Source organism: Saccopteryx leptura, chromosome 1, assembly GCF_036850995.1.
Source record: "Saccopteryx leptura isolate mSacLep1 chromosome 1, mSacLep1_pri_phased_curated, whole genome shotgun sequence".
Classification (NCBI taxonomy): Eukaryota; Metazoa; Chordata; class Mammalia; order Chiroptera; family Emballonuridae; genus Saccopteryx; species Saccopteryx leptura.
Window position 1 is genome coordinate 287,146,510 of NC_089503.1, and position 71,709 is coordinate 287,218,218.

General features: G+C 45.4%; 1 protein-coding gene and 2 non-coding genes across 4 annotated transcripts; 2 read left to right on the forward strand and 1 right to left on the reverse strand.

The window, feature by feature from the left end:
- Nucleotides 1-15,831: 15,831 nt before the first annotated feature.
- On the reverse strand, nucleotides 15,832-32,950 carry GPRC5A (G protein-coupled receptor class C group 5 member A). Of its 2 annotated transcripts, none has more exons than XM_066355435.1 (4): nucleotides 32,679-32,950; nucleotides 19,631-20,556; nucleotides 17,113-17,171; nucleotides 15,832-16,808 (listed from the first exon to the last, which is right to left on the reverse strand). In XM_066355435.1, coding segments are annotated over exons 1-4 (1,080 nt in total). In that variant the 5' UTR covers nucleotides 32,681-32,950; the 3' UTR covers nucleotides 15,832-16,715. The 2 variants fall into 2 exon arrangements, with proteins under 2 accessions (XP_066211532.1, XP_066211539.1); XM_066355442.1 differs by having other exon boundaries at nucleotides 32,723-32,946.
- Nucleotides 32,951-39,017: 6,067 nt separating this feature from the next.
- Nucleotides 39,018-39,093, forward strand: TRNAG-GCC (transfer RNA glycine (anticodon GCC)). The gene has a single exon. It is a non-coding gene; the product is annotated as a tRNA-Gly (tRNA).
- Nucleotides 39,094-44,132: 5,039 nt separating this feature from the next.
- On the forward strand, nucleotides 44,133-44,208 carry TRNAG-GCC (transfer RNA glycine (anticodon GCC)). The gene has a single exon. It is a non-coding gene; the product is annotated as a tRNA-Gly (tRNA).
- Nucleotides 44,209-71,709: the final 27,501 nt, after the last annotated feature.

The window sequence follows — 71,709 nt, forward strand, 5'->3', positions numbered from 1 at the left end:
ATATGAGTTCTTTCTCTTTTTTCCTTGGTAAGTCTTGCCAAGGGTTTGTCAATTTTGTTGATCTTTTCAAAGAACCAGCTCCTTGTTCTATTAATTTTTTCTATAGTTTTTCTGTTCTCTAATTCATTTATTTCTGCTCTGATTTTTATTATCTCCTTTCTTCGGCTGGTTTTGGGTTGTCTTTGTTCTTCTTTTTCTAGTTCCTTAAGGGGGGAAGTTAAGTGGTTCACTTGGGCTCTCTCTTGTTTGTTCATATATGCCTGAAGTGATATGAACTTCCCTCTTATCACTGCTTTTGCTGCATCCCATAGATTCTGATATGTCGTATTGTCATTTTCATTAGTCTATATATATCTTTTGATCTCTGCACTTATTTCTTCTTTGACCCATTCATTTTTTAAAAGTATGTTATTTAGTTTCCACATTTTTGTGGGATTTTTTTCCTCTTTTTTGCAGTTGAATTCTAGTTTCAAGGCTTTATGATCAGAAAATATGCTTGGTACAACTTCAATTTTTCTGAATTTGCTGATGTTGTTTTTGTGGCCCAACATATGGTCAATTCTTGAGAATGATCCATGTACACTGGAGAAAAATGTATACTCAGTCACTTTGGGATGAAATGTCCTGTAGATGTCTATCATATCCAAGTGCTCTAGTGTTTTGTTTAAGGCCACTATGTCTTTGTTGATTCTCTGTTTGGATGACCGATCTAGAGCCATCAGCAGTGTATTGAGGTCTCCAAGTATGATTGTGTTTTTGTCAGTTTTTGTTTTAAGATCAATAAGTAGCTGTCTTATATATTTTGGTGCTCCTTGGTTTGGTGCATATATATTAAGAATTGTTATGTCTTCTTGATTCAGTGTCCCCTTAGCCATTATGAAATGGCCATTTTTGTCTCTGAGTACTTTTCCTGTCTTGTAGTCAGCATTGTCAGATATGAGTATTGCTACACCTGCTTTTTTTTGGATGTTATTTGCTTGGAGTATTGTTTTCCAGCCTTTCACTTTGAATTTGTTTTTATCCTTGTTACTTAGATGAGTTTCCTGTAGGCAGCATACAGTTGGATTTTCTTTTTTAATCCATTCTGCTACTCTGTGCCTTTTTATTGGTGAGTTTAACCCATTTACATTTAGTGTAATTATTGATACTTGTGAGTTCCCTATTGCCATTTTATATCTTGCTTTCTGTTAGTTTTGTGTCTTGTTTGATCCTTCTCTTTCGTTTTTCTATCTTTTGTTTTTATTTGGTTGTATTCCATACATCTTTCCTCTGTTGCTATCTTTTTTATCTCATGTGCTTCTGTGGTGGTTTTTTCAATGGTGGTTACCTTTGAGTAATGAAAAGGGTCCCTACCCTGTTCATTGTAGCGAACTATTTTGTGAGTACTTTTGCACTCCATCGTCCTTTGCTACTGTTATTCTCCATCTTCTCCCCCTCTTTCTTTTTGTTGTTGTCACAGTTTAAATTTGGTTTTATTGTGTTCTTCTTGGAGCTTTTACTTGTGGCTCTGTTTTTTTTGTTGTTGTTGTTCTTTGTATCTGATTGGAGAACCCCCTTTAGTAATTCCTGGAGTGGGGGTTTTCTGATGATAAATTCCCTCATCTTTTCTGTATCTGTCAATGTTTTTATTTCTCCTTCATATTTGAAGGATAGCTTTGATGGGTATAGTATTCATGGCTGAAAGTTCCTCTCTTTCAGGACTTTAAATATTGGGGTCCACTCTCTTCTAGCTTGTAGAGTTTCTGCTGAGAAATCTGATGATAATCTAATGGGCCTTCCTTTATATGTTGTATTCTTCTTTTCCCTGGCTGCCTTGAGAATTTTTTCTTTGCTGTTGGTTTGTGTCAATTTCATTATGATATGCCTTGGAGTAGGTTTGTTGGGGTTAAGAAAACTCGGAGTTCTGTTTGCTTCTTGAACTTGAGGCTTTAGTTCTTTCCACAGGCTTGGGAAGTTCTCATCTATTATTTGTTTGAGTATGTTCTCCATTCCATTTTCTCTCTCTTCTCCCTCTGATATACCTATTATTCTTATGTTATTCTTTTTGATGGAGTCAGATAATTCTTGTAGGGCTATCTCATTTTTTTTAAATTTTTGAGTCTCTTTCTTCTTCTCTCTGTTGTGCCTCAAGTTGCTTGTCTTCTATTTCACTAATCCTCTCTTCTATCTGACCTGTTTTATTAGCTAAGCTTGTTACTTCGTTTTTCAGCTCGTGAATTGAGTTTTTCATCTCTGTTTTATTTGTTTTTATAGTTTCAATTTCCTTGGACATATATTCTTTGTGTTCATTGAGTTGTTTTCTGAGCTCCCTAAATTGCCTTTCTGTGTTTTCTTGTATATCTCGGAGGATTTTTAGGATTTCTATCTTGAATTCTCTGTCATTTAGCTCCAAGGTTTCCAATATATTAAATTTTTTCTCCATAGATTTTTCCTCATCTAGCTGTGTTACCTCTCTTTCTTTTATATCCATGATATTCGATTTTCTCTTCCTTAATGGCATCTGAGGGTGGTTTTGTTGATAGTATTAATGAGATTTAATAAAGAATAAAAAGTTAAAAAAATAATAAAAAAAATTAAAAATCAAAAAGAGTTGTTTTTTTAAAAAAAAAATTAATAATGAAATAAAGAAAAATAAAATAAAATAAAAATTTTAAAAAAAGGAAATTATTCCCCCCCTCCTTTTTTCCTCTCCTCTCCTCTCCCCTCTTTCTTGAGAAAATCTTGACCACACAGCTTTTTAATCCACTCGTCCACTGACACTTGGGCTGTTTCCAGATCTTGGCTATTGTAAACAATGATGCCATAAACATGAGGGTGCATTTCTTCTTTTGAATCAGTGATTTGGACTTCTTAGGATATATTCCTAAAACTGGGATGGCTGGGTCAAAAGACAGTTCCATTTTTAATTTTTTGAGAAAACCCCATACAGTTCTCCACAGTGGCTGCACCAGTCTGCATTCCCACCAGCAGTGCAGGAGGGTTCCCTTTTCTCCACATCCTCGCCAGCACTTATGTGTTGTTTTGTTGATGAGAGCCATTCTGACTGGTTTGAGGTGGTATCTCATTGTGGTTTTAATTTGTATTTCTCTAATGATTAGTGATGTTGAACATTTTTTCATATGCCTATTGGCCATCTCTATGTCCTCTTTGGAGAACTGTCTATTCATTTCTTTTGCCCATTTTTTGATTGGATTGTTTACCTTCTTGGTGTTGAGTTCTACAAGTTCTTTATAAATTTTGGTTATTAACCCCTTATCAGACGTATTGTCGAATATGTTCTCCCATTGTGTGGAAAAACCACACAAATATTTTTTTAAACAATGCCCAAAGGGAGAAGCAATGGGAGCTGAGGTGGCTGGAGAGCCAGCTCTGTTGCTCACACAGGCTCACATCCCAAAAGAAAGAACCCAGACATAGGTGTGAAGAACATCAAAAGGAGTGGCGGATCATCAGTGCTGTGCCAAGCTGTGTTGGAACCTGGAGCAAAAGGCAAAATGTGCGCCCAGTTGTACACTTACCAAAATACTATCTCATGTTTTGAACCAAATAGAAAAAGTTAGTATAAACTCTCAAAATATCCTGAGCCTTTTATTGACCAATCTATTTACACAGCTTGGTCAATCCTCATAAACCCATGGGCGGAATGTGAAACCACACCAGCTTGGGACCACAGTTTAATTGGAAACAATTGCTCCTGTTGCAAAATAATGCAGGGTTGTAAAATAAACACAGCAAAACGGCTCATTTTTATAAAATTGTGGTGTGTTGTTTATCATGGACGCTTTTGCATTAATTTTGATTATTAAAATTTTTGTATCAAATATTATTGATCTTGATTAGACACACCCTTGAATTTTGTGCCCAAGGTAAGTGCCTCACTCTCCTCACCCCAGCCTGACCCTGTGGATCAGACTTGCCTCCGGTGCAAGGGTGTAATCGGGATGGAGAGTCACTTGGTAAGTTTTATGTATTTACTTTTTATTTTGAGAGTAAGTTGATTAAAGCTGGAGACAGTGAAACAGGGAAGGGCGTAGAATAGAGGAAGCAGCAGGAGAGCCAGGCAGGCTGCCTTGGCCCCTCTAGAAACCCTATGGGGAAGAAAGGAGCTGAGTAAAGGGGGCCTTGGAGTCAGGTTCAGGGGGTGAGCCCAGGAGGAGCTGCCGCTGCCCACTGTTCCCCTGGCTGCGAGTCTCATGGGGTCCCTTAGAGCCTGGGAGTGGGGGGCAGAGACGAGGGGGAGGCAGAAGAAGAGGGAAAAGGGGGAGGGAAAGACATGGTCATGCTCCCAGGAGGGACAGCGCCTCACCCGGGAAGTTTTAAAAGCTCTCCAGGGCCTGACCTCACCACAGACCAATTTAATCAGAATTTCTGGGAGTGGAGCCCAGGCACGGGTATGTTTTAAAATCTTTCCAGATGATTCTGTTTTTCAGCCTGGGTTGCAAACCACTGCCATGAGCAGATATTTAGGAATAGAGGTGAGGCATGAGTAAGAGAGAGACGCCAGGATCCTGGCCCGGATAACCAAGGGAATGAGGATTCCACTTGTAAAGAGGTGACCCAGGAGGAAGGTTCAGGGAAAGAAACAGGTGTGGGGCAGAGAGGACCGCAAATGAGTCCAGCGCTGAACCAGCTGAGTCGTGGGGTGAGGTGGGAATGACTGCACAGACGGAGAGAAGGCTGTGAAGTGCCAGCTGACAGAGAGAGAAAGACTCAGAAATGAGCTGAGAGGGGAGCAGGAAATTATGGAGGCAATGTGGATGGATCAGGAGCATAAAGAGAGGTCTCAGGAATGCCTCATGGTGGAGAAGGCTGGCCCTCCATAAAGGAATTCTCTCCTGATACTTTTGCCTCCAAATCCAGTTCCACCTTTAACACCAGGGCATCCCCACCTCGATCCCTCCAGAGAGGGAACCTGGGTACTGCTGGCAGAATCACTCTCTAGCTCTGAATGAATAAACCAAGAGGACGTGCTGAGATTCTTCCTAGGACCTGAGTTCCACAGTTAGCAAGGCAGCTGCCGGGGCTTACCTGCAAGGCGGGTGGATTCAGCAAAAGGACAGACCGATGGGGTCAACGATCCAAGGCCCGTCCCCAAACCTGCCTAATCAGTGCCGTCAGCGGAGGGATTTGATACAGAGGAAACTGTTCATACCTGGACCCAGACCTACTAAGTCAGAACCTCTGGGGAGGACCCATGGGATTCTGCATTTCTACTTCCTATGTGACTCTTAAGAAAGTGTGAGTTTGAAACCCTGGCCGGTTGGCTCAGTGGTAGAGCATTGGCCTGGCGTGTAGGAGTCGTGGGTTCGATTCCCGGCCAGGGCACACAGGAGAAACGCCCATCTGCTTCTCCACCCCTCCCCCTCTCCTTCCTCTCTGTCTCTCTCTTCCCCTCCCGCAGCCAAGGCTCCATTGGGGCAAAAAGATGGCCCGGGCACTGAGGATGGCTCTGTGGCCTCCACCTCAGGCGCTAGAATAGCTCTGGTTGAGGCAGAGCATTGCCCCAAGATGGGCAGAGCATCGCCCCCTAATGGGCGTGCCGGGTGGATCCCGGTCGGGCGCATGCGGGAGTCTGTCTGACTGCCTCCCCGTTTCCAACTTCAGAAAAAAAAAAAAAAAAAAAAGAAAAGAAAGTGTGAGTTTGGGAAGAACAAGGTTTCCTCTGTGCTCTGGTGTGCAGCAAAGGCTGTCCAGGCCGTTGTAGCGTGGCCCACGAAGGCAGGAAGGGACTGGCTCAGTGCGGCACAAGCAACGGAAAATCTCTCTGTCTGTCAGGCTCTGGGGACATTCAGCTTCCAATCCCTTTCTCTGGTGTAATGTACAGCCCACCACTACCCTCCCCCCCCCCACCCCCACGGCCCCACATCCGCTGCAGCCACACTGATCTGTTTGCTCCCTCCCCTCCAATCCCCACCAGGGACACACTCACCCGGTTTTCCTAAGAACACATGTTCCCAGAAGCAACTTATTGCCTTGAAATTGAGGAAGATGAAGCCCCCCGGAGCCTGTTTGCTGGCAAGTCATCTACTTTCAGTTTGGCTTATGTAGTTTGAAAGGTCCTTGTTCATTTATTTGGTTCAAGTCAGTTTGGAAAACTAATGCACTTGGAAAAGGAAAGATTGCTCTTGATCTTGGGGATCCATCTAAAAGGCTGCTCTGACGTTCGGCTTGGAGGCACGCCTTCCTCTTTTTTTTTCACATTGGAAGTTTGTCCTTGTGAGATTCTCTTGGGAAATGGACCTTTCCCAAGTTGGACCAAGACAAGCCTCAGGGAAATAACGCTTGGACTTGATGAAAGACAGCCCAACAAGTAAAAAGAATTTCTTTTCTCTCCTCCCAGCCTCAGGCTTATGACTGGCTTTTATCACATTGACTTTCTGTGTTCTTTTATGAAAACAAAACAAAACAAAAAAAAACCCTGATGGTGGATCAGCTGAAATTCATCAAAATTATTGAGGGAGGAATTGGCCTTGAAAACACCAGAAAACGCAAGGGGGGACCTGACACTGCTGCTCTCTGAGTGAGAGGCCAGCATCTTAATTGTGACAAACAAACAAAACGATGCTTTTGTACCAAACAGTGTATTCGTTCATGAACAAATGCTCCTATGTGTGCGGATGCTGGGCCAGCCCCTGGGAAGACAGGAGGAAAAAAGTGGTTTACAGAATAATGGAGGGGAAATAAGTAAGACAAGCAGTAAATGTAATTTCAAAGTGCGAGTGCTCTGAAGACCAGCCACTAGGAGAGCCAGCGCGGCAGAGGCCAGCTGTGGGGGCCCCACTGAGGAAGCCACGTCTGAGCACAGATGCAAATGCTGTGAAGGACGGGAATTTGGGAACAGTTGGGAAGAGTGGGGGGAGACTCCGGCAGGAGGCATTTCGAGCTGGGGACCCTCGAGGGAAGGACTGATGGAAAATCACGTCTCTGAGCTGAGTGACTGAAACCGTCAAGAAGTCTACATTGAAGGATCAGAACCAAGAAAGGCTGGCAGACCAGAAAACAGGCAACACGTGCTTGGAATGGATTGAAGGACGGTGACGTGTGATTGATTGCCTCGGCTCTGGGGCAGCCAAGCAGGATCTGAGGTGACCAGAGCCCCAGACTGGCTGTGTCTGTCTGGCAATGAGCAGTCCCCTCACCCCCAGGCCCCAGTAAGCGATGAAGACTGGGGGGCCTTGCTTAAGGCTGTAGGCCCAACCCAAACAGCCCTGGGAAAGTCTACTGGGATTAACAACAACCCTGTGTATAAACTATATCCTCACATCTCCTCACAACATAGCTGGAGTGTTTTTAGACCGGAATGCTTCTCTGGCAGAAGAGACACCTTGAAAAGATCAGGGACCTGGGAAGCTGTGGAAAGGGACACAGTGCCATTTAGTCGTGACACGGACCTAAGGCTGCATGAGAAAGAGCGTGGAAATCAAGGTCTTGGGAATGGGTTGTTCACCCAAGGAGGGGACAGTTGGTGGCAAGCATTCCGCCTGAGCTGTACAACCATCTGTTTTGCCACTTATTTAAAAAGAGCTGTGTTTGGGGTTTTTTTTGAAGATTTTATTTATTGATTTTACAGAGAGAAGGGGGGGCAGACAAGAAGTACCAACTCAGAGTTGCTTCACTTTAGTTGTTCATTGATTGCTTATCGCATGTGCTTTGACCAGGCAAGCCCAGGGTTTGGAAGTGGCAACCTCAGTGTTCCAAGTCAACGGTCTATATCCACTGTGCCACCACAGGCCCGGCTGAAAGGAGCTGTTTTTTAATTTAGCATGATAATATATCTGCGTACATCCAGTGACTAAGAATAAAGATAATAATTTTATCTCCCTTGCAGAAATGACTCTGTACCTTGCAATGACATCTGACCTGTGTGTACACAGATATGTGTGTGAGAGAGTACAGGTGCACACACAGCCACTAGCAGGCACAGTGGATTGCAGAGTCCCACAGACCCCTAGAAAAGATATTTGAAGAGCATGAAGACTTCTGCATTTATCCTTTATGTGGAATTGATGAAGAACTATATTTTTCTATTCTCTTGAAATGAAATGTAACACACACTAACTCCAGTGACCTGGTAAAAACATATAAGTACCAATGTGGTGTGTCCCTGCCACCCCATGTGTTAGGAACAGAGGATCCAGCTGGTGCCTCTGGGGGCATTTGAGGGTAGGTTGGAGTCCATTGCCACCCATGGAACCACACTGTATGCACACCAGGCTCCGTGTCTTTGGAAGCTGCTTCCCGCACATTTTCCCCTCCTTCCTGGTGTGGGGGCCTTCAACTTAACAGGAAAAAATAGCCACTCTGTTAGGAAGTTCTGTGATGAGATCAAATCCATCTGCCCAGTTTCTCTGACAGTTCATGAGACTCTGAGACTTGTCATTTAATGTTCTCCTGAATCTCTGACTCTTAAGTCTTTAATTTCCTTTTAACATACTTTTCTCTTGATTTTTTTGCCAGGTCTCTGATTTTACAATCCTTACTCCTACCTGTCAGCTTTCTCTTCCTATCTGCTCACCCCCACTCCTCCCTCTTCCCTGCTCAACCTCAGTCCTCCCTCCCTCCCTCTCAGCTGGCTAAGTCCAGTCCGATGCTCCCACTGCCCCTCATCCTGCTTACCAGTGTTCATAGACTCCTTGGGCTCATGATTCAGATGACTAAACTCATGCTTTGCAAGGGCAACCCACGAGACTTTTTGATTTTGCTAAGCAATACAAATAATAGGGCTCTTTCATATGCAATTAATCACCCTCAAAGAACAATATGAACTAGTATATTTGTACTTTAAAAATTGGTAGCTTTTCTGTAGAGAACTAAATTGGGCAATATTTCAGGCACTGACTACATGTGTCTGAGGAGGGACGCTGGTGTTTGTAAAGTTCAAGTATCTTTGCACAAGTCCACAATAAAGTGATATTAAATATAGTATATACAATCATCCCTTCATATTTGTGGGTGCACATCCATGGATTCAGCCAAACTGGATTTAAAATATTTTGGGGGAAAAATGTTACATGTTGTTGACATGTATTATGTCATTAGGTCTATGATGGTGGCTTCTTTGCTGAATGTGTACAGACTTTTCTTCCTTGTCACTATTCCCTAAACCAGGGATTGGGAACCTATGGCTCATGAGCCAGATGTGGCTCTTTTCATGGCTGCATCTAGCTCACAGACAAATCTTTAATAAAAATAATAATAACATTAAAAATATAAAATATTCTCATGTACTACAATCCATTCATTTCCTACCGCTCATTTTCATGGTTGCGGGTGGCTGCAGCCAATCACAGCTGTCCTCTGGGAAAACACCAAATTTTTATTGGATAATGCATAATGTACACGGGTCGTTGTATAGCTCTCACAGAATTACATTTTAAAATATGTGGTGTTCATGGCTCTCTCAGCCAAAAAGTTTTCCGACCCCTGCCCTAAACAATACAGTATAACAAGTAGTTACATAGCATTTACATTGCATTAAGTGTTATAAGAAATTGAAAGATTAAAATACGCAGAGGGATGTGTGTAGGTTAGATGCAAATACCATACCATTTTATGGAAGGGGCTTGAGCATCCACAGAGTTTGGGATCCACGAGGTGTGAAGGAGGTGGTCCCAGACCAATACCCAGTGGATACCGAGGGATGATTGTATTCTATTCACATGGCCCCTTCCCTAAAGCAAGGCTGTGAAGCATTGTTCTGTAAAATACAACTGCTGCTACACAACATACAGATGATGCATTATAGAATTGTACACTTGATACCTATATAATTTTATTAGCCAATGTCACCCAATAAACTTTTTTTAAATACAACTGCCAACCTGGAGATGGATTATAACATCCAGTAATAAATAACACTCACCAAAAGGTGAGGGTACATCAAAACAATTAAGTGCATTTTCATTTCACCTGGGGACTAAGGAAATGTTTGGGTTTCAGGTGTGGGGAAAGAAAACTGTACAGTAAAACCAGTAACCTCTCAGCCTGACCTGTGGTGGTGCAGTTAATAAAATGTCAACCGGAAATGCTGAGGTTGCAGATTTGAAACCCCAGGCTTGCCCAGTCAAGGTGCATACAAGAAGCAACTACTATGAGTTGATGCTTCCCACTCCTCCCCCCCCCCACTTCTTTCTCTCTCTCTCTCTCCTCTCTCTAAAATCAATAAAATCTTTTTTTTTTTTTAAATATAGTTATTTGCCTGACTGGTGGTGGTGCAGCAGATAGAGCATTGAGCTGGGATGCTAAGGACCCAGGTGTGAAACATTGAGGTCACCCGCTTGAGCATGGGCTCACCAGCTTGAACACAGGATTGCCGGCTTGAGTGCAGGATCATAGAAATGATCCCAAGGTTACTGGCTTGAGCCCAAGGTCACTGGTTTGAGCAAGGGGTCACTGGCTTGAGCACACCCCCCCACCCCATCAAGGCACGTACGAGAAGCAATCAATGAACAACTAAAGTGACTCCACTACAAGTTGATGCCTCTCATCTCTCTCCCTTCCTGTCTCATTCTGTCTTTCTCTAAAAACAAACAAAGGCTTGAGCTGTGGTGGCGCAGTGGATAAGGCGTCGACCTGGAATGCTGAGGTTGCTGGTAAAAACAAACAAAAACAGTAATGTCTTCATGTTCTTAAGATTCAGATACCAAGCACACAACTTGGCAAGTGAAAGTCCAGAACCCTGAGAGTTCCAAGACCCCTTCCGCTTAACTACAATATACAATAGGTCAGTCTCTCTCCTGACACACATCACTCTCAACAGAGCAGCCTTGAGCTGGAACACCTTCAGCGAGATGTAACCCACCACTTTGCATGAAGCTTTTCTGGGATCTGCCTCCTTATTACTCTTAGCCATTGAACCACCTGTTATGCTGTTATTATTAAAGATAGTTGAGAGGTGTCGTGGGATTATACGTACAGGGTCAGAAGGCAACCCACCTGGCTCCAACTCCCAGGCCTATCACTTGTAGCCGAGTCACCTCAGAGCTTCCACTTCTGCAGGTGTTAGGTAGAAGGGGGGTGATAATCATAATAATTTATAAGGTTTTTCTAAGTGTTCAATAATATTATACAAGTAAAGCCCTTAAAATGGAGCCCGGCACAGAGCAAGTACACTATAAATGTTACCTATGATGAAGATATGGCACCCTGCAAAATCTTCTTCTCTCCAGACGAAATGTCTCCATGTCCATTAACCGTTCTGTATATCATGGAGTTCTAAAAAGAGCTCCTCTACTAGAAGCTCCTCCAGCACCGTGAGAGCCACAGAAACGGATCCAATATGCTCATGGGGTAGAACATGGCCCTTCGGTGGGAACAGCACCTGCCTTGACCTACACTACAGTTGTATCAGTGCTGCCTACAATTGCAGTGTTCTGCTGCTGAGCCACATCACTGGCCCTTCAGACACCTAACACTACTGTCGAGCCAAGCCTTTTCAACCTGTATTTATGTAATTTATTTGGGGGGCATGAATACATTTAGAACAATTCTTGGTTTAGGACCTTTCTTTATTCCAGTTGATCGCAATACATTTTATTCTGGTTTTATTATTCAGTCTTTCCTAATTTGTGTCATGTGTTTACTCTGATAATGTTTTATTTTTGTCCAAGCATGTCAATAAAAAATGTTATCCAAGCAGATCTAAAGACAGAGCCCTATGGGAAACTATCTAATAAATTATCTTTTCTTGGATGCTTCTCTTATGCCCTTCTAATTTTATTATCATTATTCTTGACTTTTTCATAAAGATATCGTGCTAAAAATCAATGGATGCTTTTTTTTCCTATTTCAATTCTTTGTGGGTAAAAATAGTTGATCTGGAATTATTTCTTCTTGTAGAAAGAAAACCGGCAGCTTTATATCACAAGTATGGTGTGAGGCCTGACCACCATGTCCCAGAGCTCAAGGGATAGCTGCATGGGCTTTTCAGAGTTTTGTTTGGGGGGAGGGGGGTTGTTTGTTTTTAGTTGAGTTGATGTATTTTAATTTGGAAGGAGTTCTGGAATAGAAGCAGCTGGGACCAGACAGTTGGGTGACACACATGTGGTAACCAAATTCCATTCAAGTTTCCTCTTCTTTTCTGTTGAAAATCGGGGTTGCATTTGGTGCTTGAGACACATGTCTGGTCATTACACACAACACTTGCCTGCAAGGTTTTCCCAAGAACCGCCCCTGAAATCTGCCGTGAGGGGCTGCACAGGGAGTGAGACTGCCCTGGAGGGGGCGCTGTGATAACACACGGGGAAGTTAGAGGCACAGGGTCTGGATTCTGTCTCCATACGGGACTCAGAGAAGTGGAAGGAGAATCACGCTGGCTGGGGAAAGTGAAGCACTCCTTTTGCCTTTAACCCCTCTTTTGACAGCCTACTCCTTCAAGAGGCAGGTGCCCATTTGTCTTGGGAGTTGCAGGACAGTGATCCGTGGGTTAAGCAGAATATGTCAACCTTCCCTCAGTCTCCTCCCCACAGTTCACATGCAGAGGAAAGAGGAGGTCACTGAAGGAGAAATCAGGGGAACAAAAGGCAACTGGGAAGACAAAGAAAAATGAGAAGAATTTAAAATATGGGTGACCATTGTCATGTATTTGATTCTTCACTCGAACACCTTTTGGGGGGAAATGTGTCTGATAATGACCTCACAAGTGTAGACAGTAGACAGAGCACAGAACCAGAAATCTGGTCTCAACTGTATTCAAGTCCATTAGGCCTGAGTTCCCCCCTCTGTACTGTGAGGCACCAACTAAAAAAGCTCTGTGACCATCTCAAACTCACACGTTTTAGGCCCTTGAGGGTTTTCCTCTGAAGGGTCAAGAAAACTGTAGCAACCTGGAGGTTGCAGAAATCAGTGTCAGACACTGTTATGCCTCTGCCCACACCCATGTGCACACTTGAAACATCCCGGAGCCAGGGAGGGCAGAGCGCCGTGTGCCCTAGGTGGGAGGGCAGGGCGTCGTGCGCCCTAGGTGGGAGGGCAGAGCGTTGTCGTGTGCCCTAGGTGGGAGGGCAGAGTGTTGTCGTGTGCCCTAGGTGGGAGGGCAGGGCGCCGTGCGCCCTAGGAGGGAGGGCAGGGCGTCGTGCGCCCTAGGTGGGAGGGCAGAGCGTTGTCGTGTGCCCTAGGTGGGAGGGCAGGGCGTCGTGCGCCCTAGGTGGGAGGGCAGAGCGTTGTCGTGTGCCCTAGGTGGGAGGGCAGGGCGTCGTGCGCCCTAGGTGGGAGGGCAGGGCGTCCTGTGCCCTAGGTGGGAGGGCAGAGCGTCGTGTGCCCTAGGTGGGAGAGCAGGGCGTCCTGTGCCCTAGGTGGGAGGGCAGAGCGTCGTGCGCCCTAGGTGGGAGGGCAGAGCGTCGTGCGCCCTAGGTGGGAGGGCTTCCAGAAAAGGACCCCAGGTGGGACCAGAGCATTTCCCAGGGTAGCAGTCTCCAAGCTGGAGGCTGATTAACCAGATCCTGGATTTCAGCAGTCAACACTGAAGAAAGGTTTTTCCAAAGCCACCACCTCCAATTCTGAAATAATCCCGTTTCAGGCTGGGGCTGGGACAGGCGCGAACCTGCCAACCCTGGTAGCAGCAGAGGGACATGGACAAGGAAGGAAAAGCTCAGGTGGCTGCAGTGCAGTTCTCAGCAGCATGGACAAGTCTGGAAGTGAGGGAAAAAACCCAGGTTCACGAGAGGGGAAGAATGGCCGTCACTGCTGCATTTGCAGGGCCGGGCTGCGCTCTGTGTTAGCCCACTTCTCCCGACAAAAAGCCAGTAGTGTTCTCGCCATGTAAATACTCCTCGACATTAGTAACAGCAGCAAGTGAAGCCAGTCTCTGTAAAGATGCCAGCTTGAATGCAAAAGGACTGGAAATACCTTGGAGAATTTCACAAAAATAAGACACAGGGCAACTGAACTCTGGCAGAGATTGGGAGCCAATTTCCTAAAGACAGTGGGAGGAAGGACGCAAACAGCTCATACACGCAAGCCTTTTAAAATGAGATGCGTTTGCCTCAAGCCCCCTGAATATCTGCCGTCCTGTCTGAACCTTCCCAGGAAAGCAGCTCTAGATGTTTGCTTTGCGAGGCACTGCGCCCTTGAGGGCTGATACCTGAGGTTTCACCGCCATCCGGTGGAACCATGTGGTATTGCAGCTATGGACATCCTCTCAGCCTAAAGTTAGAGCCAAGAAGTGAGACGCTCTCTTTCTTCTCATCTGACAATGAAAGATGAGAAAGGTCGTGAGCTTCATATTATAATCACCCATTTAGTTCGAAGAAGAGGCCATTTTGGTTCCCAGCCATTGATCAAATGGTTTGGCTCAAGAACCAGGCTGGGCTAAATTTGCACATTCTATTTCAGCCCAGGCAGAGTTGGAGACTTACAGGACCAGCTGGGAAACCCTCTTCTCCAATCTCATCACAATCATTGTCAGAGGCCAAACCTCCAGCCCCCAAGGTGTTCCCAGTTTAACAACAGTGTTTAATTATGTGCACAAGACCTAAGGTCTGAAGACAGGGTAGCAGCCTCCGGGGATGACAAGTGTGGTTGAATGGGGAGCATTCTTCTACTGCCTTTCAAGAACTACGCTGAAAACTACTTCATTTCTTAGAAAAGAAACCAATTTTCAGCAATAGGCCCCTTTCCATGTCCTCCTTGTTTTGGAAGAGGCAGTCATGGGGACACAAAGGCCAAGAGTCTTCTCTCTAATAAAAAAGCAGATCTGAGTGGTCTGTGGCTCTACCTTTTACTCGGCCCCCTTTTCTGGACTGATACCCCAGAGACCGAAGGAAAGGAGAGAGGAAAGGAATAGTGTATTATTTGAGTCCCTATATTGTGACAAAACAATGCTCGTGAAACTATATTGTTCTTTCCTCACAACAAGCCTCCATGGGTTATGCCCTCTTGGGCAATATTAGAATAGTGTAGAAGGATATAAATCATTACTTGTATTGTAATTCTCCCTTTTCTTTTTTAATTTTTTCCGTTGATTTGACAGAGTGAGAGAGATGAGAGAGAGAGAGACAGAGGGAGGGGAAAGGGAGAGCGAGAGAAAGAGACAACTTGTTCCACTTAGCTGTGCACTCATTGGCTGCTTCTCGAACATGCCCTGGCCGGGAATCAAATCCTCAACCTCATTGACAGGGCCTAATTCCCCCTTTTCAATACAAACCTTGACTAATGGTGGTGCAAAACCATTGAGAAACAATCAACCCAATCTTTGTGGAATGTAAATATCCCTAATTCAGCATGTCCTTCAGTCACCTCCAACCTCACCTCGGCCCTTTTCACGCCCGGTTTTCCTTTAGATGAAAAGCAGAGCGCCAGGCTCTTGGGAGGTAACCAACTCCCTGACTCAGCTACATGTTTCTAAACGTCATTCAGTTTCTGTGTATGGGATTGTTTTCCTTCACCAAAGAGCAATTTCCTATTGCCCTGACCCACAGAGCTGTTTCTGGGATTAAGTAAATAATAATGAATTAGGCACCATGTCTTTTTCAAGAGAAGTTGTACACCAATTCTGTCAAATAAAGGACATGGTTTTATTTCCTCCTACAATTAAACCTCAAGTGAATCATGAAATTGGCTTTAAGGGCTCCTTCCTGTCTCACTTGGGCTACCAAACCCCATTCCAAAGTTGCTGCTCCTCTGCCTTCCTAGAACAGAACCCAGGGTCCATGACCCTTCCTGGCTCCTCCTCTCCCCCTTGCCACTCCCCTCAAAAACTTGGGGAAACATACTTGTCTTGGACACGTGTGGGGAAGAGAAGGAGAGCTACACGGAGAAGGGTCCAGTCCACACCCAGCAGAACCGAACTTTGAGCTTCCGCTCCAACGTGACTAACATCCACCACACTCATACTTCTTTCTGCTGCCCCAGTGAAGGAGTTGCCGCCACATCTTTATTGCGTCTCCAGGTAAAGAAGGGTGAATAACTTATTATACAAGGAACACTCCCCATCCGTAGATAATGACCACTCGCTTGAACACAGTGCAAATCTAGTTACAGAAGTTGGGATGCAAATCAGCACCAGGAGTTTATAGGAGAGAACAGTGCACAAACTCTCCTGGCAAAGACAAACGGGGCTTGTCCACACTAGTGAGGTCCGGAAGGAAAATTCCTTGGAAAACATAGGGATTAATCGGAGGATTAACAAGAGTGGGAGTGATACAAGGAGAGGAGGGAACCTGTGAATTGGTGCCGGAGACCCACAGAGGCCTTGGGTTAGGCGGTACCACAGAGATGAGAAAAATTAGGGTGACCTTTAGCCTCTCCTATCCAGGCAAGTTGGCTTCCAGTGTAGATTTAGGCCGGGAGGGACTGAGAGACGGGCCTTTGCTATTTCCGCTCAGATCTGCAGTTCTGCCCTGCGCCGCGCCATCCTTACAAAACCAGCGTTGAGTGTTGGCTTCTGGAGTTGAATGGGCTGTTACACAGTTAGATGACCAGAACGTTGGTCCCATGTGAAGTGACAGGGAATAGTGGGAGGGTACCCCTGAGTTGCCTGAGACTATTTACTTACCAGAAGTGTCCTAAACATGGAACAAAGGAAAGAGCTACAGTGCTGCTAATAACGGGAGTCCTCTCAGCAACTGGAGAACAGAAGAACCGTGGGGGCCGGCAGCAAGGCCTGGCCGGCCCACAGTTCTGCACGGCTTCCTTAGAAGACAGGACTTAGCCCACATCCCTTCGAACTCCCCGTTAGTCCTGCTGACGTGTTATGTCCATCCCACTCTCCAGAACAGCTAGCTGCCGTCTTTCCTTCCTTCGTAGTCATTGTAAGGGCTCACCCGGGTCTGGGCCCGCGGAATGGAGAAATCCAGCTGGGCGGTCCGGTTCTGAGAAGGAAGCACCACATTGTTAAAAACCCTTCCCATTCTTGAATATTGCAACAGAATTTCAATCTGGGCAGGAATCTAACTGTTTTCCCTTCTCCTAAACCCTCCCGCTCAAGTCCTCCCTGTGCCTTACGCTGCGGGCTTTTGCCCTAACCCCATAAGACAGATGACAGTGAAGTAGTCCTGTCATCCTTTCAAGGTGGCCATTTAGGGATCATCAGAATGGTAACGCCATCTATTCTCAAGGGACAGAGTTCCTGGGGTGCTAAGGCTGCTGATGAAAAAGGAGAAAGAGCTCATTTACCTGCAGCTGAAAATGGGTGGTATAAGGGGCATAGACAGTGTCACCTGGCTCTTCAGGACCTGGAACAAAGGGAGAGGGGCCATTAAAGCGTTAGGTCCCCTCCCTCGGGCACCCACCTGAGCTCACCCTAGGGAGTCATTTACCAAAGCATGATACATTACCCACTGAAGTGTCTCTCGGGTCGACTGTAAGTCTCACGGGGGAGAAGACTGTATCCTCAAGCCCAGGCCCAGGCAGAGTCACACAGGCTTGGTAGAATAAATGAACGACTAGCAGTATATGATCACTATGGAAACATAACCTCACCGGAGACCCACCTCATCCTAGGACCACTTTCAAAGCACATTTAAAACCAGTCTTTTCAGAGGTACACATCAAGTGAATCTCACTGGGCATTTGCCTACTTCCTTACCTGCCCAATAAGGACAAAAAAATTTTTTTATGTTCATTAAAAAGGGTGATAGCCCTGGCCGGTTGGCTCAGAGGCAGGGTGTCGGCCCAGCATGTGGAAGTCCCAGGTTCGATTCCTGGTCAGGGCACACAGGAAAAGGACCCATCTGTTTCTCCACTCTTCCCCTCTCCTTCCTCTCTGTCTCTCTCCTCCCCTCCCGCAGCCAAGGCTCCATCAGAGCAAAGTTGGCCCAGGCACTGGGGACGACTCCATGGCCTCTGCCTCAGGAGCTAGAATGGCTCTGGATGCAGCAGAGCATCGCCCCAGAGGGCATGTGGGAGTCTGTCTCTCTACCTCCCCACTTCTCACTTCAGAAAAATACAAAAAAAAAAAAAAAAAGTCGTAATTTATGAGCAATTGTTTTCTATAGATTTGGGGGCGATCAGAAGGATTTAAACACAGGATCAGATGACCTAATACCTGTGTATAAGATGTTGTGACGAACATAAGGAGCACCAGAATGATGTGTGCCCTGAGGCTGGCTCTAAAGAGTGAGGAACACATGACAGCTACACAAGTGACTAGAACAGACACACTGAGAGTTCTGCAGGCGCGTGGGCGAGTGAGCCGTGACAAAGCCTGGGGAACGGGTGGCCCTGGAAAAGGGCAGGAATAAGGAAGGACTGTCAGGCAGAGGAGAGACACTCCTCCAGCCCAAAACAGAAGCAGGAAAATGACTCAGTTGGTTTGGGCTGAAAGTACAGCTTCCGCGGGTGAGAAATGCTTCACTAAGGATTTGGTCAATGCAGTGGGCACTGGGGAGCTGGTCAGGTAGGTGACCAGTGAGGTGTGGCGGCCAGGAAAGCATCTTAGAGGGGGTAACCTGAGTCTCGGCAGTGAGGTGACAGAGGGAAGCCATGCAATGGACAGGACGACATGTGTGGGTACACCCGCCCCTCGGGCTTCCCCTTCCCCTAAGGCTCCCGAGGGTGCAGGAGAGGCCCCAGCCGCACCAGGGAGAGGCCCCAGGGAGAGGCCCCAGGGAGAGGCCCCAGGGAGAGGCACCAGGGAGAGGCACCAGGGAGGCACCGGGAAGCTCTGCACCTCAGGCTCCAAGAGCAGAGAAGTTGTGAGCAGCAGGTGAGAACCTGGCCTTGGAGGCCCCTTACCCCTCACTCCTGTCCCAAACTTCCTTTCTTCCCTGATTAGGCCCAAAGGTCCATGTATCTATAAATTCTAAAGACCAACAAATAGATGCCCACGGGCAAAGGCAGTGTCTGGCTATCAGTTTAGCCTCTTTTTGTTGCAAGAGCAACAACAGAACACCTGGTTACTCACAACTCAGGGCAAGAGCAAAATTGGTTCATTCTTTCCTGTCAAGATACAATCTCTTCCCTCTCTTGAAAATGCAGCTCTTCAGGTTAAATCAGAATCTTTAGTAACTTTATGGAGATTTCTGCTGGTTTAGGATAAAAGGGCTTTGTACCCCCTCTGTGCTCCGTGATCACTGTAGGAAATCATGACTTAGCTCTATGCCCCCCAGTATATACGGGCCCCATGTTTCCAAAAGGAATGCCTAGTTAGCTTTTATAAAGAACACAATCTCACCTACTTGTCTCTAAGAATTTTTTCTAGACATTCCTTTTCCATTCCTTTGCTTCTTTTTTTTTAAGTTTACCATCTTAACCGTTTTTTTGTGTTTTTTTTAAAGACTTTATTTATTCATTATAGAGAGGAGAGAGAGAGAGAGAGAGAGAGAGAGAGAAGGGGGGAGGAGCAGGAAGCATCAACTCCCATATGTGCCTTGACCAGGCAAGCCCAGGGTTTTGAACTCAGTGTTTCCAGGTTGACACTTTATCCACTGTGCCACCACAGGTCAAGCCCACTTCATCTTATTTTGATTCAGAAAAACCTACATGGTATAGTGTAGAAAGTACTAGATTACAACTCCGGAAGCCAGCTTCCAATTCTACTTCACATTATCTAGCTGGGTAATTTTAAGCAAGCTCTAGCCTTGCGGGCCTTATCTGTTCTATCAGGGGCACCTGCGTGCTGCTTACAGTTATAATACCCTGTGGATCTCCCCCATCTTTCTATAAGGGCTCTCCACCCAGCCGGGCTCTGTACCCTGAGTGATTTCCTCTTGAGTGTAGGCTCTGTTCTCCACACCGTAACTCTGCTTCATGAATTGAGGTTTACAAAAAGCATCCTCGACAGGGTAATCCATGGGGTTCTGCTGCTTTGTGAGCAGCTGAAACTCAGGTGCAACATAAGCCAACAGGAAAACCCAGCCATTGGCCACCAAGGCTGAGCTCAGGATGGTATCGTCCCACTTGGGACCAGGGGTCTTGATCAAGAGCAAGGTGATCCACGTCACCCAGATGGCGATGGAGAGGAGCGTGGTGAGGTAGATGTGGGCCCCATGTCTCTTCCAGCCAGGGAAGGAGCCACAGAAGGTGAAGCAGGATGTGAGGAAGGTCAGCGCCATCAAGAAGAGGACGTAGATGAGCAGCATGACAAAGTCTTCATTGCGCCGAGGAGGAGAAAGCTCAGTGAAGATGGCCTCGTTGGTCCTGTTCATGGTGAGCACAACGTACTCCACAGCGATGATGTCCTGCACCAGGCTGAAGCCCACAGCCAAGCCCAGCATCACCAGCACAGAGAGGGGCTTCCTCCCGCGGACCAGCTTTGTCAGGTTGAAAGCGTGAGTCAGGAGGCAGGAGAAGCAGACTGAGAAGAGGACACCAAAGAGGAAGAAGCGTGTGGGACCTGTGAGGCTGTCCAGCGTGATGATGAAGGCAAAAGTGAGGCCGAAGACCCCCAGCACACTCAGGAGGAAGAGAAACTGAACCGGGAGAACCTTCCGCCTGTTGGAATCCTGCACCTTGCAGATGAGGACCAGGAGAGCTAGCATGAAGGCCACCGAGGTCACAGCCCCAGCTGCGGCCACTGCTTCCAGGACAATGCCCCAAACTTCTTTCGTATCACAAAGTCTTTGATACTTGGGGTCCAGGTTCTGGCGACAACCACTAGGGCTTGGAGACATTCTGGTCCTGCATAAAAGCAAACAGGGAGCAGGGGGTGAATGTCATAACAAACGCAGACGCAGAGGATCATGAAGATTAAGAAAAAACATTGTATGTTCAGCCAGGGTTTTGCCTGTGAACTTACTACATCAGATAAAGATACTAACTTTTCTCTACCCCTCATGGGAAATCCTAAAGGCTGATAAAGAGAAGGACCAAATCTCATACATCCTTCCCCACAACTGAACTATATTAACATTTACCTGGAGTTAGAGGACCCAGTCCGTGGTGAGGGATTTCAGAGTCTCAGTTTAAAACATACATCACAAATAACTTGCCAGTGTCCCTGATATTTTTGGCTTGTGTTTTCTCAGGAATTACTGAACAGGGAAATACCTGCTTCAGACATTATTTGTGAGTATTTCCTTCTCTCGTGGATAAAAAGAGTTATCTGAACTGTAGATTTCTCTACAGAAGACCAGACACTCACTTCTCAGTCACTGGATTCTCTTCTTCAGCTCTGCAATCACATATTAGAAGGTCTTTTCCCTCCTTAGGGTTTGTAAGGATGGCTCTACTAATTCCAAAAAGTAATGGAAGAAATCATCCTTGCCAATGAGCTCTTCATTATATATGCAAGAGCTGGTTCTTTGAAAAGATAAACAAGATTGACAAACCCTTAACCAGATTCATCAAGAAAAAAGAGAAGACCCAAATAAGTAATATCAGAAATGAAAGAGGGGAAGTAGTGACTGACACCAAAGAAATACAAAGGATTGTAAGAAAATATTACAAACAACTCTATGCCAACAAATTGGACAATCTGGATTAAATGGATAAGTTCCTAGAAACATACAATCTTCCAAAATTGAAACATGAAGAATCAGAAAATCTGAATAGGTGCATTACAACTAATGAAATTGAAACAGTAATCAAAAACTGCCAACAAACAAAAGTCCTGGACCAGATGGCTTCACAGGTAAATTGTACCAAACATTCTAAGAAGAACTAACACTCATCCTTCTCAAATTATTCCAAAAAATTAAAGAGGAGAGAAGACTCCTAAGCTCATTTTATGAGGCAAACATTATCCTAATTCCAAAACCAAATAAAGACATTACAAAGAAGGAAAATAATAGGCCAATATCCCTGATGCACATAGATGCTAAAATCTTCAACAAAATATTAGCAAACCAGATTCAGCAATACATTAGAAAGATCATCCACCATGACCAAGTGGCAACCCTTGAAATGCAAGTACCCAAAGTCTAATATGCTTTGCCTACAAATGTCCTCTCTGGGTTGCCATGGAAAAGGGAGGTGTGGCAGGTGCTCCCTCGTCTATGCCATGATTACAGAAGGGGAAGAACTCAACAGCAGCACAAACAAGGGAAGGGACCCAGGCCGGCTGTGCATTCATCTCCTTCACCTCTCCACTGCACTCCCTCTCAGATTAGTCATCAGGGCGGGGGCTGGCTGGAAAGATACTTCTCTCACCATCCCTGACCTTCCCCGTCCCTGCCCCGCCCCTCAAAATAGTGCTATTGGTTGACAAGTAGCTATTATCATAACTACCTGATAATTAATTATGAAGGATTCTGAACGTGATGACTCTAAATCTTGACAGAGATGGTGGGATTTTTGCCTAGAGGACAGTTCTGAGGCTGGACCTCTAGAGGACAGTAAGGCAGAGACCTCCTGCACCCAACTTGGACCTCTTGGCCCCTTGCTCCATGTGCGTCTGGTATAGGAGAGGGCTGTGTCTTGGGGCTTCCTGACACCCACAGACCAGGGACCAACATGAGCAATGGCCAGTGGGTGTGAAGGAGGAGAAAACCAATTTCCCCAATTTTCACCTCCACCTCCCACCACAATGATAAAGGGAGATGGAGAAACAGTCTCTGAACTGCCCTTTTAAAAACTGGGTGTTTTTTTTTAATGTTTAAGTTTTTGTTATAGACATTTCCAAGCATATTCAAAAATAAATAGTATAATGGAGGCCATGGACTCATTATGTAGTTTCAAAAATTATCAATACAGTGCCAATCTTGCTTCATTAATCTGTATCCCCACCCCGCTTGCTAGATTATTTTTAAGCAAATCCCAGATATCAGATCATTTTATCCATAAGTACATGCATATATACATCTAGATGACAAAAACTCCTTTTTAACTTAGCCGAACTTAAAAATTAACAATAACCCTTTAATATCAGATATTCAGTTAGAGTTTATATTTCCCAATTTTCTCAGAAATGTCTTTTCAAAACTTTTAGTAAATATTTTTTATGAGTCAATTTTTTGAACTAATTATCCTTCTTAAATGATCTCTATTAGCCCTTCCCCACCCTGCCCCAGCAGGCAGGGATTACACAACAGGTCTGAAGTGTCCTAAGTATATGCTTTCTTTGGGGGGGGGGGGGGTTAAATTTTTATTTATTGGTTTTAAAAAGAGAAAGAGAAACACTGAGTTGCTGTTCCACTTATTTATGCATTCATTGGTTGATTCTCGTATGTGCCTTGACAAGGGATTAAACCCGCAACCTGGGTGTATTGGAACGATGCTCTAACCAGCTAAGCTAACCGGCCAGGGCTCTGCCAAATACTCTGAATTTGGTCAGAGGAAAATAAAACTCACCGGACTCATTAATAAGGAGGTCTGTACTGAGAAGGCACCATGTTGCCCAGGGAATGGCCCAGATGAGAAAAAGGCCCCAGGAAGGCGGCTGGGAGAGGATAGTGGGGAGCTGGAAAGGCTTGTAGAGAGCAGGGTTTCAGGAGGAAAGAAGAGCTGTCGGTATTTGGGAATATAAACTTCCAGGAGCTAAAGAAAGCCTTGGAGAAGAATATAGGGCTGGAGCAAGAAAGAGAAAATGTAGTGAGTCTAGCAGTTATGTGGACATTGTTTGCAACCAAAGGCAAGGGCAGAGAGGTCTAGAGTTCAACCAAGAATGGACTCCTTCAACAAAGATGAAACGGAAGCAGAAAGAAGTCATTCACTCTTGAGCTGCTCTTAAGGGGAAGGAAGGTCTCATAATTCATTCACACTGGAGATCGGGTGAATGCACCTTCCTTAATGAACCCTCACAACCACCTCATGATATAGCTCATGTGATTATTAATCCTGACCTACAAGTGCAACACTGAGCACAAGTTAGCTAGAACACAAGTTAGCACAAGTCACACAGCTAGAAAGTGGAAGGGCCAGGATTCAAACCCAAGTTCTTACTGCTACATTGCATATCCTAACACAACACTGTACAGCGCCTTTTGTCTGGTAAGAACTTAAAAACTTTGCAAGAGATACCAGCCAATTAGAAATGGGGGGATCACAGGCCCTGGCCGGTTGGCTCAGTGGTAGAGCATCGGCCTGGTGTGCAGGAGTCCCAGGTTCAATTCCTGGCCAGGGCACACAGGAGAAGCACCCATCTGCTTCTCCACCCCTTCCCCTCTCCTTCCTCTCTGTCTCTCTCTTCCCCTCCTGCAGCTGAGGCTCCACTGGAGCAAAGTTTGCCCGGGCGCTGAGGATGGCTCTGTGGCCTCTGCCTCAGGCGCTAGAATGGCTCTGATCACAACAGAGCGATGCCCCAGATGGGCAGAGCATCGCCCCCTGGTGGGCGTGCCAGGTGGATCCCAGTCAGGCACATGTGGGAGTCTATCTGACTTGCCTCCCCATTTCCAACTTCAGAAAAATACAAAAAAAAAAAAAAAAAGGAAAGAAAGAAATGGGGGGATCACATTGGCAGTTGGGTGCTGCTTTAGGCTTTGAGCACGGGTTAAACCACTGAGAGCTCAGCCGACCCCTGTGAGTTGCCCCAACTGTTCAGGGGTATGCATACCGTCAAATTCCTGCACAGTGAAGAAAATGACTGTTTGCACACTGCCTGCGTGCACTCTGCTGATGTAGGCAGGGCAGGAAAGGGGGTCCTGTAAGAGACGAGAAGGTGGAGCATTCCAGTCTCCCCATTGGTGAACCTAAGGCAGTGGCATTAAAGGCCAAGTTCAGATCTTGCCACTGTGTTGGGCATTGGCTAAAGAAATCTCTATCCCACATTACAAACCCACCATCCACATCCTAGCACTCCCACCTCTTCAGTGTCTCTGACCGTGTGACCCACCATCATCTCCATCGGGACCACTTCAGGAGCCCAACCTCTGCAGGCTTGTCGTCTCTGAGCCACTCGCTCTGTGGCCAGGGAAAGAGCCGGTGCAAGGCCCCTGCCTGCCCCTCCAGCCTCATACCTTGTCACCACTCCCTTCTCTGCGTCCCCAACATGAGAACTTCTCACACTCCACAAAACAAGCCCTACTATCTCCCTTCAAGCATCTGCCCCATCTGCATGCAACATCCTCCCCTCTTCCCCACCCTTCATCTATCTGGAGGTCCAAGGTGCTTCCCTTAAGGCCCAAGTCCAGGGAGACACGTGTCCTTTGATTCCCAGGGAGCCTCTGCATTTCCTGCCATAGCACTTCACACACAGCCCTGCCTCGCCTGGTGGGAAGTCCGTCACACCCTCTAGACATAAAAATTCTGTGACGGTGGGGCTATTAAATGTCTCCCCCAGCCGCCAGCCTCCTGCCCGACTTGTGGTAAACGCCCAGCCAGGATGTGTGAGTGCGCGTACAGTTAGAAGGGGAGTCTGGAGGGGGCGGGGCTGCTCATAGACAGGGAAGGGTGGGCTGCAGCTCACGAGCCCCTGTCCATCCCCCACCGTTTGCTCCCACCCTCCTTCTCATGCAGGCTGTCTAAAATCATATTTTGGGTCCTAAGTCAGGAGCTCTGGACCATGTCTGAAACCCTGCTCCTATTTAAGTGACTCAGGTGTCTCCTAGGAGACCATGAGGCTTTCTCAGCAAGCAGAGTGGAATTTACTGGAATCCAGTCATATGCACCCACCCCAATTTCCTGATGACTAACCCTTGCACTTCGAAGGAAGATGGTGAGGTCTTAGTGGCCTGGGAAATGAGAGAACTCTGAGTCATAAGGGTGAGACCCCCTTTCACTTATTCCAGCTGCTGAGCTAACCACCTGCTGTCCAATAATCCAATGGCACCCACAGCTGAGCCCCTGCAGTCACTTGGCACTGCCTTCCCCCTTCCGAAATGAGTCAGGGTATTGACCAAAAGGTTAAGAAAACCAGGAGGGCAGGACAACCAGAGAAGGAAGGAGAAAGAGGTGGGGAGGGAGGGAGGAGGAGAGGCAGGCAGGGAGGAGAAAGTCACTCACTGAGCTCAATTCCAAAGCCTCCCTTTCCTCTGCCCCTTTGGAAGGAAGGGGCTTCAGCTGCCTCACGGAGCACCTGCGCAGACACTAGCTCCTGGAAAATGAGGGCGGCCTGCTGAACTAGGTGGTCTGAGCCCATGGCCAGCTCTACTGTTCATCCCTCTGGAGGCTCCTTGTGGACAATTTCCAAACCTCTTTCCCTCTCCCTCATCCTCCTTCCTGCCCCATCCCCCATCATTAACAGAATATGAGCCACACACTCCTGACCCAACCCTAAACCAGGGCTGCAGTGAGGTCAAAGGGTCTGAACGCAGGACAAAGAGAAAGCTCACCTGCAGGACAAAGTCACAGGGTCCTGCAGCAGTACTGGTCCTACACGTGACCTGGACCAGCAGATGGCACTAACTGGTATGCAAGGGACAAACCAGCACTGGGTGGGCCTCGGCAGCCCTCCGCTGGAGCACCTGAGCATGAATTACCGCAGCCCTGAACCTTCCCAACAGCTGATCTTATTTTCCTTTAGGAGATTTATCTATTTATCTTCTCTGTCATCTAACAATGGAGAGGATACAACCTTCTTCTTAGGCCTGACCTGTGGTGGTGCAGTGCATGTAGCATTGACCTGGAACGCTGAGGTCACCAGTTCAAAACTCCGGATTTGCCCGGTCAAGACACATACGAGAAAGAACTAATATGAGTTGTTGCTTCCACCTCTCTCTTTCTCTCTCCTCTCTTTAAAATCGAGAAATAAAATCTTTAAAAAATAAATCCTTCCTCTCAGGAATGCCTGGGGAATGACACCAAATGACACAGGTGTTTGTTGAAGCTGAGCCTTCGCACTATCCCAGTCAGGCAAGTCTGTGAGTTTCTATCATTCTCATCTTCTCTGTCCTTGAATTGCACATTCAGTCAGTAGTAATAACAATAGTCATCACATAATCATGAATGAAAAGAATGACAACTGCCACACGCTGAGTCCTCTTTTGAGCCAGCGCAACACTTAGTGTTTCTCTAATATGCATTCTCTCATTTACATGTGTTTATGACTATTATCTCACTTAATGTCCCTACAACTCAATTCATAGGTGAGAAGACTGCATCTTAGATGAAGTTACATGTCCCATGTCACAGAGTTAAGAAGAATCTCCCTTTATAAATTTAATCATAATTTAATCTGTCAGTTCATCTCTAAATCATTGTTATGATCTTTGAAGTTTTTCTCCCCAACTCCAGCCTCTCTCTATATATATATATATCATCTCCAAGAACCCTCCAAAGCAAGCAATCCAGCATTTGGTCAATCTTTCTGTCAATCAACAAACATTTGAGTGCCTACTGAGTGTCAGGTACTGTCTTATGTGCACAAGTCACTCCAAACCACAAGTGTGGCTGCTGCCCTTGGGAGGACCAATCAAGTCACAGAGACACACAAATAAGGAGTTACTGAGTATGCAGGGAATGCTGAGGGCACATGGAACACAGCAGCCCATTCTACCTAATAAGGTAAAAATAAAATAAAATAAAATAAAATAAAATAAAATAAAATAAAATAAAATAAAATAAAACAAAGCTTTAGCAAGGAAACCGGGGAAATGAGGCATGAAGATGGGCAAGAAATAGTAGGATTTTTCGGAGGGTAAAAGAGACAGAGCTTGGGAATAAAAAAGTCCAGGTTAATTTCCAGATTTCTGGCTTCAGCAACTGCATGGAGCTTAGAAACACAGGGTTAGAAGGGGAGATGCCAAGTTTAGTTTTGTTGAAGCAAAGATAACTACAAGACATGCAATTCAGTTGGAAGGATTCAGAAAGAACAAACGCTGAAGTGTACTCTGGGCCATATACGGTTTCATTTCATTCCCACACAACCCTGTTATTATGCTCCCTTTTTACAATTGAGGAAACTGAGGCACAAAGAAATTAAATCACTTGCACAAGATCACATGGCTCTGAGAAGCCAGGCTCCTAGACACCAAGTTGAGCTGGCCCTCGCCACACTTGGACATGTGGGTCCGAGGCTCCTGAGAGGCTTGGTCTATACACACAGGTAGGGCCCAGAGGAGGCATCTGAAGCCTGGAGAGGAAACCGGATTACACAGGGAGCACGGACGGTGCGTAACAGGGCCAAGGACAGAAACAGGGGAGCACCACCACATCAAAGCAGGAGCCAGCACAGGGTGTTAAAAAGAAAGTACTGGGGGGTGGGGGGGGGGCGGGTAGAAAAAGAAATAAGCTCAGTGGTTTCCCAGAAACCAAGGAGCTGTTTCCCAAAAGAAAGTGGTCAATGGAATTAAACAATTCAAGGGGAGAAAGAAGAGAAGGCCTGGGAAGGGATCTTTGGATATAGCAGGTAAAAAGCACATTAACTCCTTTTTGTTTATTAGAACAGATTCAGCCTCAATTTGAGCTTCGAGGTGTTTCTCCATCTGGTCCTCCATTCCCCTCCTCCTGCCTTCCTGACTCCTCTCTCTACCTCTATGCAAGGCAAGCAAATCTTCTAAGGTTTTCTTTCTATCTGGGGGGAACTGGGCTCATCTCAGCCCTTTTCGGACAAACTCACCCTCTTTGCCTCAGCACACGTGATAAGTCTCCTAGCCAGAAAGACCCTGCCCCTCCTAGTCTCAATCCATTTACCACCATCTTGCTTCGAAACTCGGCCCACATATTGAAGGGGTTTTTTAATTATTAGACCCATCTCATTTTTAAATTTATAGATCTCTTCATAGTTTTTACAATTAACCACTTCTTGGCACTCGAGCTTGTCGCTATGCATGTTATATATTATAGTTTAATAACCATGTTGGCTCACCTATCAAATAACACGCTTCTTAAGGCTGAAGGAAATAGAACCACCCTTCTGTTTGTTGGAACCCCCTCACCATGTGCTCTGCACAGTGGTTGCTGAGCGAGTGTTTTGGATTAAGACTGGCTGCTGAATATTAACTCAAAGCAAGTTATTTATTAGCAAGTGTGAGTAATGGGGAGGAAGGATTTTTGAAGATGAATATATGCTGATCCTTATATTTTTATCTAGGCTGAGTTCTAAGACAAGGGTGGAGGCCCACAGAGATTTCTCTGCCCTGGATGAAGAATTAGTTATAATTGGAAAGTGTATCCAGGGGAACCTCCAGATCCCCTGTTCTGAGTAGCCATCCATAGTCTGCTGACATGAAAGTGATGCACCATGGCAAGAGCTTATGAATAACATCTGAGTAACTCCACTGAATTGAGTTTCTGTGTAGTAACTGAGAGAAAATAAACCATCAGGCAGATATAAACAAGAGTAACAACAGTGTTCATCCCAATTTCTTCATTCCCAAGTAGAAATTTGGGGGTATTGTCATCTTTCTCTATTCTAAACAAAGCATGGGAAATTTAGATTAATGTACAATAAATGACTGGAACATAAAATAAAAATACTGAAAATCATTAGATTTTGAGTGCGGTCCTGGCTGGGTAGCTCAGTTGGTTGGAGCATCATCCTGCTATGCCCAGGTTGTGGGTTCTATCCCCAGTCAGGGCACATCAATCAGTGAATGTAGAAATAAGTGGAACAAAAATTGATGTTTCTCTCCCTCTCTCTCTCTTTCTCTAAAATCAATCAATAAAATTAATTTAAAAAAAAACTTTGAGTGAAACTTTTAAATCTCTTAGGCCCAGAATTATCAATGAAATTTCAGAAAATAGAGGGGTGGATAAAGTGAAGTTCTCTACTGGTATACCATCTCAAAGCTCTCAAAGACACCTTCTTTTAAATGTTTTATTTTAATATATAATGGTAACATATTTATGTTTGAGCCAACAAGCCCCAAGCTAAATTTGTCATCTCTCCTTGCAAGTCTGTGTTTCTAAGCCCTGAGAATGACACTGTCATGCACTGAGTGACCCAGCAGATCTAAAACTACAATAGAGACTATGTAATGTGGAAGAGGATAGAGAAAGCAGAATACATGGCCAAAACTTAGATGATAATACAAGCAACTATTACTACAATAAATATAAATGGTAACTTTTTTATTTTGAAACAAGACTGACTAATCTATACTAGACCTATAAGAACCTCACTGAAAACAACAGGATTTAAAATTTTTGAAAGCAAAAGGAAGGAAAAAATAAAAATAAATGCAAAAAAAAAAGCAATAATAATAGACTATTTTTATTTTGCAGGTATTCTGTGTCAGGTACAAAGTTAAATAACTCGCTCAAGGTAAGACAATTAAGAAAGAATTGAGATATTAATATCACACAAAATGTAATCAAGGCAAAAAGGTATTATAATAATCAGGATATTTCACATTGAAGATAAAACCATCATAAACTTTTACGTACTAAATAACATAGCACCAAAACACATAAAACAAAAGTACCAGAAATACAAGAAGAAATAAAAGGAAACACTACAGTTATAGGAGACTTTAATACTTCTCTATCAGTCCTCAGCAGATTAAATAGAATAAATAATAATATGGTAAATTGTTATATGTGTTCTATGGTTATTTTAATCAAAATGGTCTCTATCTTCATATCTTATTAAATATCCATTATTAATCATATAATTCAGATCCTCTACATCTGTGATCCACAAACATTTTCTGTAAAGGGCCTGATAATAAGTAGTTTAGGCTCTCCAGGCCATGTTTGTAGCTAAAGCAGCTGTAGATAATGGATAGACAAATGAGCATGGCTGTGTTCCAATAAAACTTTACTTATAACGTTGTAAGGTATCAAAGGTTACAGAATTAATATTAATATTTTAGGAAGCTTAAAGAACATTTTATTAATTTGAGCAAGGCGTGCAGAAAGATTTTGAAAATGATTTTTGTACTTGTGTGATTAGCATCAAAACCAGGATGGTCGATGGCATTGTATTGTAAATACAGAGGGGAAAGAGAGTTGGATTCTCTGACCTCCCCCACACACACACCTGTAAGGAAGCGAGTGGATAGCTAGCCAGGTGCAGAAAGAGAAAAGATTAAATTAAACCTTTTCTTATATTGATGGGCCATATAGAGGCATTTGTCCCCATGGAAACTACCCCTCCCCTCCTGAAAGCATGTAGTTAATGTATATATCTCTAAACAAAGGTTATAAGGTTATAAGCTTATGCCGTGAGTTCAGGCTTTTTCCTCGCCCATGTATAATTAAGAGTATATAACCAGCCCCTAGAATATTAATGAGACACATGATTTGGGACTGCTGCCCCGTGTATGCTATATGTGGCCAGCATATTTAATAAATTTCCTCCTTTAATAAAATTCTTCAAAACCTTATTTGGACTTGGTGCCTCTATGAAAACCCACGGAATTGTGGATTGGGTACTCTATAACATTAAGAACAAGCTAAGGGATGTGTTTTGGCCATGGACCTAGTTTACTGCCCCTGCTCTATATGATTGCTTTTATGGAGGTGGTATTTACCAAAACAGCATATTTCAAACCACAAAAAAAGAAAGAAATGTACAGTATGTATTCTGACCACAAAACAATAAAAATAGGAATGAAAGTAGAAACAAACACACCAAACTACTCAAAAAATCTGAGACCCATCAAGTAAACACACTATTCAATTCATTGTTGTTAAAAGTTTATTATGCCATCACATCATTTCCTGCCCGTTTCCTCAGCTCAATCTGTAGATCTGTAAATAACAGTGGACCTAAAGACCAACTCCCAGAATGAGAAAAATAAAATCACACGATCAAGGTCAAAATTCTTCTTCACACCCTGTTTATCTTCAATTCCTACTAGAATGAAATACAAAGGCACAGACTCCACAGAGGACAGCCAGGGGACATGTGCAGAGACAGAGGGGCTGGGGGCCTTCATAAGACCCCTTAGTAGGAACTCAAGGCACAGGCCTTTGCCTCCTCACAGCTCCATGGTCCTGCGGATTCTGGCTCAAGTTGAGAGCACTTCCCAGGAATGTTCTGCTCATTCTCATTTGCCCTTGGAGCACACACCACTCCACACCCTGGAGGAGCCTTTCAGTCTCCCAAGTAACACCTCTCCTGACATCCCCCCCCCCCCCATCCCCTCCTTCTCCAAGTAGCAGCCAGCACATAGCACTGGAGAATAGAGCTCTCAGTCCATCCTCACCCCTCCATGGGCCCCAGGCCATTGTATCTGAAGTGGTTCAAGTACTCCCCTTCAGGAATGAGCCCACAGCAGTGGGTGATTCAGCTGAACCTTCAACAGGTGTGGCATTTACAAACCCTCAGAGGAGAAAATCAGTCTAGAAAGAAGTCAGGAATGCAAAGTTCTTCAAATTCCTTGAACCTGAGCCAGCCTATCTTTTCTTCCCACCGTGGATGCTGAGAAAGGCCTCTTGGCCAGCTTTGGGGCGATTCCCTAGTCCTACTTAGTTGTTGTGGAAGGTGGGGTTCCTGAGCAACTCAGGGGACAGCAGAGGAGGAACGGCTGTGGGGCGGATGCCCCCACACTCACAAGAGAAGGGTGACATATGAATCCACTTCCCAGAATTCAGAAGGGCATGCTTGTTATGAAAGGGTAAAATAATTAGAAACTTTTCAGTAACTGGATAAAGTAGCAATTGTCACCATCTTTCTCCTCCTGGCCCCCCTCTCCAATTTCCATCCCCTCTTCCCCAGTTCCTTCCCTTCCTCTAAGATCTTTCTCTCTCTTTTCTCTTCCCCCTAGATCCCAGAACTGCTAGCCTGCCTGGCCAGGACTCCACCTGCTAAGAGTGAGTACACTTTGTCTGAAATTACCACCTGATGTTCCTTTGGCTCTCCGCCTCTAGCTTAGCCTGGAAGCGCACAGGCTGGTGGTGATGGAGGTGGGGGAGAGGATGTGAGTTGGATTAAACTAGAGGAACTTCTTTCTTGGGATTCTTTTTTGCTCATAGACTACATTACCAGGCTTTCTCTGGTATCCCACCCCTCCCGACCCCGCTCTCCTCGCAGGACTTACATCCGGAGGCGGAGCGCGCTGCGGGCTCCGCGCGCCTCACTTACCCTGTGCGTGGGCTTCGGCGCTTAAACTTGGAGTTGCTTCCCGCGCGTTCGCTGCTGCACGGAGCCCCTTGATGCTGGGGAGCCCGCCACAGCAATCCCGCCCTCACGGCGCCAAGCAGTTATAAAGGCGGCTGTCGCCGGAGGGAGGGAGCGAGCGAGGAGGTGAGCAGAGGGACAAGGGGCGGGAGAGGGTCAGGGGGAGAGGACACGCCTATTCCAGTTCCACGGCGCTGCACGCTTGTTATGAAAATCAAGTCCCCGCGTCAGGGAATGAACCAAAAACCCCCTGACGTCAGCGGCGGAGTCACCCTCGAGATGGAGGGTGGGGGAGGGCACCTCGACCCCGCCCCGCTCAGCAGACGGCGGAGACGCCCGCGCCCCGGCTAGTCCCCGGGTTGGGGTGGAAGAGAGGGGCCGGCGGGCGCCAGCAGAGACCGCGCTTATCAGTCCTGAAAGCTGTCACCTCCGAGCGGGAGCCACACCTGCGCTCCCCGCTGGGCATTCCGGTCCCCCGAGGGCAAGGATTAGCAAGGTTGTCGCGCCTATTTTAATTTCGGGGGGAAAGGAGGATACGTATTTATTTACCGTGTTTGTTCGAGTAAATAGGACGTAGAGCTGACCCCCCAGTGGCGCTTCCCCGCCTCTCCACGACTCTCACCCCGGCAGGGCAGGACGGGAAACCAGGGGCGGGAAAGAAGGAGGTGGCCCCCTCGCAGGGCCCACCTGCGCGAGCGAGGTGGGGGCCAAGGAGAACTTCCTCTGGGATCCAGTTAGTTAGCGGCTCCGCCTGTCAGAACTGTCCTCACATGAGACCCATTAGTGCTGCCCCGGGGGCGGAGAGATCGTTGCCGCTCTACTTTCCTAGCTGCCTCTCTTAAAGCCTCACAATACAGGTTGAGAATGAGGATGCCAGATAAAATTATGAAATAAAGGAATTTGCCTTTGGTATCTGGTTCTCCTCCCTCTGGCTGCCCACTCCTCTTCCATTATCAAGCCAATCCTACTGAAACTTGTCTTTGTTTACTTGTCAAACAATCCTTAAGTGGCTGCTCACACAATGTCAGGGCTGGGGCATGGCTCTACCCCACAGCCTTGGGGGAGGGGGACTTTGTGATTTGAGGTGCCCATTAGCACAGCTGGCAAACTAACCATGTTACTATGCATATGTATCGCGGGGCAGGGGGAGGGGTGTCCAGGGCTTTCTCAGCACTTCTTTTAAATATGACTGTTTGGACAGGACACCTCTACCTTTGTTAGATTTTTATTTCACTCCCAAGAAACCACAGCCAATGTCTTGAGTCTTGGAACACTTCCCTTAAGACCCGCAGCCCACGGGTGTGTAACACCACCTGCTCCTGTCCTGGGACCCCTCAGTGTGTGTGAGTGTGTGTGTAGGGGAACCTGAGAAATTGGTGGGGACTGAAAATGACAGTACATTTTAGTGTGTGCCATCCGCCAAGTCAGGTCTTCTCTCTGGATCTCAGTTTCCTCCTCTGTTAAAGAGGACAGTTGAACTAGACCAGCCTTATCCAATAGGTATGTCATTCAAGCCACAAATGCAAGCCACAATTGTAATGTTACATTTTCCAGCAGCCACATTAAAAGAAGTAAAAAGAAACAAGAATTAATTTTAATAATATATTTCATTTAACCCAATAGAGCCTAACATCATTTCGGCATGTAATCTTTTTAAAAATATTAATGAGCTATTTTACATTTTTTTCATTTTAAACTATGTCCTCAAAAGTCCAGTGTGTACTTTACACTTACAGCACTTGCCTGTGTGGACTAGCTAGCCACATTGCAAATGCTCAAAAGCCCCTTGTGGCTTGCAACTCCCACAGGACAGCACAAGACTAGTGGTCTCTAAGGGCTCTTCAGACTGCAGGAGTTTGAATCACATGCCTAGGGTGGATGAGGTTTGTGACATCAAGAAAAAGATGCCTGACCTGTGGAGGCATAGTGGATAAGAGTGTCGACCTGGAATGCTGAAGTCGACCTGGAATGCTGAAGTCGCTGGTTTGAAACCCTGGGCTTGCCAGGTCAAGGCACATATGAGAGAGTAAATGCTTCCCCCTCTACCCCCCACCCCGACTCCTTTCTCTCCCTCTCTCTCTCTCCTATCTCTAAAATCAATAAAAAAAATTATTTTTTTTAAAGAGAGAAGGAGCCTGACCAAGCAGTGGCACAGTGGATAGAGCGTCAACTGGGATGCGGAGGACCCAGGTTCAAGACCCCGAGGTCGCCAGCTTGAGCGTGGGCTCATCTGGTTTGAGCAAAGCTCACCAGCTTGGACCTAGGGTCGCTGACTTGAGCAAGGTTACTCAGTCTGCTGTAGCCCCCCCCCCCAATCAAGGCACATATGAGAAAGCAATTAATGAACAACTAAAGTGCCACAATGAAAAACTGATGATTGATACTTCTCATCTCTCTCCGTCCCTGCCTATCCCTCTCTCTGACTCTCTGTCTCTGTAAAGAAAAAAAAGAGAAAGAAAAAGAAAAGATGTCAAGTCAGAGGAGGGAGTAAAAGCAGAGGTAACAGGACTTTGGGGATTCCTTTCCTATCCCCCCACCCCCACCCCTAGGTAGGACAGGAAACTGGAGAAACCTCATGAAAAAGGTGTTTCGTTTTTCCTGCTGCTCCTTGTTCTCAGGGTGATGATGTCTGCCTGGCTTGTCCACAGCTCTGTGTGTGTGTATGCTTGTTTTGAATCGCTACCCTCCATCTCCTGAACCCATTCTTCACTTTGCCGTTGCCTTTGGACTTCCCACCTGTCCTCTTAGCCCTGTCTCTTCTACCCTCCTTTTAACCTCTTTTTCTCCTCCCATCCTTTTATCAATACACCAGGCCAGCACCAAGTCAGGAGGGGTGAGGCACCTGAACACATCATTGAAGGAGATACTGAGCCTTGAGGTTGAGCTCCTCTTTACATTGTGAGCCCTGGGCGCCTTGCCTGTCTTCCTTAAAGCCCCAGCCCTGCCCCAGAACCCAGAAGCCCTGTGGGCCCTGGCTGTCTGGGAGGTGGAGTGGGGGCAGGGTGGAATAGCTGAGTAATTTTGAGATGACCCTGAGGGGGACAGAAAGGGGGCCAGGAGGTGGAATAGTTCATCCTCTGGGTCTCTCATCCTGCTAAAATTGTCTGGAGAACAAGGTTGAGGCCCTTGGATATCAATGGAAGAAATCATATAAAAGAAGTCTGGAAACCCACTTATAAGATTCCAACTCTAGTTATCCTCCATGGAGTGTAACCTGGCTTCAAGTGACAGGTCGCATTGTTGAGGGACACAGAAGAGCTCACATGATTGGAAATGAGGAGATGAGAAGAAAGAAAGCCTCACAATGAGGGTGCCCTTTGCCTCCCAGAAGAGAGGCTGGCCTGGTGCTGCAGAGGCTTCAGAGCAAGGCCAGCAAGGGGGCCCTCTTCCAGCAGGACAGGCCTGGATCAGCCTCAGCCTGGGACCCCTCAGTGTGTGAGTGTGTGTGTAGGGGAACCTGAGAAATTGGTGGGGACTGAACTCGGTCCCAGCGGACACCTCTCTTATGGACCCCACTTTTGATAGTAGGAACAAACCAGGAACATGGATAGCTCTACCAATGTCCTGGTCCTGGCCCCGGACCCTTTGCCGACTTTACCTGAGAAGTCAGGGCTGTAGAACCTCAGGTCAGGGGCTCCCCATTTCTCTCCCTTCACTTCTTCACTAGCAAGACCCCTGACCCCCTCTGTAACCTCAATTCAATCTCATTTAAGACACACCTGAGCCCTGGGTGGGTACTTCATTTGGTTCTCCCAATATGCCAAGGTTGTGGGTTCAATCCCCAGTCAGGGTACATACAAGAATCAACCAATGAATGCATAAATAAGTGGAACAACAAATCAATGTTTCTCTTTTAACCTCTCTCACATACACAAATCAACAAATAAAAGTTTTGAAAAAGAAAGAATAGGAACACCTGAGACATAAAACAGCACAGGGAATTTTATTTCCTCAGGTCATTTCACTAACAGAACTGCTAGTGTCAGCTCACAGGTCCCACCAGGTTCCTGCTAACAGTGGCTTTTCCATTCAATTGCTAAACCCTACAGGAAGCATTTGTGAGCCAGCTGCGTACCAAGTATTGTAGGGAGTGTACTACAAGGATGAGAAAGATACAGCTCAGGCTCTGTCCCCTGAAAGGAGTGTCCATGTTGATTTCGAAGCTGTAGGTGATCTGAATAATTGTGTGGGATGCTAAAGAAAAGTACCTTTTAAGGAGCTCAGTCTGGTGGAGAGACGGACAGTAATGAAACAGAAGCAATGTGCTGTGGTAGAGGTTGAGCCAACGGCACACAGACCACAGCTGGGCACCAGAGGCCAGTCAACTCTCCCCATAGCATTCGGGGCAGCCCCCACTGAGGGCGAGGGTCATAAAGGATGAGTAAGAGTTTTTCAGATGAGGGTATAGCAACTGTCCATAAAACAGTTGCTATAGCAACTGTCTGTAAAAACAAACAGCAAAAATTTGACAACCTCATCCTGTATTACTAAGAGATTAGATAAATAAATTTTAATATATTCATACATATATTGTAAAGCAGTTAAAAGGGTAGGGGTAGAGGGGTGAGGAAGGGGAGGCCATTCCAGACAGAGGACAGAATTTGCAGAGGAGGCACGGAGGCGTGGAACAGCCAAACCCCTGCCTAGAGCGTGAGCACAGGTGTGGGCACTGGGCACATTGAGTGTGCAGCCCCCGACTCAGCTTAGAAGCAGAAGGGCAGTGGAGCATGAAACCAGTGCAGTGGCCCTAAATCCAGTGACTGGTGTCCGTATAGGAAGAGGACACAGAGGCACACAGACACAGAGGAGACAGAGACACAGAGAAGAAGGCCGTGGAAAGGGGGAGACAGAGGTTGGAGTTAGGCTGTCACAAATGAAGGAACTCGTAAGGACTGATGGCAACCACCAGAAGATAAGGGTGAGGCATGGGACAGTTTGTCAGCTCCAGATGGAACCCATTGCAGACACCTCCTTCATTTCAGACTTCTGGCCCCAGAACTGTGAAAGAATCAACTATTGTTATTTAAAGCCTCTCAGTTTGTGATCCTTTGTTTGCGAGGCCTAGGGAAGGAATACACCTCTGAAATGTGGGCAGTTTTGCATATGCCAGAAGGTTATGTGAAATGCTAAAAAACAACAAAAAAAAAACCTGCCTCATCCAGCACAGTCTCAAGGGCTTAATCTCGAAGTGGTTTCGTCTTCCCACTGCCACCAGTTCGGAGGGAGAGAAGTGGGGTGTGCAAAGGGTAAACACGTGTGGCGCAGGGGAGATGACACTTGAAGCCCTGGAATGCAGCCGGCGGGGAACTAGAGCCTGCGGTCAGCACGCTGGCCAACCACCAACTCGGAGGTCTCAGGCCTCTCGAGATCGGCTATGAAAAATGTCGTGGTTACAGCTCAGACTTCCCCACCTTTTCTGGGATTGACTTTAAGATTGTGCTCATACTCAGGGTCTTAATTCAGAGAAAAGTTATGAGCTGAAGTCTCCAGGCTGAAACCAGAGAGGTGCTACCAGTCACCCCAAGGCTGGGTTAGAGTCCCATGAAGTGCCCAGACTGGTTCCGTGATGTGAAACCCAATGCAGATGGAGCCCAGTGGATCTGTCCTGACCTACCTATCTCTTTATTTCTCTCTCTCTCCCTCTCTCTTTCTTTCTCTCTCTCCCTCTCTCTCTCTCTCTCCTGTCTCTGGCTGGGCACAGCCCAGGGCAGGGAATTACTGGCCAGGGCAATTTGGATTGGAATGAACTTGAACATAAACCTTGGAGCTAGGAAGACCTGGCATGAATCCCACCTACTGTTCCAGAGTCTCTTTTCTCATCTGAAATAAAAAAGGGGGAGTTCATAGCATTTTAACTCACAGTGTTGTCATAAGCATCAGACAGAATGACACCTAGCCCAGAGGGGACATTCAGTGATACAGACTCACTCACCCTTGGATCTCCGGCACTGCGGCAGGAAGGCCGTGCCTGGAGTCTGTACGTGAAAGGCGATCAAAGCGGGAACCCAGCACAAGTGCCTCAGCATCTTTGTCACTTCCAGTGGCCAGATGCCCGTATACTTTTCATGTGTTGCTTAAAAAAAATACATTTCATTCGGACTAAACAGTTAAAGGGCTGAATGGATTTAATTTTCTGTTAAAAGAAAGGACCTACTAATTCCACTCAGCAATAAAAAGAAATGAACCACAAATACACATCACAGCATGGATGAATCTCAGAAACATTATGCTGAGCAAGAGAATAAAAGACTATATACCGGCCCTGGCCGGTTGGCTCAGTGGTAGAGCGTCGGCCTGCCGTGCAGAAGTCCTGGGTTCGATTCCCGGCCAGGGCACACAGGAGAAGCACCCATCTGCTTCTCCACCCCTCCCCCTCTCCTTCCTCTGTCTCTCTCTTCCCCTCCCACAGCCCAGGCTCCATTGGAGCAAAGATGGCCTGGGCACTGGGGATGGCTCCTTGGCCTCTGCCCCAGGCACTAGAGTGGCTCAGGTCGCAACGAGCGACGCCTTGGAGGGGCAGAGCATTGCCCCCTGGTGGGCGTGCCGGGTGGATCCTGGTCGGGCGCATGCAGGAGTCTGTCTGACTGTCTCTCCCGTTTCCAGCTTCAGAAAAAAAAAACAAAACTATATACCATATGCTTTCAGTTATGTAAAGTTCTAGAACAGGCAGAATCTGTCTGTGGTGACAGAAAATAGGTCAGGGATTGTGCAGGGTGAGGACGGGGACTGAGGATTTCCTGCAAACAGGCACAAGGAAACCTTTTTGGGGTGACGAAAACATTCTTTATCTTCAGTGTGGTGGTTGTGACACAGCTTATGCATCTGTCAAGACTCAACAGCATACTTATGCACCTGAAACCTATATAATTTTATTAACCAATGTCACCCCAATAAATTCAATAAAAAATTTTTTTAGACTCAACAGCCTGACCAGGTGGTGGTGCAATGGATAGAGCATCAGCCTGGGACACTGAGGACCCAGGTTCAAAGCCTTGAGGTCACCAGTATGAGCATGGGATTATAAACATGATCCCATGGTTGCTGGCTTGAGCCCAAAGGTCGCTGGCTTGATGCCCAAGGTCGCTGGCTTGAGCCCATTGTTGCTGACTTGAGCAAGGGTCACTGGCTTGGCTGGAGCCCCTAGTCAAAGCACATATGAGAAAGCAGTCAATGAACAACTAAAGTGCTGCAACTACGAGTTGATGCTTCTCATCTCTCTCCCTTCCTGTCTGTCAGCCCCTGTCTGTCTTTCCATCTCCATCTTTCTTTCTCTCTCTCTCTGTCTCTCTCTTTCACACACAAAAAAAGTCAACAAACTGTACCCTTAAAAATGGGTATATTTTATTGTAAGTAAATTATACATCAAAAAAGGTGACTTTTTAAAAGCAAGAGGGGGACTTATTAAAGAGGCTGATGCTTAGCCCTAAAAAATAAACCACCATGAATAGTATTTTAAGGAAATGCAAAGACAACAGAGCAAGGCCATGGAGGGCATTTCAGGAGAAGATCCTGGTCTGACAAAATTATCTGGTGTTCTCTCCAGGCGTAAGAAGCTATTTTGGAAATGTAGTTTAGACACCTGAGTATTTAGAACTCTGAAATTACCCACACACCTACCTTACTCTTTCCCTATTTTGAGTCCAGGATATTTAATCATGCAACAAATATATATTATTCAATATATGTCTGCATACACAGGGCACTCTTCCAGAAGGAAGCCTTCCACAGTGAACAAGACAAAGTCTCTGTCCTCATGGAGCTGACATTTCAGTGGAGAGAAGGAAACAAGAGTCATGTAAGCATGTTGAGCAGATACGGGAGGAGCGTGGCCAGGGAAGCCTCCCTCTGTGAGAAGAGGACATTTAGGCAGCGACCTGGAGGCAGTGAGGGAGTGAGCCTGCAGATATGTAGGGAAAGCACCCCAGGCAGGAGGAACAGCAATTCAGGGCCCTGTGCTTGGCATGTTCATAGACTAGCAGGGAGACCGGAGACTGGGCAGGAAGGTGCAAGGGAGGGAGGGGAAGGGGCTGAAGTCAAAGAGGAAGTGGGGAAGGAAGACTGCAGACCGAGTCCAGCCTTGTGGATCACAGCGAGGTCTTTGGCTTTCACTCTGAGTGAGGCGGGAAGCCTCTGGCAGTGAAGACTTATATTTCACAGAGGGCCACACTCCCTGTGTTGAAAACACACATGAGGGCTGGGGACAGGGCTGGCCATGTGTGGGAGTGGGCGGGAGGGCAGGGCTGGCCAAGTCAGAAAGCCGGAGGCTAGGGCTGGAAAAGGTTGTCTGGAGCATGTGTAGCAGTGGGTGGTGTAGGAAGTGACCCAGTTCTGAATACTTTCCAAAGATAGAGCCAACAGACCGTAATGAATTAAATGTGGGATATAAAAGAAAGAAAAGGAGTCGAAGATGATTCCAAAGTGTGGGGCTTTGAATATAATCAAAAAGAAAATCCTTTTGTTATATGTGTTACCAAGAAACAACTGGGGTGCCTGACCAGTGGTGACTCAGGGGATAGAGCATCAACCTGGGGAAGGCTGAGGTCCCAGGTTCAAAACCCTGAGGTTGCCGGCTTCAGTGCATGCTCACCAGCTTGAGCACAGGGTCACCTGCTTGAGCATGGGATCATCAAAATGATGTCGTAGTTGCTAACTTGAGCCCAAAAGATGCTGGCTTGAAGCCCAAGGTCACTGGCTTGAGCCCAAGGTCACTGGCGTGAGCCCAAGGTCACTGGCTTGAGCAAGGGTCACTGGCTCAGCTGGAACCCAACCATGCTCCCCCCCCCATCAAGACACATAGAGAAGCAATCAATGAACAACTTAAGTGAAGCAACTATGAATTGATGCTTCTTGCTCCTCCCCCCATTCCTCTCTAAAATCAATAAATAAAATATTTCATTTTATTAAGAGAAGGAAGGGCCGGACCAGTGGTAGCACAGTGGGTAAAGCGTTGACCTAGAACGCTGAGGCACCAGTTCGAAGCCCCCAGGCTTGCCCAGTCAAGGCACATATGAGAAGCAGCTATGAGGTGATGCTTTCCACTTCTTCCACCCCCCTTTCTCTCTCTCCTCTCCCTAAAATCAATAAATAAAATCTTTAAAATAAAAAAGGAAGGGAAGGAGGGGGAGGGAGGGGAGAGGCAAGGAGGAGAGAAGAGAAAACGGGCCTTTGTAACTAAATCCTTCTTTAAATTAAGTGTCCATATTTTCCAAATAAAACAATGTGGACTACCAGATAGTTTTGATGCCACATACAAAGTGCAAGAGGCAGTTTCCAAAATACAGAAACCTAAATATTGAATTTTCTGAGAAATTTTAAAGGTTAATGGGATCAATTGTGGGATGAAGGTTGAAAACTGGGATAATTCCATAAACTGTTTTAAGCACCAACATTTCCCAACAGAATTATAAAAATGCTTTTTCATTGGTTCTAAAAAGAATCAGGAAATTAGAAATTATTTCATGGTCAAGTCACTTGCACCAACGTGGCTGAGTTGGATGGAATAAAATAATTTCATTCTGAAGCAGGAGTTTTGTGACACAATCAGATATTAAGGCAGAAATTAACATGAAGCATGTCAGTCCCTCAGGTGAATTAGAATAAATTAGTACAGGCACGACCAACGTACGACCCGCGGGCCAGATTCAGCCCGTGTAATGAGTTTATGCGACCCATGATTAAATTTTTAATATTCTCCACTACTTTAAAATCTCAGCTACTCAGAAGCAGAAGCATCTTTGATTATTGGAAATCGAGATATTTAAGAAAATTGTGATACGCGGAAAAGAATTCCAGGTGTGACTAATCTAGAGTTAACTTCCAATAATTGGTCAAATGGACTCGTGATACTTCTTTATTTTTTAAAAAAAATTCTATTATAAAGATTTACAACTTTTGTACTCGTCTGTACTCGATATGAACTGTTTGATGTTTAGCAGCGATGTGAAACCCACATTCTTTTAGGCGGAGTTTGCCAGTGCGCACCCAAGGTCAAACAATTTGTTATTTTTATGGTCAAATGTGCTGAATCAAGTGGCATTGTAGCATAGACAATAGCTGCAGTTGATATCTGAAAACGTGTCTAGGCTGTTTGTAAAACAAAATAATTGTTTTATTTGCGATATAACCCCTTCAAGCTCATTCTATTAATTAAATATTGTTTTGCCCTGGGCGGTTGGCTCAGTGGTAGAGCATCGGCCTGGTGTGCAGAAGTCCCGGGTTTGATTCCCGGCCAGGGCACACAGGAGAAGCGCCCATCTGCTTCTCCACCCCTCCCCCTCTCCTTCCTCTCTGTCCCTCTCTTCCCCTCCCGCAGCTGAGGCTCCATTGGAGCAAAGATGGCCCGGGCACTGGGGATGGCTCCTTGGCCTCTGCCCCAGGCGATGGAGTGGCTCTGGTCGCAACAGAGCAAGGCCCTGGAGGGGCAGAGCATCGCCCCTGGTGGGCGTGCCGGGTGGATCCTGGTCGGGCGCATGCGGGAGTCTGTCTCTCCCTGTTTCCAGCTTCAGAAAAATACAAAAAAATAAAAATTAAAATTAAATATTGTTTTGATTGATTGCGATACAGTTTGGATATTTATACGGTATGTAATTATATTTTTATTAAAATATATTTTTATTAAAGTAATATTGTATATTAAAATTTGTTTTCACTCACATTTATTCATAAACAAATTACATAATAAAATTTTGTTTACTTAAACTAATCATTTTTGTATTTCACATTTTTTAATTTTAATATTTCGTCCAGCCCATGAAAAAAGTTTTCTTTCTAATCTGGCTTGGGGGCAAAAACTGTTGGCCACACCTGGGTTAGTATCATTTATCCAAAGGGGTAAAATTTCACAGGAACATCATTTATTGCTTTTTCTTTTTTTAAGAATTTTATTTATTCAATTTAGGAAGAGAGAGAGCGAGAAATGGGAGGGGTGTTGCGCAGGAAGCATCAGCTTGTACTTACGGAAGCAAATGTGCCTTGACCAGCAAGCCTGGGATTTCAAACCAACAACCTCAGCATTCCAGGTTGACACTTTATCCACTGCGCCACCACAGGTCAAGCAATTACAGCTATTTCCATCTTGTTTTTATCCTCTGTGGTGCCATCTTCCACAAGTTGAAAGTCATAGGGTTTTTTGTTTTGTTTTGTTTTCACAATTGCTCCCAGTGATGATTAACTTAGTTTCCCAGCATAGGACCAGGAATTCCTTCCTCTGCCTTCAATCCACAACATTTATCTCCAAGCAAATAAAATGAGAGGAATGAAAACATTTCTACTGGAAGTATTTGAGACCTTGCTTCCTAATATATGTCATCAGTTTGACTCAAACTCTTATAAAAATTCTCAAAAAAGACAGAAAAATAAAAAACATCTACTCCCGGCCCTGGCCGGTTGGCTCAGTGGTAGAGCGTCGGCCTGCCGTGCGGAAGTCCCGGGTTCGATTCCCGGCCAGGGCACACAGGAGAAGCGCCCATCTGCTTCTCCATACCCCCCCTTCCTCTCTCTCTCTTCCCTTCCCGCAGCCGAGGCTCCATTGGAGCAAAGATGGCCCGGGCGCTGGGGATGGCTCCTTGGCCTCTGCCCCAGGCGCTAGAGTGGCTCTGGTTGTGACCCCCTGGAGGGGCAAAGCATCACCCCCTAGTGGGCGTGCTGGTGGATCCCGGTCAGGCGCATGTGGGAGTCTGTCTGACTGTCTCTCCCCGTTTCCAGCTTCAGAAAAAAAAAACAAAACAAACAAACAAAAAAAAAAACGTCTACTCCCAGTGATTGGGACACTTTAAAATTTCAACTTAGGAAGACACAGAAGACCTACACTTTTTTGTGTGTGTGTGACAGAGACAGAGAGAGGGACAGATAGGGACAGACAGGCAGGAAGGGAGAGAGATGAAAAGCATCAGTTCTTCATTGCAGCTCCCTAGTCTCCTTAGTTGTTCAGTGTTTGCTTTCTTATATGTGCCTTGACCAGGAGGTTACAGCAGAGTGAGTGATCCCTTGCTCAAGCCAGCAACCTTGGGCTCAAGCCAGCGACCATGGGGTTATGTCTATGATCCCACGCTCAAGCCAGCGACCCTGCACTCAAGCTGGTGAACCCATGCTCAAGCCGGATGAGCCTGAGCTTAAACTGGCGACCTTGGGGTTTCAAACCTGGGTCCTCTGGGTCCCAGTCCACCACTATCCACTGCGCCACTGCCTGGTCAGGCAGACTTTCACTTCTAAAGCGAAGTATTTTCAAATGAACTAACTCCCCAAATGCCCAGATCACCCTGTGTTCCTGGAGTGGTGGCCTTGGCTGAGACCCATAGAAAAAAATGAACTTATCTAAAATTTAGTTGATGAGATAGTGGAACCCCAAAAAATATTCTTACCAAAATAATAAGTTTAGCAAATGAAGTCAATTCTCCTCTGTGTATAGGGGAAATATCTGGCTTTTCAGTATAGCCTGGCCTGAGGATTTTAAATAGACAGGGGTGGGCAAAAGCAGGTTTACAGTTGCGAGTACATGAAACCGTTTATTCTTATATTATTTTTTATTAATTATTGTATTATTTTCCATAGAAACAACTGTAAACTTACTTTTGGCCACCCCTATATACATATCTAGATTTAATTTTTGATTTTAGAGAGAGAGGAAGGGAGAGAGACAGAAACATCAATCTGTTCCTGTCTGTGCCCCGACCAGAAATCAAACCCACAACCTTTATCAGGACGATGCTCTAATCGAATGAGCTATCCAGCCAGGGCTGAATATATATTATTTAATACAGCCTCAATCATGATTTCCTGTGTTATAGGAGAAGAATGAAGCACCTGAGGGAAGAGAGAAGTAAGAACCAAATACTGATTGGAGGTCTAGGGTGTGCCAGCTCCCCATTTTTTGTAAACAAATCCTAAGGAAAATTATTCATACATCATCTGAATAAACTTATAGAAAATACCTACTATATGCCATATATGTGTAGTGTTTCAGATGAAACTTAAAGGACTTCATCCAAATCAATAAATCACCTTTGCATCAAAATGTCCCTCGTCTCCTGTCTTGAGTTGGCCAATCAGCAGATTATCACTTTGGGTTGCCTGTCCTTCGATTGCTGAACCTATCCAGTGTGCTGGTAGGCCAAAAGGCTAGTGTCCCACAGGGGGGAAATGACAGGGGTCCCCAGGCTGCTTTGCAATTCCAGGCCACATCTGAGTCTGGTTCTGGCCTCATCCCAGAGATAGGGCAGTGGCAGCAGTGGACAAAAGAGACTGATTAACTAGCTAATTCCAAGGAAAACATGGATCCAAACCAAAGTGAAGTCCTGTGGACAGACTGTGGGCTGGCACTCAGGACACACCCTGGGGCCCTGAGCAGCAGGGATACACAGCCCAGCAGCTCTGAACACCCCTGGCCTGTGGCAGGTGGAGGCCAGCACAATGTCCTGTCGGGCCTGCCACTTGCCAGCCAGTCATTTCCTTATTTCTCTTGTACCACCCCAAACCACGACTGCCTGAAACTTCAAGAAACTGATGGGTGTGACCTTGGGAGGGAACAGTGTAAACAGGCGCTGACAAAGGTGAGTATTGAGAGAAGAAGACTATTTGAAGGGAAATGAGAGATGAAGGCCTGAGTAATTACCTGGTATGACAACTAGTTTCCCATAACCAAGCCTGTCCTAGATCCCCTGAGAAAGACTGAGTTGAGACCTAAGGAAATTTTATTTTCCCACTGTATATGAATATGGCTCTCTTCCCACAGAATAATAACAGTGTGTGTGTGTGTGTGTGTGTGTATGTGTGTGTGTGTGTGTGTGACATAAAGATAGATATACATAGATATGCTTTGCAATGTTGAACTATTAGTAATATCTGGGGTGAGGGAAACAGCATAGTGAGACTGGCCCATGTTAGAGCATCAGTAAATAGTAGCTCAAGGTGGGAAGAAGCTTGACCAATGAGAGGACTGAAGTTGAGGGAGGCCAAAGGATATGTTTTAGGTCCAAAATCTATTTAACTAGGAGTCAAGACTAGAAACCAGGTCTCCAGACTCATAGTTCAGGGATCTAGCTGTTATACCACCCTAACTCTCACATCATGACGTATATATGGATAACAACTTAGATAGCAAACTTTTATACACCATGCATTTTTTTAATCCTGAATATTCACTCTGACCCACAAAAAATGGAGGAAACTTCCTTGATATTTTTAAGGACCACCAACATTCCCTATTTTCTATAGTGTACCAGCCCATAACCTGAGGTCCATGAACACACACTGACCAGGTATCCAAAGATGGATTTCAAGTTGAGAACCCTTATCCATTGTCAGAAATGTGTGTGCATTTTGCATGAGAAAATGTCCATAGCTTTTTCACATTCCCAAAGATGTCCATGGAGAATAGAAGTGAAACCAGTATCAGCCTATATCTCTTCACATTGTACTTGTCAGTGTAGATAGGGTTTTCCCTGGTCCTCAATTTTAAAAAGATGCCTCTCTACAAGTGACATAAAGGGTACAGCAGTGACAGACCAACAAAGACATGGCTGAGAAATGCAGGGTCGGCCTAGGGATGAGGATTTCCCTATTCTGACATTTTATTTAAAGCCTATTTGCTTACTACCACAGGGTTCTGGGTGGTTGTTGTTTTCTCACACTAAAATACATGATGAAAGCCCTGACAGGATATGTCAGTTGGTTGGAGTGACATCCCAATACACCAAGGATGCAGGTTCAATCCCCAGTCAGGGCACATACAAAAACGAACCAATGGCCTGACCAGGCTGTGGCAAAGTGGATAGAGCGTCAGCCTGGGACACTGAAGATCCAGGTTTGAAACCCTGAGGTCACCTGCTTGAGTGTGGGATCATAGACATAACCCATGGTTACTGGCTTGAGCCCAAGGTCACTGGCTTGAGCAAGGGATCACTAGTTCAGCTGGAGCTCCCCAGTCAAGGCACATATGAGAAAGCAGTCAATGAATAGCTAAGGTGCTGCAACTATGAGTTGATGCTTCTCATCTCTCTCCCTTCCTTTCTTTCTCTCTCTCATTCTCGCTAAAAAAATTTTAAAAAAAGTATAAACCAATGAATCCATAAATGAGTAGAACAACACATTGTTATATCTCTCTCTTTCTCTCTCCCTCTCCCCGTCCTCTCTAAAATAAAGAAAGAAAGAAAGAAAGAAAGAAAGAAAGAAAGAAAGAAAGAAAGAAAGAAAGAAAGAAAGAAAGAAAATGCATGATGGAATATTCATAAGAATCAATGGTTTCTTTTAGCCAGTATTATGTACTGGATATTATGTCCCTTCAAAATGTATATGTTGAAGATCTAATTCTCAAATGTGATAATATTTGAAGAAGGGGTCTTTGGGAAATAGGTGAGGTCATGAGAGTGGGGCCTTCATGACAGGATTAGTGTCCTTATAAGAAGAAACACCAAAGAGCTCTCTCTCTCTCTCTCCTTACCCCCCCCCCACACACACACACACAAAGAGGTCAGCCTGACCTGTGGTGGTACAGTGCTGAGGTCTCCAGTTCGAAACCCCAGGCTTGCCTGATCAAGGCACATACAACAAGCAAATACTATGAGTTAATGCTTCCTGCTCCTCTCCTTCTTTTTCTTTTTCTCTCCACTCTCTAAAATAATCAATAAAATTTTTTAAAAAGAGGTCATTGAGCACACCATGAGATGATGGTGGTCATCTGTGAGTCAAGAGGACAGATCTCAGAATGAAACTACCTTGCCAGCACCTTGATCTCAGACTTCTGGCCTCTAGAACTGTGAGAAAATAAAAGTCTGTTATTTAAACCATCTTGTCTATGATATTTTGTCATGGCAACGCAGCAGAATAATATGACCAGTTCAGTTCTTTTTCATAACAACTGACATCCAAAATTTTAGCAATTTCCACAACACTTGTGCTTTCTTTGTCTCGTTTTTTCTACTTACAGAAACTCTTCAAAGCAAAAATAGGCGGATTTAACAGCGGGCGCACCAGGTGTGCACCCTGGGCCTCGACTTCTGAGGGGCCTCGCAAAACTCCAACTTTACACTTTATTCTAATGACACCAAGTTTGGTTTCATAAATAACATGTATTCTTATTTTCCTTGTCTCTCTTTTTTAAGGGGCCCAATATTTTCTTCTGCAAGAAGGGCCTCAACCAACCCTAATCCGCCTCTGAAAGCAGATGTTGTTATCCTCGTTTTACAGATGGGGAACTGAAGCTCAGAGAGCTAAGTGGCCTGCAGTGCTCAACCTGCAGAAAGTGGCACAGTGTCCGCACAGCTCGTCCCTAACTCCAGAGTCAGGCCATCGTTCGCCTGCAGCCCTCTGCCTGGGCTCCTTGGCCCTGCCTGTGGCCGGCTTTGCGGGATGTTAGAGGCTGTGCTCTCTGCGTGTTTCCTGGGAGAACTTGCGTGGCCGGCCTCACCCGGCTGAGCTCATTTGCAGCTGGTGTTGCCTGAAGCCTTAACCAGTCTGCTATTTAGACATTTAGCTTTGCAGGGGCCGTAGCTCCTCCCTTAGTTCCTCTTCCCCGAGTGAAAAAAAGCTGACAAATTGACTTCTCCAGGCCAGGCCAGCATCTCTTAGCAAATGTTTCCATTCACAGCTTATTTTCCATGATTCGCATTTGGCGCTATTACCGTATTCCTACACATTCTGAGATGCGTGACAGAACTGGTGGATGGCTGTATCTTTATTTGTTATCAACCAGGGGTTTTACCTGGTTTCTTAGGTTCCAGCTCACCTGTAATCAGAAGGGATTCTAGCATTCAAGGCCACTCTAGTCTCCAACAAGCTGGGAAGCAATGCTCCTGGTCCTGAGCTCCTCCTGCCTCCTCCCCACTCCACTAATTCCATAGCCTTTCCCACATTTCCTCTGTCCAGTGAGCACCTTCCCACTTCTAATGTGCTCTTTTATCTTTTCCTGTTTTAAGCTAACATCTGTTTGGCACCTTCTTACTCCAGGGGCTGCGTTACATGATTTATAGTCATTATCTCAATCATCTTCCCCTCCCAGGAAGAAGCAGATAAACACATTAATGGCAAGAAATACAGGACAGGTAAGGTTAAATGGGTTAACCCTGGGCACTTTAGTGGAAACCAGACTTACACCAAAGCACAAGTCTGTCTTGTAAAAATATGCAAGTGTTAGTAAACCAGGTAAAGAAGGAAATGCAGGATTGGTTTCATTTGGTAGATCATGTTATCAGGGCTTTGTTCACTTGTCTCTCTTCTTTTTTTCTTTTCTTTTTTTAGAGGGAGAAGAAGAAGGGAGAGAGAGAGAGAGAGAGAGAGAGAGAGAGAGAGAGAGAGAGAAACATCAACTCGTAGTTGCTTTCACTTTAGTTGTGCATTAATTACTTCTCGTATGTGCCTTGACCGGAGATCAGACTTCAGATTCAAGCCAAGCCATCATCCCCTTGCTCAAGCCAGGGACCTTGAGCTTTTCACACCAGCAACCTTTGGGATCATGTGGACAATCATTCACTCAATCCAGAGACAATGGAGTTTTGAACTGGCAACCTCAGTGTTCCAGGTCAACACTTTATCCACTGCACCACCACAGGTCAGGCTCACTTGTTCCTCTTTTTCAAGACTGTTTCCATTGGCAAGTATCATTACTCACACAGTTTGATTCAACACAATAGTATATATAAAAAACCTACTATGAACAAGTCTTGCAGCACAACAATCTCTATACGAAGGAGGTTCCTGAACTCCCAACACTACAAAAAGTTCATGAATGAATGACTACATTTTTTAGAGTAGAAGTTTCATATCCTTCTCAGATTTTCAAAGATCTTTAACTCATTAGCAATTGAGAAATCTGCTTTACAGATTTGTTATAAGCCCTCAGATGTTAGGTACTTTGTAGCCTGACCAGGCTGTGGCGCAGTAGGTAGAGCATCAGACTGGGACATGGAGGACCCAGGTTCAAAACCCTGAGGTTGCTGGCTTGATCGCAGCCTTATCTGGTTTGAACACAGCTCACCGCTTGAACCCAAGGTCAATGGCTCGAGCAAGGGATCACTTGCTCTGCTGTAGCCCCCCCCCCCAATCAAGGCACATATGAGAAAGCAATCAATGAACAACTAAGGGGCCGCAACGAAGAATTGATGTTTCTCATCTCTTTCCCTTTCTGTCTGTCTGTCCCTCTCTGTCCCTCTCTCTGTCTCTGTCACACACAAAAAAGATACTCTGTAAAAGGAATGAACATACAAACAGAACTAATACATAAACACATACAAAAAATAAAGCCCATTCTGTTACCATCTGTCATGGAGGCATGCCAAGACCGTGTGGAACAGAAGGACCCTCTACCCACCTTCCCTCTCCTTTGGTCACAGAGCATCCATCAGGACCCAAAGAAAAGGAGTAGTTATCTAAGCTTCTCTAAGTCACTTGACTAAGTTAGAAAGCTCAGAACTGACCGATCCCTTATTTAGCCTGTACATTTACTGCTCACTTACTGTTAATCCTTTTAAAATCAACTATTGAGTTTCCTTGGCTAGATTTGCCTGAGTGAAGGAAGTCATCAAGATAAACAATTTAAAACACACACACACACACACACACACACACACATACACGTTCCCCTTATCTATTGAGGCTATGTTCCAAGACCCCCAGTTGATGCCTGAAACCTTGGAAAGTATCAAACCATGTATATATGCGGTTTATTATATTATACATTATACATATAATGTATAATACATATATATACACACACACACACTATGGTTTTTCTATATATACATAACTGTTCAATTGCAGAAGCACTTCACAGCTTCTCTTTGGGGTATCAAATTGCCAGCATCACTACTCTTGCACTCTAGGTCATTATTAAGTAAAATACAGGTTACTCAGACACAAGCACTGTGATACTGCGACAAGTCAATCTCATAACCATAATGGCCAAGAAACACCTAAGAGGGGTGGGTGATTAGCATATACACTGGACAAAGGGCAATAATAACCGCTGCGGGCAGGGGGAGGAGACCGGTGCCAGTTTTCATTACGCTATTCTAAACAGTACACAATTTAAAACTTATTGTTGGGTAAACAAATGTTTTTTAAGTTTGCTCGCTTGCATTGGGGCAGTGATAGTCTGTGGAAGGCTGCGGCTGCTTGCCCTCAGGGCGGCAGATTACAAATTTCCAATTGCCTTCCTGCTTGGAAGGGGCAATAGTTTGCTATTGTCTGCTAGAGAAGGGTTTTTTTCCCCCAGCCTGTTTTGCTGGGCAAAGGAGTGCAGAGAGAATCCAAAGAGAATGGGAGAGAGTTCAGAGAAAGAGAAAGAGGGTGCTGAGGCTGGTGGGGGCCTGTGAGTCCGAAAGAGTCCGGAGAATGATTGGGGGCTTTGGGAGCCCTGAGTAAGAAGCAAGTGGTCCTCCCTGCCTGCTTGCTCGTCATCCTTACGAGACTCTAATAAACAAAATGGCCCACCATCCTCTGGCTCCGCAGTTCCTTTACCGTCTGCCCAAATCCAATGGGAACCTGCATGGCCACGGCGGTGGCTGCTGGCTTTTAAACTTATGAATTGTTTATTTCTGGAATTTTTCATTTAATATTTTCAGATTGCAGGGAACTGAAACCTCAAAAAGCAACACCAGGTATAAGATGGACTACTGCATAGACATATTCATATTATAATTCAAAACAACAGACATCTGGCTTAGCCATTTGGTTCATTCATACATACATGTATTCATTCAATCAACATTATTATCCTACCTGGACCCAGGCTCAGAGTCAAGGATGTAGGTCCTGTCCTTAAGGCCCTCGCTGTCTAATAGGAGACACAGATGTATAAGCAGATGATTACTATTAAGGTAACCAACTTTTTTACAATGAAAAGGAGGACAAAAATAAATTGAAGAAAACAATATCATAAATGAAAGAAACATTTTATTCATTGCAACAATAATACACTATAATATGATAAATGCATAATAAAAACATTTTAATATTTTATAGTGTAATTATGCTTATATGTACTTCTTTCATAAACTTTTTATTTTTAATAATAATTGTAAGAAAAAGTACTCATTTAGATAATATTAACTAAATGAGTACTTTTCCATTGAATGAATATTTTTTTCAATGTATCATCTTGTAACAATATATTGGAAATATCTGAACAAGAAATATCCTTCATATTGAATTTTATGGCAAGTGCTGCAGCTGGAGTATCAATATTCAATCTTGAGTTCTCACTTGTCCAAAAATCATCAGCAATTGAAAAAACTCTTTCAACTGCTGCATTAGTTCCAGAGCAACACAATGTACATTGAACAAGAATAAATAAATTTTCACATGGAATATGTTCATTTTTGAAATGGCTGAATATTTCCACCCATCTTTTACCAATTTCAATGTGTTTATTTTCTTAATGTATTAATTTTTCAGAATTTAAATATACACTCAGTCTTCTAATTTCTTCAAAGAGACAATTGTCATCTATTTTGATGTCTGGCATTTATTTAGATAAAAACTCAACAAGGCCCTGGCCGGTTGGCTCAGCGGTAGAGCGTCGGCCTGGCGTGCGGGGGACCCGGGTTCGATTCCCAGCCAGGGCACATAGGAGAAGCGCCCATTTGCTTCTCCACCCCCCCCTTCCTCTCTGTCTCTCTCTTTCCCTCCCGCAGCCAAGGCTCCATTGGAGCAAAGATGGCCCGGGTGCTGGGGATGGCTCCTTGGCTGCTGCCCCAGGCGCTAGAGTGGCTCTAGTCCCGACAGAGCGATGCCCCGGAAGGGCAGAGCATCGCCCCCTGGTGGGCAGAGTGTCGCCCCTGGTGGGCGTGCCGGGTGGATCCCGGTCGGGCGCAAGCGGGAGTCTGTCTGACTGTCTCTCCCCATTTCCAGCTTCAGAAAAATACAAAAAAAAAAAAAAACTCAACAAGATTCAATATCTGTCCAATATATTTGCAATGAAGTAAAAAAACACCATTGAAAACTGTTATTTCCCGTGATGTTTGTTTCAATTTTTTGATATGTTGAAAACATGTCTGGTAAAAATTCTGCACTTCTTTCAAAAACTTTTCTGTTATGCCCAGATTTGATTCCTCTAAGTCTGACAATTTTCTTTTTATAATTAAAGGAAGAAATTTTTCTTCAAAACGAGATTTATATTGAAGGATAAAGTCATTCAAAATAAGACTAATTTCCATAGCTGAAATGTGTTCACCTTTAATCTTTTGAATCGTTTTATGAAAAATAGATGCTTGATTATGTACAAAATACATTAATATCTCAGATATTTTATTATTAAAGAATGATACCAGGATTTTAGGACATTGGTCTAAACTTAAAAAATACAAACGGAGAGGCTCAAATAATTGTAGAACATGCTCTATAGCAGGTGTTAGAGCAAGCCATCTAACTTTTGAATATCCTAAAAGTTTTTTGTATTCAACAATTGCTTCTTCACAAAATTGTTTTAAAGTAGCAACACAAATGGTAAAATGACTCAAATGCAAATAAATTGTAGTTATTATTACTTCTACATCAATTAGCATGGCACATGACACTGTGTTGATTGCCTTTGACAAAATATGTGCATTACAACCTATTTCTAGTATTTCCTTTTGGAGTAACTCTTGTAATTTTACATACATATTATTCACTTCTTTGTGTCTTCACCCACCAAAATTTGTATTATCAGCCGTTAGTGCAACAAATTTGGATTTCAAATTGTTTTCATTTATTACTCTGTATAGATGGTTTGACAAAATTTCAGAGGTTTTGCTTTCAATGGATTCTAAATTTTAAATTTTTACTTGAATGCCCTTGGTAACATTAAAATATCTTACTATTATTGGATACAATTTAATTTCACTATGATTTGATGCATCAGATAAAATCGTTACAAATGCTGCAGTTTCCAAGTCCTCTGTAGGTATTTTGTCACAGTAATTTTTAAATACTGATTTCAAAATAGCCTCACATTTTGTCCTGGCACATGAAAATTTTGCATTGTGAAACTTTTTCAATAATTTAGTTGTACAATCCATACAAACTATGAAAACTTTGATTGTGAATTATGGTATGAAATACAAATGTTCCCTCCATTGCAGCCAACTGTTTTTCATCTTCAGAATAATTTGAAGTTTTAAAAACACTTGTTACTTTACAACTGGAAGCTGATGCATCTAATGACTGCTTATGTTTGTTGGTGGTCAAGTGTTTCGTTATCGCTGCTCTGCTCCCAACTGCAATACAAAATTCTCTGCTGCAAATATTGCAGAAAACAATGGTATCTTTCTTTGATATGAAGAATGGAAATTTCTTTTTTAATTTATCATTGAAATGGCATTTTCTCTTTTTTTATTTTTTCATCCCTTAAATGAAATTAAAAATTAAAAATAAAATATAGAGCTACATGAATGATGGCAAGCACATTAGGAACTGAAAATGTAGGCAAATCATGGTAGGCAAATTTTCCGAAAGCTAAATTAACAAAACTAAATATCAAACAAAACCACTAATTTGGAGTGATATTCGGGTGTATTTATCATTTTCTAATTAAAAAACGTCTGTTTTATGCAACTATTTAATAAAAATGTGTTATTAATAGATATGGTTTGAGCCTGACCAGGCAGTGGCACAGTGGATAGAGTGTTGAAGTGGGATGCAGAGGACCCAGCTTCAAGACCCGGAGGCCGCCAGCTAGAGCGCGGGTTCATCTGGTTTGAGCAAAAAGCTCACCAGCTTGGACCCAAGGTCGCTGGCTTGAGCAAGGGGTTACTCGGTCTGCTGAAGGCCCATGGTCAAGGCACATATGAAAAAGCAATCAATGAACAACTAAGGTCTTGCAACGAAAAACTGATGATTGATGCTTCTCATCTCTCTCCGTTCCTGTCTGTTTCTGTCTATCCCTTTGACTCTCTCTCTGTCCCTGTAAAAAAAAAAATAGATATAGTTTGAGGTTAGATTTCCACTTTAAATCTTGAATTTCGGGAAAATACTTGTAAATAAAATTATATGTATAATATTTGGAAATTATTAAATAGATAATGAATTAATAAAATGTGAACTGTGCTTACCTGTCTATGATTGAATATTCACTGAGAAAGAAACAATCGTGAGTCTACAATGTCATATGTGCCGTGTCGTGTTTCAGCAAGAAGTACACAAAGCCATTTGTGCCCTTGGTATACCGTGCGCTCTCTCAAGGTCTGCCGTGCGGAGCGCATAGGGTCTCACAATCGCGTCTCGCGCGTTATTGATCCTTGACAAATCATCATGTCAAATACAAATATGTCACATCACAAGCAATGGATCACAATGGATCGACTCTGCATTCATTGAATACGGACATTTACAGATTAGTCTTCCAATATCAAAAAGGAGGACATGTAGGAGGACACTTTTGGAGGGAGGACGGAACTTACAAAAGAAGGCCTGTCCTCCCTAGGGGAGGACGATTGGTCACCTTATTACTATACTATTCTAACTTAGTTGACTAAGTTAGAAAGCCCAGCTTTCTAAAGAAAGTGGCAATTTCTCCTGGAAGGATAAATAAAGTAGGGAAGATTTCACAGTGGGAGTAACCATGGAAGCTGAAGAATAACTTTAGACCTGACATGACAAAGAAGACACATAACACATTCTGTCCTCTCGGGCTACCTTTCATCCCTGCACACAGTTCCTCAACAAATACTAACCAACACCTTGCCTGCCAAACCTCACTTTGCAGCCTTCAGCTCTGTGATGCCAAGGATGCATAGTCAAAACGCCTCAGGGCGTGCCCGCCCCCTTCCCCCCAGAAAGACAATTTGCATTGCAAACACCCTGGCTGGGGTGGAAGGCACTTTGTGAGCAGGGGTTCCTGACCTCAGGCATGGTCCTTATAAGACAAGCTAGCCTACTCCCATCTCTGGTAAAGCGAAAGCCAGCCTTTGACATGAGCTGTATCAGGAAGGCTCATCTAACTCCCAGATTTCATGCCAAAATCCTGCCATCCACCTGAGGGTGGACCATGAGCATTATTAATGAGTCTAATATGCCATGGAATGCTAGTGTATATTAATCTGGTTATTGGATTACTTAGGTTCAGTTATAATTCAAGTTTCCTCTCCTAATCGTTGCTAAATCTCTTTCCCCTTGGGAGCCCACTTTGTCTGCACTGTCTGGTAACTGATACCTCTCAACTGTCCGGCTGACCACTGGGCAGTGCAGGAGTCTGAACGCTCCAACTTCCTTGCCTCGGGTAGTAGGAGCAGGTCTCCTTGCTCCCACTCCCCACTTCCAGGCAGACCCCACGGAGGCGGCCCTCTAGGACTTCACCGGAGATCCCACCTTGGCTCCTTCCTTCGCCCTCTCCAGCCAAGCTATCCCTGGGAGCCTGGCCTGCACGTAGAAACAGAGGAGACATTGTACCAGACAGCCAGAGAGGGGAAATGGAAACGCCAGGAAAACACACTCTGACCATTTGACAATGTTGCCTTGGGAAGGTCCTTTGAGCGGGGAAGACAGAGGTCTGAGATGTGGTATTTGAGGGGTGATTGGCAAAGCACCCTGCAGTGTCCAACATTGTTGTCACGGCTACCCCTTTGGGTTTCCAGTGCCAGCCTTGACCACGCTGCTCCCCACTGTGCACTATGAGATGGCCATGCACACATATTCTCCTGTAATCCTCAAGACAACCCCATGAAGTGGGCCTTATTGGCATCCCCACTTTACATGGAGGGAACTGAGGCTTCATAAGGTTAAAACACTGGCTCAAGTCCACAAACCCAGCCAGGAGGAGAGCCAGGACCCAATCCTCTGGCCAGAGGTGGGGGTTTTCACTCCCACCCTAGGCTGAGGTTGATAGTCAATCTCTCAAGGGTTTCTGTGCATTGAAACTACAGCTCTGTGCCCAGAGGGAGCCTGCGGGCGCCCCGCCCTGCTCTACCCAGTGGAGCTGCTTGCTTACCAACCTCCTGGCACAGGGCCTTCAGAGAAGCCAGAGGGGAAGAGTTCTCCTTACACAAGGTGTCCGATGGGGTCACTGTGAGGGGAGTGGAGGCTTCTGTGAGAGAAATTCCACTCTGAGAGGGGATAGACCAACCTGGGCTTCGCAGGGCGGCAGTGCTGACTGGAACTAAAGGAAGCTTTATCATTGGCTTTCTATTCACTTAACAATTAACAATCATTTTTTTGGACATCAGGTCCTGTGCTAGGCCCTCCCTGAGATGAGTAAGATGAAAATAAAAACAAAAGCATGGCCCCTGCCCTTAGAAAAGTAGTCTAAGTAGAGGAGACAGGTGGGTAAACAGGTGCTACAATGTGGGAAGTGCTGGAAATGAGAAGCAGTTATGAGTAAGACTGTCTGGGTTCTAGTTCTGGGTGTGTTTGGCACATAAGGGCAGTAGAGTTATTTTAAAACGTGTAAGCTTCAGTTTTCTCAGTAGTAAAATATGGATAATAGGACCTACCTCTTAGGCTTGTGGGAAAGAGTCAACCACAAATATATGTGAAATTTTTAACTAGGGACTGTTCCTAGTTAGCTCCTGGATAAATGCCAACCTTCACAATCTTGTGCAGGTGACTTAACCCTTTCCTCCTCAGTGTCCCAAACTGAAAATTAGGGCTAACACGTCTTCCACACTTCTGGAGCTACCAACAGAGGTTGCCCCAAAACTCTGACAGGTATGGTAGGGACAAAGGAGGACTCAGCACTCAGAGGACTTCCAGAAAAGCTAGGAGATGCTAAAAGATGCATCCTGCTGGGAGAACAGTATACACCAGGGGTCCCCAAACGTTTTACACAGGGGGCCAGTTCACTGTCCCTCAGACTGTTGGAGGGCCGGACTATAAAAAAAACTATGAACAAATCCCTATGCACACTGCACATATCTTATTTTAAAGTAAAAAAACAAAACGAGAACAAATACAATATTTAAAATAAAGAACAAGTAAATTTAAATCAACAAACTGACCAGTATTTCAATGGGAACTATGCTCCTCTCACTGACCACCAATGAAAGAAGTGCTCCTTCTGGAAGTGTGGCGGAGGCCGGATAAACGGCCTCAGGGGGCCACATGCGGCCCGCAGGCCGTAGTTTGGGGACCCCTGGTATACACCGTAAGTCAGTGAGTGCTGAGCTAGATGGTGCCTACTCCTCCTCTGTGATTCTTCAAAGGTCGGGATGTGAGAATGGGGTGACTCACAAGGCTGCAGTAGTGAAGAGAGCCTCCCACGGAGGTGGGTCCTGAGCTGTGCCTTGAAGGCTGTGTAGGATTCTATCCACACAGGACACTGTGAACCCATAGGAAATGAGCGACAAGCATGGGGTGTTGATAGACAAGAGGAAAGATGAGAGTGGATCCTGTCAATATTCACTGATAATATAATCTTAGACCTTCAGGGTCTCCTAACTCAATGGGTGAGGACAACACCAAGCTCATTCTTTGCCCACAGTCCCAGCAGCCACCCTCATTGCCTCAAATATCTCATCTCAAGAGCCCCCAACCCCCAGGTAGCAGCCTGGAGTCACCTGTTCCCAGCTATCCCCAGATCTTCTATGAACCGTGGGCTTCGTGACCAACCTGCATCCACAGAGAATGTTTGAGAAACACAGCTTGAAAGGTGAAGAGTGCTCCAACAGAGTAGCTAATCAGATCTTACTAGTGTTTTACATGCCAAATATCTAGAAAAAGCAAAAAAAAAACAAAAAAAAAAAACAATAAAAAAACCCAGCCCAAGTGTGACCTGAAGGAGAATAGATGAGGCGGTTATAATAGATGGCTTATGGCCTTCCAGTAGAGTTGGAAAAATCTCTCAAAGAAAGTCACTCACCCTGCTTAGTTTTCCTGGGGAGCACTGACTTATGGGAGCATACCTGTTATCAGCAATTGCAGGCGTACACACAGGATAGGGAGACCGTATCAACCATCCGGCTCAACCATCCCTGCCAGCTACTTGTATCTACTTATCTGTCTCCATTAACTAGCACATACTAAACTCGTGCCTAAATAAACAAGTAAAAAAGGTTATTAATTTCCTGGCAGCAAATTCCTGTGTTATTTAGTCAGCAGCTCCAGTCCCTGCTCTGTCACTACCCAGCACTGTGACCTTTAGCAGGTCCACCCTTCTCCATCCCCATTACCAGACCTTAAGCCAGGCCATTATGTCCCTTCCCTGGACCACAACAGCTCTTCTTCTTCCTTTTATTTCTTTTTTCTTCTTTTTTTTTGTGACAGAGAGACAGAGAAAGGGACAGATAGGGACAGACTGACAGGAAGGGAGAGAGATGAGAAGCATCAATTCTTTGTTGATGCACCATAGTTGTTCATTGATTGCTTTCTCATATGTGCCTTGACTGGGGGGCTACAGCAAAGCGATTGACCTCTTGCTCAAGCTAGCAACCTTGGGCTCAAGTCAGCGACCATGGGGTCAGGTCTATGATCCCACTCTCAAGCCAGCGACCCCGCATTCAAGCTGGTGAGCCTGCACTCAAGCCGGTGACCTTGGGGTTTCAAACCTGGGTCCTGCGCATCCCAGTCCAATGCTCTGTCCAATGCTCTGTCCAATGTACCACTGCCTGGTCAGGCTAATTGATCTCTGTCTCTTGTTTTTCTCCTCCTCCAAGTAGTCCCCACTCTGGAAACCTTTAGTATAGAGAGCATTCTAAAATCCAAAATCTGATCAACTCTCTCCTCCTTAAAATCTGCAACATCTCTTTATTTACTCTAGGATCAAATCAAACACCTTTGTATAACTTACAGAGTCATTCTCTGGCCCCTGCCTACTGCTCCAGACTATCTTACCCTTCCCCATCCAAAGTCCTCTGTTCCAGCCATAGTTAACTACCCATGTTTCCCTGTATAATACTAACAATAACCAATACATTGTTTTCTCTTCTTTTTCCTTTTTCTTTTTTTTTTTTTTTTTTTTTTTGGTGTGTTATAGAGACAGAGAGAGACAGCGAGAGGGAGACAGAAAAGGAGAGAGGCCCTGGCCGGTTGGCTCGGTGGTAGAGCATCGGCCTGGCATTCGGAAGTCCCGGGTTCGATTCCCAGCCAGGGCACACAGGAGAAGCGCCCATCTGCTTCTCCACCCCTCCCCCTCTCCTTCCTTTCTGTCTCTCTCTTCTCCTCCCACAGCCGAGGCTCCATTGGAGCAAAAGATGGCCCGGGCGCTGGGGATAGCTCCTTGGCCTCTGCCCCAGGCGCTAGAGTGGCTCTGGTCGCGACAGAGCGAGGCCCCGGAAGGGCAGAGCATCGCCCCCTGGTGGGCAGAGTGTCGCCCCCTGGTGGGCGTGCCGGGTGGATCCTGGTGGGGCGCATGCGGGAGTCTGTCTGACTGCCTCCCCATTTCCAGCTTCAGAAAAATACAAAACAAAAAACAAAAACAAAAAAAAACCAGAAAACAGAAAGGGAGAGAGATAAGAAGCATCAATTCTTTGTTGTGGCTCCTTAGTTGTTCATTGATTGCTTTCTCATATGTGCATTGACCGGGGGGCTACAGCAGAGTGAGTGACCCCCTGTATAAGCCAGCGACCTTGGCCTCAAGCCAGCAACCCTGGGCTTCAAGCCAGTGACCTTTGGGTCAAGCCAGTGACCCTGCACTCAAGCTGGTGAGCCTCCATTCAAGCCAGCGACCTCAGGGTTTTGAACCTGGGTCCTCTGAGTCCCAGTCTGATGCTCTATCCACTGTGTCACCACCTGGTCAGGTCAGGCTACATTGTTTTCTATGTACCAGATATTGTTCTAAAGAACTCTTCATACATTAACTAAATTAATTATTACAACACTACTGGATAATAACTGATAATCTCTCTTTCACAGATAAGGAAACCAAGATGCAGAAAGGTTAAATAATTACCCAGTTATCCAGCAAGTAAATGGTAGAACCTGAATCTACTATGCTCATTATCCCCTCAATCCCCCTTCTTATCTTCAAGTCTCTTTGTAGGGGGTTCGCTCTACCTGAGAGACAATATCCTCCCTATCCTTTCTCTTCCACACTCTTACTTCACTTGGACTCCTGCTCTTCCTCCAAGAGTCCCATGCATGCAGCGCCTCCTGTGAGCTCTCCCTGCCCAGACTGCCCTCCCCACCAACAACGAGAGTGAGTCTCCAAAGATGGCCCCGAATGAATGATGCCTCGACTCGCCTGCCCTGATGTCATTCCCTCGCACACTGGATCTCAGTGGGCCCTGTGACTCACAGCAGACTACGGGAGCTATGACACTGAGTAACTTCTGTGCCTAGTTCATAAAAGTCTGGCAGCTTCCACCCAGACCTTGCAACACTCCCTCTGCAGCAAGTCAGACACTACGTCAGAACTGCCTCATGCTGTGAAGAAGCCAAGGTAGCCACTTGGAAAGCTACATGGAGATAAAGAGATACCCAGCCAACCCTCAGCTGCTCCAGCCATCTAAGGCCACGCACCAGTTATGTGATAAGAAACCAACTTGGGTGTTCAGATAACACCACCCCACTGCAGCTGTGTGAGTGACCCCAAGAGGGAAACCATATAACTAAGTCTACCCACTGAACTGTGATTTGTTATTTTAAGCCACTAATATTTAGGGCAATTTTGTTAAACAGTAATAAATAACCCGAACAATGGAAATACAGTGAGGAACATAGATCGCACCTACCCTCAAGGAAATCCTAGTCTAATGAAAAGACAGTCGAGCAAGTACAACACAGTGAGATGAATTTAGGTGGTAGAAGGTTGAGGGAATGATAGTCCAATCCTTGGCACAACCAAGCGGAAAAGCAGCAGAGAGAGAGCAGTATGGTGCAGTTGAAAAAGCATGAGCTTCTGAGTCAGAGTTGTTTGAATCCTAACCCTGCACTTGCTTTTTGAGTAACTTAAGGGAAATTTCTTGGCTCTGGCCAGTGGCTCAGTGGATAGAGTATATCAGGTCGGCGTGCAGATATCCCAGGTTCAATCCCTGGTCAGGCCACACAGGAGAGGTGACCATCTGCTTCTCTTCTCCTCCCTCTCCCCCTCCTGTAGCCATTATTGGTTTGATCATGGCCCGGGGCACTGAGAATAGCTCCACTGGAGCGCATCAGCCTCAGGTGCTAAAAATAGCTTGGTACTCGAGCATCAGCCCAAGGGGGGGGCTGGTGGATCCCAATTGGGGTGCATACGAAGTCTGCCTCACTATCTCCCCTTCTCTCACCAAAAGAAGGGGGGGGGGTAATTTCTCAAATACTCTCAGCATCACCTTAATTCATCTATAATAAGGGTCCTCAAACTATGGCCCGCCGGCCGCATGCGGCCTCCTGAGGCCATTTATCCGGTCCCCACTGCACTTCCAGAAAGGGCACCTCTTTCATTGATGGTCAGTGAGAGGAACATAGTTCCCATTGAAATACTGGTCAGTTTGTTGATTTAAATTTACTTGTTCTTTATTTTAAATATTGTATTTGTTCCCGTTTTGTTTTTTTACTTTAAAATAAGATATGTGCAGTGTAAATATGGATTGGTTCATAGTTTTTTTATAGTCTGGCCCTCCAACGGTCTGAGGGACAGTGAACTGGCCCCCTGTGTAAAAAGTTTGGGGACCCCTGATCTATAAGATAGGAATAACAATGCTTAGTTTAGAAGATAGTTGCAAGGATTACAGTAAATTACGGTAATGTTTATCACATAGCCTACTATATGGTAACATTCTATATATAACATATATCACATGTGACTAAATATATTTATAATTCATCACAGAAAAAGCATATTGCCCAATAACTTGGTCTTGTCAAAGCTCACATCAAACAAATACAGCAGAAAATTCCTAGACATGTGAATTTATCTCCATGTTGCACATTCTATGACTAAATCGTTAATTATATTTCATTTACTTGAAATCCCATACTTTTGGAAGAGAATGAAGAGGAGAATTATTCTTTATACTCTGTTGTATACTAAACAGGAGACTGGACTGCCAGCCTATTAAGGCAGGAAATGAACCTTGTACATCCCCATAATCCCATGCCAATAATAGCACCTGGCACATGGTAGCTGCTTACTGAGAATGAGTTGAATGAATTAATGACTGAAAAGGAGGGCTCACAGTAAATGAGCACAAAGTGCCAGAACCAGGCTGAGCATTTTACCTAGACTCTCATTTCCTTCCCATAACTGCCTTATGATATAGGTGGTATAGTTACTTCTGGTTGAAACCTGTCTTCAGCATTCCACACCTTGTTTAATCCTATTTGTACCATGAACCTGGAGATGATCTTTTTCAGAAAGAAAAAGCATGGCTTGACTTCACTGGCTAGAAAGAAGACTGTCGCTGCCACACTGTTTATTTTCCAGTCGTTACATAAGTATGTGAATAGCCTTTGAAAGGGGAGAGAAGCATGTGAAGGCAATAATGCCGAGATAACTGTCCAGGAACTGGAGCAGAATGAGTGCCAGGCGTGTAGATGCCTTCAAACCATAACTGCATATTTGCAATTTGTGGATGAATTCCAATCCGGAGACCAAACAATGTCACGAGCCAAAGAACCTCTCTAGTAAAAAAGAAGGAGCTGTATTTTAGCTTCCTGTCAAATGTACCTGTATCAGTCTGGGTCCAATCAGAAGGTCCACACAGTAATTTAAACAGGGAAAGTTTCATGTAAAGAATTATGAAGCTATGATACAGCATAACTATAAGATGGAAAGAGAACTATGAAGGACACTCTAGAGATAAGGGTGAATACCCACGGAAAGAATCTCAGGAGGGAGACTCCTACCCCACCGCTGGGCTTCTGGTCTCATTGGAGAAGATGTGGTTGCAGCCTACTGGGTGGTGGAGGAGTTCACTGGGTTGCCCAGTTCAGAGCTGGTTCACAAGCTCAGGCAGAAAACAACTCTCCAGGGTGCAGGCGAACTAAGGCTGGTGGGCAGGTGTGCACAGGGCGTGCAGGCTGAGAGGCCGCGGCAGACATGGTGCATGCAGAGCCATGCAGGGAGGGCTACAGCAAGGTGGTCACTGGGCCCACTGGTCTCCAGGTGACTGTACATTTTGGGCACACAGCTGGGGCAGAGCACCATGGTGCTCACAGAACCACAACCCTGGCCATCAGTGCAGCAAGAGCAAGAAAGGGAAAATACACGCACCAGAACTAAGAAGAGAAGCTGTTGGGGAAGGTCAACAAGAAGAGGTGACTGCCAGTCTGACCCCCACAAGCTGGACCTGGGCAAATAAGAGAAAGAATATAAATTTTCTCCTAGGTGTTTTGAGTAATTGCAGTTTAAAATTTTCCTTCCTTTAGTCCACAGCAGCTTGTGTGGCTTTAACTTTCTTTCTTTCTTTTTTTTCACAGAGACAGAGTCAGAGAGAGGGATAGACAGAAACAGACAGACAGGAACAGAGAGATGAGAAGCATCAATCATTAGTTTTTTGTTGCGCATTGCGACACCTTAGTTGTTCATTGATTGCTTTCTCATATGTGCCCTGACTGTGGACCTTCAGTAGACCTAGTAACCCCTTGCTCGAGCCAGTGACCTTGGGCTCAAGCTGGTGAGCTTTTGCTCAAGCCAGATGAACCCGCGCTCAAGCTGGTGACCTCGGGGTCTCGAACCTGGGTCCTCGGCATCCCAGTCCAATGCTCTATCCACTGCACCACTGCCTGGTCAGGCGGCTTTAACTTTCTTATCCTGTTCTCTCACATTGTTGGCCAGCCCCGCAAACCCTTCTCTAACCTTAGCTCAGAGGTGTCAGCCTGTAGCTGGGCATGTGTGACCAGCTGATCTGTCCACAGGAGAGGCCGGCTCACTGTGCAGCCGTTTGCTCCCTGTCTCTGCTGCAGTGTGCTACACGCAGATTCTCAAACAAGCATGTGAAATCAGCTGGCATTTTCAGGGGGGTCCCCGTATTCAGGTGACAGTCCATACGCATCTAACACACTGGCCACCCCTTGCCACATAGACATAGTGGCCAACTGGGGATTTCCCCCAGGGGTGCTTCTTTCCCAAGACCCATTTCTTTGACCTCCTGGCTGACCCCACCAATCCTTAGGTCACCACCTTCTTGGGAGCTTCCCAGGTGTAACCTAAAGCTGCCTCCTATATTTGGAGGAAGAGACAAAAGAAAGGCAAGACCACTCCAGACTGGCAGAGAGCAGTTTGATAATCAAGGAGCTCATTTCACAGCTGTCTTAGGCTAGGGTAGGGGTCCCCAAACTACGGCCTGCATACAGCCCCCTGAGGCCATTTTTCCGGCCTCCTCCGCACTTCCAGAAGGGGCACCTCTTTCATTGGTGGTCAGTGAGAGGAGCATAGTTCCTATTGAAATACTGGTTAGTTTGTTTATTTAAATTTACTTGTTCTTTATTTTAAATATTGTATTTGTTCCCATTTTGTTTTTTTACTTTAAAATAAGATATGTGCAGTGTGTATAGGGATTTGTTCATAGTTTTTTTTATAGTCCGGCCCTCCAACGGTCTAAGGGACAGTGAACTGGCCCCCTGTGTAAAAAGTTTGGGGACCCATGGGCTAGGGCAAGACGAATAGTTCCCCTGACCCCCAGCGCCTTCCAAATTTTAAAAGTTTATATATGGAGGCCCTAACTGGGTTCAGTCATGTGCCCAAGGGGCACGATCTGGGGTCTCTGGGGTCAGTCACATACACAGTATAGATGGTCTCAGCACCGCATTTATCTCAAGGCTGCATCTTTGGGGCAGCTCTTGGTAGCAGGGAAGGCAAGTGGAACGCACATTCCAGCACAGGGGAAGGAGGGAGTGCCTTTAAACCCTTTGATTAGTACGAATGTTCGTGTACGTCCTCCTGCCTCCTGACCATCCAGAGTACAATGGTACAAGAAATTTTATTTTAATTGGTAGAGCGTCGGCCCAGCGTGTGGAAGTCCGGGTTTGATTCCCGGGCAGGGCACACAGGAGAAGCGCCCATCTGCTTCTCTACCCTTTCCCCTCTCTTTTCTGTCTATCTCTCTCTTCCCCTCCTGCAGCCAAGGCTCCACTGGAGCAAAGTTGGCCCGGGTAATGATAATGGCTCCATGACCTCCACCTCAGATGCTAGAATGGCTTCGATTACAATGGAGCAACACCTCAGATGGGCAGAGCATCGCCCCCTAGCAGGGTTGCCAGGTGGATCCTGGTTGGGCGCATGAAGGAGTCTGTCTCTCTGCCTCCCCACTTCTCACTTCAGAAAAAAAAATTATTTTAAAAATGTGTAAGGCTACATTAAACATTTTTTAAAAAGGCAAATGTATGATCTTCTTGTTTCTATAAATTGGTTATCAAACAAACATGATGTTAATAAAACTATAACTGGAACTAATTTTATTTTTTGAAAAAAAACTCACTCCCAGGGGTCAGCGAGCATGAAAAAAACTCACTACTCAAAGGGTTAATTATTGTATTATTTTTCCACATAAACACCTATAAACCTACTTTTGCTCTACTCTGTGTATGGAAGGTAGGATGTGTATTTTCAGTAAAAGAAGGCGTGGAAAAAAATGCTATTGTGTCAGTGTAAAGTGTGGAGGAAAAGGATGTGCTTTGCCAAGTACACTGGCAGTGCAATTTGATCATAAATTACTAACTGGGCAAGTCATGGTGGGTGGTCACGCCCCAGGCATATAACCTTTTAGTAAAGGTTTATCTTTGCCTTAATCAAGCCCTATCCATTGTTATTGTGCATCTAGGTTAGCCACACCTTTGAAATAAGGGTAACCACCCTCAAGAGAGCACATAATCTTGTTAGCTATCCTGTAATCCTATCCCCACTGTGGTTTCCCATGTAATCTTCCTTAGTCCCCTCCTTAATTTTTTCCTTCTTTTTTGATTGATTGATTTTTCAAATAAGGAGAGAGAGAGAGAGAGAGAGAGAGAAAGTGGGGGAAGGAGCAGGAGGCATCAACTCATAGTAGTTGCTTCCCATGTGTGCCTTGACAGGGCTCGCCCAGGGTTTCGGACATGTGACCACAGCATTCTAGGTCGAATGCTTTACCCGCTGCGCCACCACAGGTCAGGCCTCTCCTTAATTTCAAACTCATAAAAAGGGCTTCAAAACTCGTTCTCTGAAGCATTTGAGATCTTGTTCCCAGTGCATGTCATCAATTTAGCTAAAAAAAAAACTCTCTACAGGTTTAGATGTTTCTTATTTCAACATAAAGAAAAATATAAATAACTTTTTTTTTTATTGAGAGAGAGAGAGAAAGGCAGGGAGGAAGAGAGAGACAGGCAGGGAGAGAGGGGGAGGAAAGAGATGAGAAGCATCAATTTGTAGTTGTGGCACTTTAATTGTTCATTGATTGCTTTCTATAGTGCCTTGATTGGAGGGCTCTAGCCGAGCCAGAGACCTTGGGCTCAAGCCAACAACCTTTGGCTTCAAGCCAGCAACCTTGGCTCAAATCAGCCTGTGTTCAAGCCAGATGAGCTCAAGCTAAACCCAGCGACCTTGGGTTTCAAACCTGGGACCTAAATGTCCCAGGCTGATGCTCTGTCCACAGCACCATTACCAACCAGGCAAGAACATTTTGTCCTAAAGTAAAATGACTGTTTCAAAATAAGAAAGAAAAAGATAGGGCCCTGGCCGGTTGGCTCAGTGGTAGAGCGTCGGCCTGGTGTGCAGGAGTCCCGGGTTCAATTCCTGGCCAGGGCACACAGGTGAAGCACCCATCTGCTTCTCCACCCTCCCCCTCTCCTTCCTCTCTGTCTCTCTCTTTCCCTCCTGCAGCTGAGGCTCCATTGGAGCAAAGTTGGCCTGGGGGCTGGGGACGGCTCCATGGCCTCTGCCTCAGGTGCTAGACTGGCTCTGGATGCAACAGAGCGATGCCCCAGATGGGCAGAGCATCGCCCTCTGGTGGGCATGCAGGGTGGATCCCGGTCGGGTGCATGCGGGAGTCTGTCTGACTGCCTCCCTGTTTTCAACTTCAGATGAATAAATAAATAAATAAATAAATAAGAAAAAAAGATAGGATAAAAGCTGAAATATATTGGAAGTTGCGGAAGTTTCACGACAAGGGGATCTTGGGTAAAGAATTCTGAGTGGTCAAGCTGCCTAAGAGTGGAATGGATAACTAAGTCAATTGTGACATTTTGTGTGTACACATGAACTCTCACCAGAGCTTTAACTTATGGCCATTTTTAAGCATGTTGTCATTTACACACAGTTATTGCTTTACTCTGAAGTTTTTGCAAAAGTGTTCCTACCATGGCAAGGAGATTCAGGGAAAGACTGACAAGTACAGGTTTCTGGTAAGATCAACTTACCTTCATGTGGGAGGGACAATAATAAACCTTTCCCATGCTTCTCCAGGGCTACCTGCACAGCCCCACAGTGTCACGGGGTGGTTCTCCTTCCCCGCATCAGGAAAACAGGCCGTTGCACTGATGACGTGATGTTAACATGTGGAGATTTGCCCCCGCTGCTGGATGCCCTGCAGAGTGCACTGAACATCTGCAAGGGAGAAAATGGAAGGTGAACCCACAGAGAGCTCAAGGCCCAGGAACTGCCAAAAGTTTTGGGAGTCACGTGGTCAACTAGATACCTCTTGTCCTGTAGCACTCCAGCCCGCTGGGAACTACCAGTGTCACGTGGAAGAAACCTACTGTTGGGCAGATAATATGTATTATGCTCACTTTGTTAAAGACGGCGCTGCCCACGTAGAGGCCGTTGCCCAGGTGATATTAATGTGTGTCTCTGGGCAGACAGAATCCTTGTAGCCTGGGGCTTGGTTTTGGGATTAAGCCTTTCCCACCCTTTTTTGATGTGGGGTGGTACAATCCAATCATGCCTCAGAGAAGTAACTTTGTATTAGAGACTTCCCTATTTTGTATATTGGATTAAGAGTTTGGATTTCTACACTATAAAATGGGGGCAGAATGAGAGCTTGCCCTCTTGGTTCCTGGGATGATTAGCATGAGAGAGCAGAGGGAGCAGAGCAGAGAGCAGAAAGAGGCCATGTGGCCAGGAGAAGCAGCCAAGATGGCGGAGTGCTGAGTGAGATGCCAGTTTGTGTAGTGTTTGTATCTGGGATAAGGAAGGAGATGGGGAACTGAGGAGAATAAGGCTGGTGAGCTAGAAACTTTTGATTCTAGGAAACTTGGATAAGTCAGTAGCTTTGTGAGCACTGAATGTGAGTGGGTTTTGGAGCCCAGTGTGTGTTTTTACTTGCCCGCCGGGTGCAAGCTAGAATTAAAGATGACAGCCCATCAGTTTTTGGCTCCGTTGTTTCTTTACCGACTGTCCGAATCCAATGAGAACCTGCATAGGCCAGAAGGCTGCTGTGATAGTGGCCCTGGCCTCGGCTGCTGGCTTTACACCTACTTAAGACACAAACTTACATCAAGAGGAAGAGAGGGAGGCCTGCCAAGGGAGGCAAAGAAGACCTCTGGATTTCCTTCTCCCTTAGCCTTTATTGATCAGAAGCAGAACAGAGGTAACAGGATTACAAGGGAGGGAGGCCAGGGGATAAGGGGAAAGAATGACTAATGGCCATTTTGCTGACATGGAGAAAAGGGCTGATTTGGGTCAGTACCTTCTTTTTCTTTTGCTAATTCACAAGTACAAAGGAAGGGGCAATCTAGAACCTCTAGGATAATTCTCTAAAGCCCGTTCACATGCATTCCTTTGTGTCTGCACAAAGATCTCTCACTCACACAGCTTCTTGGTGTTTGTGTCCAAGAGACATTCACTCAAGGCTTTTAAGTAAAGTTCCCCAATCCAAAGCATAGAGGGCTCAAGGTTAGACGGGTGATTCCCTACATTGTCCCAGGAGCTCTGACTCATAAGACTATCTAACCCTTAAGAAGGTAAGGGAAAGTCAAGCCTTTGTAGGGATTTGGGCGGGCGTTAGAGAAGTTTTATTTCCCCCTGGGGCAGTACCCCTGTCCTTTGTGCCTCCTGGTAAAGAAAGGGCATGTGTGGGTCTGGGGATGAGAGCAGCAAGCTGCTTTTGAGGATTCAAAAATGCCAGTGAAGCAGATTAAAGCTCTGGGCATCTTCTAAGCAGGGCGACTGTTGGGCAAATGAGTTTGTAAAATTTGTATTTTTTGAGTTAGCTCACTTTTATTGTTACAAAATGGCGCTGGGCAGCCACGTGTGTGTGCTTGCCCTCAGAGCAGCACAGTTGATTGCAAATTGCAAGTTGCATTCCTGCAGGGGGCGGGGGGGGGGGGGGGGGCATTGTTTTGCTACTGTTTGCTGGAGGAGGGGTCTTTGTGGGCCAGTTTTGCAGGGAGAGGGGAGAGAATGCAGATGAGGAACCAGAGATGAGGGGCTTTGCGAGAAACTGGTGGGGCCTTTGATGCTAGGAGGAACCAGAGAAGATTCTCCTGGTTGTGGAAATGGGAAATGTGTCAGGGCTTTGGGAGCCCCGAGTGAAAGAGAAGTCTCTTCCCTGCCTGTTTGCTCATCAGCCAGTGCAAGACTTTAATAAAGGAATGTCCCACCATTTTTTGGCTCCACTGTTTCTTTACCATCTGTCCGAATTCAGTGAGAACCTACATGGCCACAACAGTGGTGGACATTGGCCATACAGTGACCATTTGAGTTGGCTGTGTCTGTGACTCCAGAAGGTACAGGTTGGGCACTGTGGCAGAGACAACAGGAGACAGAGCCCCTAGGATTCTGGCCCCAGCTCTGGAAGGGGGCAGAAACCCAATATACCCCATAGAGCAACAGTCCCAGAAGTATAAGTGCTTCTCTAGGTAGAGTCTCTCACAAAGAAATAAACCACTGCAGCTAGTGAGCTGAATGCACTCACAGTGGTTTGGCTGGTGATCACTCATGAGCCTTTGTGCTCACAGTTGGGCTGCTCTGAAGGGATAAACCCCACGGCTTGCACAATGGGAAGGTGAGGGGTTGATGGTCATGAGTAGGATGATCATAGCCCCTTTTGGGGCCAGGATGTGTGGAAAGATATTTGAGTTCTCCTGCAAACACCTAAGGCAGCCCTCAATTGTCTTCCACATCCTGGCTCAAAATACGCTGACAGACCCTCTCAGTCAGAAAGCTTATGCCCTAGCCGGTGACGCTTAAGTCAATATAGCAGATTGAGTGCATAGAAAAA

What these genes read in the sequence shown, in the direction of transcription:
- GPRC5A (XM_066355435.1), bottom strand. An exon ending in TCAAGAGGAAATCACTCAGG is followed by an intron (nt 17,172 to 19,630) that starts GTACAGAGCCCG and finishes CCTTTGTTCCAG; the next exon opens with GTCCTGAAGAGCCAGGTGAC. An exon ending in CCACCCATTTTCAGCTGCAG is followed by an intron (nt 16,809 to 17,112) that starts GTAAATGAGCTC and finishes CTTCCTTCTCAG; the next exon opens with AACCGGACCGCCCAGCTGGA.